A 72,089-nucleotide genomic window follows, 5' to 3' on the forward strand; every position below is an offset into this window, starting at 1 on the left:
TTGCTGCGGAGACTAGGACGCGGCGAGAATTCCACTGGCGGGTAATTCAAATGTGGCCAGCCGGTGGAATTGAGTTTGAAACCCCTGATAAAGATGAAAACGAAAATACTCTGGGTGCGCACCCTAATGAAAATACTCTGGGTGCGCACCCTAATGAAATGTGCTGCGCCACGCCTATGATTGAGATCAACTTGCAGCTTTACTTCTGTGTATCTTTTTAAAATATACAAAACAAACCCATCATGGAGCTTTTTGTTTGCTTTACTTTAGAGCAAAATAAGATGGTGGAGCCAGCACAGCAATATCTCATTTCTCTCTGCCCTTCCCCAGACACATAAGTATGGGGATATATATGCAGAGAGGCTGCACGTAAACGCAGACAGTCTTGCTGTGCTACTCTTTTGAAATGACTGTTTGGATTTCAGAGATCCTCGTGTATTGAAAGATATTTGTTCAACCACTTTATTTTGTTTCTTTCCTGACTAAAGTGCTGGTAATCTGATGAAAGGCACGATGCACCTATTTGAATTTGCTCAAGGCTGCTATCTCAAGGCTGAAAGGTCCTGGCAGAGAAAATAATCTTTTATGGTCTGACGTATGCATTAAGGGGTGTTTTGCCAGATTAACCGCATCGCCAAGGTCATGTCAGTGACCCTTTCATTTTGCATGTCTTTCAGTGTCCAGAAGGGAATTAATTACAGACTTGGTCAGATGCTGTTGAGGAGATTGTAAATGTTCAGGGTTGTTTTTCATTAAACAAAAGATTTTCCTTTAACCTCATAAGGAAACAAAATCTTTCTTGACAACTGGCATGCTCTGGATTAGCAGTTTTGTTTTATCACACACAGCTTCTTCAATTCTATTTCCAAATATTTATTGCTAATTTAGAAGCCTGTTGAGATTACAATCTTTTTCCAAGGCCGACCAGCCAAAGTGGAAGCTTTATAAGCTCCTCAAAACCATGATGTCTGGGTTTACATAGCTTTAAGTGTATGCAAGAAACAGAAAAGCCCATAAGAAAATCATAAAACCTAAAACTCCAAACTTTAGTTTTTAGTAAATGGTTACAGCAAAGAGGCCATTGATTAAACAGGCACGGAGAACAGACTTCCCTCACACCACCAGAACTGCATCTGCGGGAACAGCGTTGAAATACATTGCTGAGTTATGTCATGTAGCTTGAACCGTCACTGCAGCAGCAGCGCTGTCACTCCAATGCTTTTCAAGAATCCTAAGAGTTTACGCCAACCTTTTCTAGCTATGACTGGAAGCATCTGAGGGCAGTTCTGGGGGCACCAACAGTGTCTTTTTACCCTAGCTGAAGACTGCACACCACACCAAGAACTTACCAGATTGGTTCCTTGTGCAAGTAACACTTTTCACCTCAATCCTAGAGTGATCAGAGTCAGACCGTCAGTAAGTGTGACTCAGCATGGCTTCACTGAGGTCAATGGAGTTGTCCTTACTCACACCGGCTGAGGGTCTATCGCTTCCTGGTGTATTTACTACAGTTTTTTTTCTCAGCTGCTGCCATCTTTCCCTCTACTTAAGGCATAACTGCAGTATTTTTATTTTATTTTAAGTAATAAACTGTAAATGGTACTACTTTCATATTCCAAGTTTGGTCTGGAGGTATATGTTGATGTTTTAAAGCTGTTTCAATTCCCAGAACCCACTGTTAAGCCACCATAATATCTACAAAAGGAGCAACAAGGGTACCACAAGACGCCAGAGTCTGAGAGCCACTCTTACAATTGACACTAGCTGTAACTGATCTAATCAACACCCCAGATATACCCATTGGGCAGCTATTTTTGGTGTGTCCCAGCCCCTATCCTGTGCTTGTTTTTTGCCCACTTAGATGGTAAATTCATGGGGTAGGGCCTTGTGTCATGTCTTCCAGATTTCAGAATGCCATGATAAAATGGCAACATCGTGGCAAAATTTGTTATGTCTTTGCTGCATCTGATATCAAACAGAAAACGTTCCTTGAGATTAAATAGCAGCATAACACCACTCTCCCAGCACTGCTACTTCATAATGGGACTCCTGGTCCCACTCAGTGACTGTAAGAATTAATTCACATATGCGGCCAGTTCAGGTTATTTCTAGTAAGTGCATTATTAATACAGTAATAGGAAGGAATTAACTAGACTTTTTGTTCTTAAGGTATCAGCTTTACCAAAGTATGGCAACAGTAGATATGTGCAACAGGGACCTGAGTTATTTTCATATCTAGTGCCAGGTGATATATATGTGTGTGAGATATCTCCTTGCTGGGATGCATTAAACAGGAGTGTTAACTAGTGTCAACCGATGATAATGCTTAGTGCTTTCTCTTGGGAAAATACTGAAAAGAAGTGGGTCAACACAGTCTAGATTCCAAACAAACTTGCTTGTTTGCTGAGAGGCCTTTAACTGGTGCTGCGCAAACAGTCTAGATAACTTGGCCTCTAGTGAAATAACAATCCCTTCCCCGCTATTTGACTTGAATGTGAAATTGGCTCCTTATAGATGACTTAAAAGCACTGGCAGAAAAGATTGCATGATTAGGTGAATCTTTGGGAAAGTTTGCAAATGCAGTGGAATTCCAGCTGACTGCAGTTATATCCGGGAGGCTATAAAACATTAGGCAAATGGTACAAATGGTTAGTTGATTTTGGGAAGTGTTTTCCAGATGAATTTAAAGAGGGATCAGAAAGGCAGTTTTTCCAAATAATCTTTTCTTTGACAAGCTTTTTTGTCTATATGTATTTTTTTCATTTGTTCTTTCTTTTCAAAAGCACATAATTCACCAGCATCCTCACTATAAATTCCTGCCAGTTTGGCTTTGAATAAACTCATGTCCAGGATACAGAGAGAGGTTAACACTTTATTACCAGAACAGCACGGGAACTACTCATGGGTGTTCTTTGTGTGCAGGGCGTGTGTGTTTGCAGGCATATATTTTCCAAGTGATATTTTTGTTTGTTTTATTATTACTGTTATTTGTTTGTATTACAATAGCATCTAGAGGCCCCAAACAAGATCACAGCCTCTCTGTGCCCTGTACCTACACATAGTAAGAGACCACATCTGCCCTGGAATACAAAGGGTGGGGCCATGATTGAAGGTCAGGGCAGGGGAAGGAGACAGATTGGATGAAGGTCCAGAAGGGGGAACCTGGGACTTGCAGGGCAAGCAGACTGGGACTGGCTGGTAAGGGGACTGGTAACTGGGAAGGAGCCAGGGATGGGTAAGAGACAGGACAGGGCGTAAAGCTGCCAATTTTGGTTGGATGTATTTCTGGAGGTTTCATCACGACAATCCTGGAAGGCTGGCAACCCCACAGATAGGTAGAAGGGGATGGGGCAGAAGGGGTCACGCTTGGGAAGAAAAGGCAAAAGAGTCAATGCTTATTGACTGGAGCCTGGACTGGAATCTTAATTCTGGCACTTCCAAACTTTTGAGGGTTTGATTTTGCAATCTTAATAATGTCCTTTGTGTGTGCAATATTAATATAGAATGTTACATGTATCTGAATTACTGCAAGAGTCAAGGCCAGGTCACTGATAACTCTAATACTAGTCTCTGGGTAAGGGTTGGCCAGAATCCTATGCACTTTAGTGAAGGGGAATCTTACCTTGGCTAATGGTGGTGCTGGATCTCTTAGTTGCTTACTTCTCCATTGAACTCTCTTTATGGCAGGATAGAACGAACTGAACTGTTTGCTGCGAGTTTCGACAAGCTGAAGACAATGACAGTTGTAACCAGCTGTAGCACATGGGCTGACACAGCGTAAACAGCAGTGGACTGGCAAATGGTGCCTTACACTGGTACATACCCCTGGTTCTAACACAGCCTACGTTCATTGACTTTAACAGCATGCATGAAGCCTTAGATAAGCCTCCTAGACTTTTCCAACAGGATTCGGCTTGGGGATGATGATCTTACCCAGTGTGTTGAGTAGGTCTTTTATTGAGTTTGAGTGGGGAGGATCTTATTTCTGTTAGATGGGGAAGTTTCAGAGGATACAAGTCGGGGTAAGGAAGTTGAATTTCTTTAGGGTGGCTACAGCTTCCAGATAGATTTTGAACCAATGGAAATATTTCTATAAGCTTATAAATCTCAAGCATCATAACTGAAGAAATTGCTACTGGAAAATAGAATGTAAGAAAATAACAATCCCTTTTTGTCTCCTCTTGGTAAAGTTTGTTACAGTGGAGTGATACATTGCCCCTTTGATTTTGAACTATGGCAACAATTTTTCAGAATACTTTTATTTGGTTTATAATTCACTAATTTGCACACACTGGGGAACACACTCCCCCATCTCCCCCAGTAGAGCTTTCTTTTTCCTCCATGACATTCAAACCATTTTTAAACAAACCTTTCTCCCATCCATAATACTATTTAAAAATAAATAAATAAATAAACCAGCAGCCCTGAAAATCCCACATTAGCCTGAAAATTTTGCATTTGTGTGATGGTTTGGGCTACCCAAACTCCTGGCACCTAAGAGTTAATGACTGAATGGTAGTTAAATAGTTACCTTTGTCTAGTCTATCTATAGTCCCTGGGTCATTTAATAAACATCTTTTTGCAAATGTACTTTACTTTGAACATCTGGAATATGGCTTGATTCTGTTCTGAGACAAAGATATCCTTTTAGACTGTTTGGAAAGGATGAAGACTTGTAATAATTCCCTTCTTATGGAAAGATACACATAACTACATTCTTGATTCCACCCCCCACCATTCAATTTAAATTGTCCATTTTTTTCCTAACGAGTTTGCTTATCAATCCAGGCTCAATCCTACAAGGTACTGAGCACCCAGGCTCACCTCAGAAAAGCCCTCAAGCATGTGCCTGATTTTCAGCATGTGAGTAGTCCCACTGATGTCTGAATCACTGAGGCCTGGTCTACACTAGAGGGTTTTGTCAACAAAAGTCAGCTTTTGTCGACAAAACAGTGCTGGTGTACACACTACAGTCACCTCCCTGTTGTTTCGACAAAATAAAACCACCACTGCGAGAGGTGTAGGGCTTTTATCTGCAGCGCTAGGGTGATGCAGTGTCAGTGTAGACACTGCACCCCCATAGAGCGATGGAGGGGACAAGTAAGTGCAGCCAGCTAGTTTGCAAGCCGGGACTGGGCAAGCCATGGGCTGTTATAAGCCCGTGTCCAGCTATGAGTTGGGACCTGGCAAGCCAGGTCAGCTGCCACCCGGCTCCCAGCTGCAAGCTGGGGTGTGGGAGGCTGCCGTCTGGCTCTGAGCCAGGGTCCAGGAGGCTGCCCCCGGCTTCCAGCTACGTGCCCGGGTGCAGGAGGCTGTATCTCTGCTGTGAGCCCAGGACACGAGCAAGCCGTGGGTGGCTGCCGCCCAGCTGCGAGCCTGGGATGCGAGCAAGCCATGGGCAGCTGGTGCCCAGCTGCAAGCCTGGGATGCGGGTGGCTGCCACCCGGCTGCAAGCCCGGAAGCGGGCTGCTGCAGCCCACTCCCGGCTCAGATCCAGGACCAGGCAGGATTCAGGGGCCTGCAGTCAGCTCCCGGCTGTGACCCGGGAGTGGAGGAGCAGGAGTGGCGGTGGGGGACAGCCCACAAGGAGCCCGGGAGCCTTTAGACTCCTGGCAGGGAGCTGTGAGATGGGTCTCTCAGCTTCCCCCACACTGCCCCTTAGGTCGATGGAAGTGCTCCTGGTAAGCACCCATCCCACTCACCCAAGGAGACCAGTGTGGCCAACAGCCAGCACTATATCGATGGCCGAAAGTTGACATAAATATATCAACTTATTCTTCTAGTGTAGATGAGGCCTAAATATCCCTGCCACATTCACTGCAAAATGTTTAACACATGCCCTTAAGCAGGCAGGGTCCTTTGGAAAAAAGGGGAGGACCAGATCTTGTAATAAAAGACTCAACGGTAAAAGATAAATACAAGGGCAGCCTTAACTTTGGCAATTGGTGACTTTCAGTCTCTCTTTGCAATCCTAATACTTGTTAAAAATAGAGGATTTTAAAATTAAATTTCCTAGGTTTTTTTTTTTTTTAATGAAAAATGATAGAGCTGAGACAGACTGAAATCAGGAACTATTTGGTAGGAAGCACTGGAATGCTGTCTTAGGCAAGATGTACATTAAGGACTAGTTCTAGCTGGGCATTGAGGTCATTGAAAAGACTCCCACAGACTTCAGCAGGAGGCAAACCGAGCCCTGAGTGTGCACTTTGTACATTGAATAAGGCCAGATTACATGGAATGAGGTCGGGCTTGTCCTGATGGCATCTCTGAGTGCTTGATACCATCAACCACTGATGACCTGATATGGCAAGGTTCCGAACTAACTCAGCTCCCATGATCTGATGGGATGCTAGGAGATATTCAGCACTCTGCCAGATGAGGACCCAAATATCTTTGTCCTCACTCCAAGAGGCTGCAAGGGTGAACATAATTCCTTGAAATAGCTCAGGTCCTTCCTTTCAGGGGAAACCCAGAGCATTCTCCACCTCCCTTGCTTTACTGCTTCTTGATCAAGGAGCTGATCCAGCCCCCACTGAACTCCATTAACTCAGAGGGCATTGGATCAGTTCCCTACATAATTCAACTGAAAACCCAATTTTTCATCTAAAAAGGTTTCAGTGGAAACACTTTGACCAGACCTAGTTATAAGCAGTCTAGGGACCTGTTGGACACTAACAATCTCTAACAATTGTTTTAATATCTAGTTAATCATCTTGATCATGTATCAGCCCTACAGAGAATACTTTTAAATGGAACTTTAACATAAAGTGTGACCCAATACATTTGTCTGCCATGCTATCACTGGGCAAATGTCCTGCAGACTGTTCACAACTTTTGGGGACTCCATCTCCTACTACTCTGTACAAAGAGAAGGGAAGAACAGCTCTCCTTGTAAAATATCTCCTATTCAGTCCACTCCACCCCTAAACACACACACAGACCTGAGGTTTTATGAAAAGAATTGCATTTTACAAACCTAGACGATTCCTTTTCATCACTTTTCTTTGATAATCCCCCTTCCACTAAAGTAACAGAAAAAACTGCCCAGAGCTGAAGCTGGGGGCATGGGTCAACAGCTCGCTTCTTCTGCTCTCAGTGAATCAGCGCCAAAGAATGTGCAATATGATTCCTTTTCTTGTTGTGGGCAAATTCCTTTTACACAGTCTGCTAATTTGCTAAGATCTCACTTCTAGCAGGGCTTCCTTCTGTGACCTTTACTAATTGGAACAACCCAGACAGCACACTTGGACTGATACTGGCATTATAAATTTTGCAATATATTATTTCATGATACATATCAAAAAAGAAGTATGCACAGGGTCTCTATAAGCACAGCACATCAGTCTTCACTACAGCTGGAAGCGTGCTAGCAACATTAGTTTGCCAAACCAGCTGTCGAGCATAGATATGCCTCATCTGTGCTCAACAACTGGTTTGCCTGTTGCAATCGCAGTTCTACCACGGTTTCTCTGGCCTGTGTGGAGTATTTGTTTTTGTTTTAATGGGAGTCTTGCTAGCTCAAACCATGTGGTTGCCAACCACTTAGTACCTCCCAACAGCAAATTACAAGTGAGCCAGACTGTTTGGAAATGGTTATAAGCTCTAGGGAGTAACCATGTACTCCTTAAACAGGAAAAATTCCTGTGGACTACAGCGTGAATTTTGGCTGTGTAAGTAGTATCTTGTTGCTGACAGGGCCTACTATACATCTTCGATGCAGCATTGTCCAGTTCCCGGCAAACGCTAATGTTAGCTTTTGGTAAGTGTCCTATGAAGTAAGAGTGATCCTGGGGAGAGTTATTGTTTGCTTTTCAACTACAGATGATTCTGTGTATAAACAGGTGTGGCCTAGGATGTAGAGATAGCCTAGGACAAACAACCATCTATGTTACAAATGGCACTACGTAAAGAGACCTTGCTACAAAATAGTTATCTCCTAATCTGGGACAATTTGGTTCCAGTTTATAATATAGATGGAATCTCATGTGTGTCCCTCCACCAGACTAAAAATTCCACATGCATTACACACTGGGATGGGGGATGGAGACCAACCAGTTCCGCTGTCACAGTTGTATTTCTAGTGTAAATGGACCTTAAGCCACCTACTGCACTGCACACGAAGGCACGCAAACCCATGGTCTGGGCGTCCCTAAACCTCCAGCTGCCAGAAGATGGGGTTGGACGATAGGGTACGGATCACTTTAAATTGTTCTGGCCTATTCATTCCCTCTGAAGCACTTGGCACTGGTCACAGTCAGACATAAGATACTGGGCTAGATGGATCATTGATCTGACCCCGTATGGCCATTGTTACGTTCTGAGAGTCAACATAGCATTCAGCATGATCATTTTCCAATGTGCCAGTCTGAACTTTTCTTTCGAACTTTCCACCCCAAGCCTCATGGGAACCTATTTCTAGTCTGTCATATGCACTGGCTGCCTTTGGATCTCCAATGCACCCCAAAATATTCTGTCTTCCACAGTGCCTCTTTTGAAGTAGCACTGCAATGCAGTGTAAGGATTTCTAGGGCCCATTTGAAAACTAGAGGCAGGAACTGCAGAATCTGAGCAGAAACACCTACCTTTTCACAGAAAGAAATAACAGATTCTGCTGAATTGGTGGTAGGAAATGAGCACGGAGTGTGATTTGGTAGCATTGGGGATGTGTCAAGTCACACCAGTGGACCCATGGCCAGAAGTATGAACATGAAAAAATATACACAGATTACTGAAACTCCGTTAACTGAAAGGTGGCCACATCCCTCCAAGTTGTAGGAATTGGCTTCAGTCCCAAAATGTTTCTAAGCTTGGTAGGACTGTAGCTAAGCTCATCCTGGGTCAGGCAATGTACATACTAACACCAAGAGTTTCACACACTGAATATGCCCCATCTGTTGCTGCAGCCCCAGAAAAACTATAAAACATGGGAAGATTTAATTGGGGTGGTTCTGCTTTGAGCAGGGGATTGGCCTAGATGACCTCCTGAGGTCCCTTCCAACCCCAATTTTCTATGATTCTATGTTTCTGTGACAAAACAACCTCTCTCATGATTCTGTTTCTTGCCAGCACTTTTCACACTTATGAATACGTAAAAGAGGCAGCCTCAGCCTGGCCCCAGATGTGTGCTGCCAGATTTACCTAGCAATAGAAAAGGGATTAACAGAACACATTTTTTTTTCTGTATGTGCTAGCACAAAGGGGTATATAACATGTACTGTATGTTTCCATACATATTTGCTCTACTGCCTCCACATAACTAGAAAACTTTCTGTTGTTTTTATTAATTTCATCTTGGGTGAGCTTGGCTTGATCAGGATTTATCTCAACCCCTCCTGTGTTTAGAGTGAGATAAATCATTGGTACACTATTTTTCAATTACCTCTACAGGGTCTATCATTCTAGAGATGGCAAGTGAAATATAGTAGCAAAAAAAGAGTATACATTTCCATGGCATTCATATATCAAAAGCCATTTGGCAGAAGGAAAGACATAATACATTTATTGTTTGTTGTTTAGCAGTTCCTAACTATTTTAATCCTCAGGTGTCAAAGTTTACTGAGGAAATGACATTTTCTGACTTCTGAACTCTGGTCAAGTCAGACCAGTTTGCATTAGCTTGCCAGCAAATAAGCTTTCTTCAGTAATATATCATTGAGGCACAACAATTTAAAGTCTATCAGCAGTTATTTTCTGCAGAGGCTTTGAGCCTTAGGGAAAATGCACAGCTTCGGTATAACCTAATTCCCATGAGAAATCAATATCCTCGTCTTTCGGATCGGACATACAAATTGAGGTCCTGACCATTTGCTTTTATTAAAGATTGCAGGGCACTTTTCTCAAGAGGAGCACTCTTAATTTAAGTGTCTGAGCCAAATTCTGGTTCTAAATTCTCCCTGCAATTTCAATTGGCTATGGAATTCTTGTTCACTTCCTGCCGTAAACAGCTGTGTGGTGTTGTGCACAGCTAGACAGCTGCTGTATGTGCAGAATACTGCAAGTAGCTACATTTCACTTGTGAGTTAACTGGTTCCTTTATTGTAAATAGTTAATAAAGTTCTCTGGGATCCTCTGGGATTGGAAGGTCTCTCTGCAGTGAGATAGGTAGCCGTATACATTTAATATATTGAAATAGTGTCCCTAGATATCTGAGTTTAGTTCAGATCACAAGATCATGTTGCCAGGAAGCTTTTATGGGGTTTCCCCCCACTTTTTCTCTCATAACAGGAAATCTTTGCAGAAGTTATGTTGGATTGCACACACTTGTGGGAAGGGAAGGTTTTTAAGAGTTCATGTCTATAAAGTCGTGTATGTTACAAGAAAAAGAGCTGTGGCCTATTATTCTGGACAGGGAATAGCCTGAGCACTAACCCTTGCTCAGAGAATGATGCCTTGTGGGTGTCACTTAACTTCTCTGCCAAAGTTTCCCCACCTGTAAAATTACGGTAAAAATTACCCTCTGTAGCTCACAGGGGTGCTGTGAGGATGGAGTTAGCTAGCTCTGAGGCCTTTGATGATAATGTGGGGGAGTTAGCAGACCCAATTAAGTGTGGAAATGACAACTGCCCTCCCCCCCCCCATTATCATCAAAGACCTCAGAGCTAGCCAGTGTTCCCACCCTTAAAACGGGCAGCATCCCTCAGCAGGACGAAGAAACTGTATTGGCACTTCTCACCCCTCCCCCCCCCCGCCCCCTTTAAAAAGTGGTGAATGTTCCTAAAGCCTTGTCCTCCCCACATCCGCACACACACCGCCATAGGCAAAGCAGCATTGTATATTTTATCTCTAAAGCTCCATGGAAATGGTATGTAATTTTGGTTTGTTTTTTAAAAATTAGAGTTTGTGAGGCATGTACAAAATGAGAAATTAAGAACACCAGATTAAAAACAACATCCCTCTTGTCTGCTGCTGTTTGCAATTGATCAGAGACCTCAGATTAGAGCAGATTTGCTCTTCAAACTCTGAAGGTAAATATATTAAAAACTCTCAGCGCTGTGCTTCTTAAACTTCAGTCTTGACTACTCCAGTGCACTGAATTTGTTAAACCATGACAGAATTAATTGCATTAAAAGCCCAGGCTCCATGCTGTCTGACTACATTGTAATTGCTGTTTCATACTGCTGGCTAAGGCTGTTAATGGACTTTCTCTCCATAAATTGTTACTTCCATGCATAGCATACAAACAATCAGCACATTTTTTAGTGGAATGCATCAGGTAGCTATCAACAGACAGTAGGAGAAAGAACTAATTATCCTTCTTAGAACAGGGATTGCTAGTAATTTGAGCGATCGGGCCTCTTGGAATGTAGTCTGTGCAGTCAGATTTCCTATCGATTCTTAGGGACTTTGTTCTTGAGTTTGGGGCAAAAACAGAGGTTTTAGGGGGAAGAAAGTTCAATTTAAGCCACCTTTGCACTCCACACGCTTACTATTGCCAGCGCCAACCTTTCATAATCATTAGACTGGCCTCATTATCATGAGATTTTTAAAAGAATAATTATACTGGGTTCTTTTAATTAGTCTTCTGGGTTTGGAGTCTTTTAGGGTTCATGTTTTCAAGCTCTCTCTGCAACCACAACTCCAGAAACTTAAATTTTTGTAAATGAAAACTGAGTGTCTTACACAATCACATGACTCCAAGAGCTGAGGGTTTAAGAAAAAAACAAATGTCATGAGTCTTGCTATAAAATTGCAAGAATGCAAGTTAGGGCAGCCCTGGGGCTATTGTCCTTCAGAAAGCAGAGAATAGCCATAAAACAGTGTTCTCTCATCATGCCCTCTCCTACTTCTGGCATACCACCTCCCTCATACACACACCTCATGTTGGGGAAAGGGAGCAGGGCTATTGGAGTGCCTTTATGCTAGCTGGAGCCCAGGGGGGGCCTGTTTCTACTTCCTTTAAGACCATGCCCACCCTACAATAAAAATGTATTGTGTTAAAATCCGAAGGTAGACAAGATGATTGTAGTTTTAACACATGTTGGCTGATTCAGGTGAACTAGGGAGGAGCCTAGGATTTACCTCAAACCAGCTAATGTGTTTAAAAACTACAGCCGGCCTCGCCCATGCTAAGATTTCAACACAAATTACATCTGTTTTTCCTCGTGAAGACAAGGGCTAAGACTCCGCTATCATGTTACCAGAATGGACTAAAAGGGGCCTTTGTGACTCAGGGCCTATATTACTAAATGGATAACTCATACAAACAGGTGGATCCACTCAGAGAGGGTTGTGTCGAATACTTGCTAGTAATGTGCCTGATCCAACAACCTAAAAGACCTGCCTGGGACTGGCTCAGGTATTGCCTTCACTCAATACTGCTGCCCAATTGAAAAATAAAAGTGTAACTGGCAAATAAAAAGAAAATTGAAAAGGAGAGTAGATTGAAAATTTAGCAATGTGAAAAACCATATTTCCGTAAAAGTGGTGTTTGTGCGCTTTCTGGTCTGTAAGCACCTCCTATATAGTCATCTTCTTGTGCTTCAGATGACTCATATTTGTGTCTCTACCTGCCTGGCACGTAGGTGTGTAAGCCAGTGTTTGGCAGCTAGCTCAGAGCCAGAAGGGCCATGCTATTTTTGGCAGAATTTAGACAAGCGCAAGTTTTTTTCCATGATGTTGGATGCCTCCAGGCATAACACTTGTTGCAAATCTAATTTCTTCTTCAACAGATCTTTGTTATTTCTGCCTCAATTAAAATATTTAGATTTTGGGGCCCAAAAGTGATTCCTTTGATTCCAGTGGGAGTTGCACCTAATGGAAAAGTCCCATAGAACTTAATGGGAAGTTATGACATTTCTGTAGGTGTTTTTGGACTATCCTATAGAATTTAATTAATAGTAAAGTATATATCTGCTATAAAGTAGTTTAAAAAAAAACTATGGAAAGGATGTGAAACTCCATAGACTGCTATGGATTTTTAGAGAAATGTCTCTTAAATATCTATAGAACCCACAAATGTAATCCCTATTAAATTCTGCTGGACTTTGTCATATGGAGTGTTTTCTCACTGCCTCTGAAAATCAGTTCACCTATATAGGTGTCTACAAATGGCCTTAACCTCTATGTGCTGGAGTTCACTCATTTGTATGGTTGCTGTAATGCCAACATCATACGGGTGTTTGATGACTTTATATTTCTCAAATAGCTTTGAGGTTGTTGATGCTACATAAGTGCCAAGTATTAGCCATTGTTGATCGCAAGTTCTTGTAGGCTACTATTTCTACTCCTGCCAAAGCAAACAAGATCTCTGCTAGTCTGACTGCTTCCGCACTGCACATTCCTATGTGGCTTGGCCCCCCTATATGAAGTAGCAGATCTTGTTCATAAGTGGCAGGAAGTGCTCTATCTAAAGGTGACAATTATGTATAGTGGCTGGAGTGGCAATGCAGCCTGTAAGCAGAGATGTCATACTGACTTAGCTAGAGCAGAAACACTTTGTTCAGGGAATAGTGAGGAGTCAACGGTCACATACTGTAATACACATTGATTTCCAGATTGTATATGTGCAGATAGCTCATAAATTGAGGCAGTGTGGCCTTATGTTGTCTCTGCAGGGTAGAGACAATATTTCCTATATAGCTCTCTGTGAAATGGGGGTAACAAAACTTCCTCAGTCTGCTTTGTTGATTTAGTTTATAATTAGAGCTGAGCAAAATTTGGATTTTCCATCCTGTGGGTAATTCCGACATTCTACACTTTGTTTTTGTCCTGAAGGAGGATAAAAAAATTGAAATTTCACATTTTTCACAGAGCAGAAATTCTGAAAAATTTTAATTTGAAAGTGTCGAAGACACAAGTGGGGGGTGAGGTAATATCTTTGACTGGACCAACTTCTGCTGGTGAGAGAAACAAGCTCTTCAGCTACCGAGAGCTCTTCTTCAGGTCTTCTTCCTCAGGTCATGTTGGAAGTCTTGTGACTCTGGGTGTATTATGGGAGATGTAGTACAGCCAGGGAGCCTGGCCCACAGGGAGAATGAGAGCGTCAGCCTCTAGAACTACAACTCCCATGAGTCAATGTGCCACAATGGGAAAATGCATGGAAATAGTGAGTAAGCGCTCCAGGGATTAAGTCGTCATCAAAACTGCCCATTACCACATCACCCCCAAAATACAGGGACTCAGACTCCCCACCACCTCTTCTGCAGAGTTGAGCAGAAGCTGACATAAAGGGATTTCACTGTGTGTTTCCTTCTGACCTCCACCCCCAAGCCTGCTTTGGTTACTCCATTGCAACACCACAAGTTTTGTACTTCAGAAGTGGAGAGGGTCTGACTGGGACTGGGACTGCTCTGTGTGGCCTGCTACCCTAGAGACCCAATTCATAACTAGCAGTATCCATGTCAGAGATAATGGTGCTTCAACTCCCACTGTGCGCCGACACAGGTATAAAGGGTAAGGGGGCCGTAACACCCGTAGGCAGTAGAGAGGACTGTCTCCTCATGGAGATGTTGTGGGACCTGCATGACTTTACTTGGGCTCTTTAGGGCCTGGATCCCCCTGTAATAGTGGAGAGGGTGTCTTCAAGGGCTGAGCTTCTTAGACCAAGAGCCTGGGTGAGATGCTGTGAAACTCCTGCTATTATTATGCACAGCCAGGTGAAAACAAACACAGAATAAGGCAGAGTTCTTGCAAAAACCTAAAGCACTGAGGCCCAGATCCACAGAGGATTTTTGGTAACTAACCCCTTGCCTGTTCCAGAAGGTCTCAAATTTCTCCCTCAAGACCATGTGCAGAAACCATGGCAGAAACCATGACAGATTTTGCAGTTCTCTTTGAATTTTTTCCATCCCATTCAGCAAAGAAATGAATTAAAGGTTTAGCCTTTAATTAGGTTATCTGAGGCCTTGACTAAAGCCTATTGAAATTAATGAGTTTAGTCTGAGGAAGGACTGCAGAACTGAGCCCTTACTTTGCTAAACCCAAATGGGCTGGTTGAGCAATTTTTTGCTCTGCCTTTGATGTTGACATATGCCCTTTTCCATTCATAACATGGCTGTTTGACTGCAAGCAGTTCAAGAACTGCATTCTTTCATAACTCCTCAATCTGGCTGGAACATTAATTGTTAACATGATGGAATAATCTAATGCTTTCTCACCTAGATTTGCCCGGTGGAAATATGTGGCGTTACATTTATTTCCTGATAACTATTGCTTGTTCCTTTGTACGGTGCTTGGTCATTTTTAGATTAAAGTTCTGATCCATGCTTATATTAGTCCCTTTCCATCTCTTATATGCACTCCATCCTTGTGACCTGTAAGGCCAAATGATAACAATTACAAAATGCTATTGGTACAGAGTGGGTACATCTGTGATGGCCACTGAACCAACTGCAGACAGATTCTGATCAAATAGTGTATGTCAGATCTGAATCTGTCGCCTAGAAAAGTAATATGCTGAAGGATTTTATAAAGCTTCAGAACCTGATTCTTCTTTCTTGTACTGGCTTTATATCAGTGATTTCAATGGGGGTTCTCCTTAAAACAGTGAAAGTAACAGGAGAATCTGGTCCCAAAGATTTAGAGTGGGAGTAGATAAAGATAGATCTACTGTACAATTAAAGAATATATTTCCCAGTTCAACTACAACAAAGAAATAATGTTAATAAATGTGTATGTTTGAAGCAAAGGTGCAGAATTACTGAAGTCTTGCTTGTTTTTATTAACTGCATCTTGCTTTTAGGAATTGTGTTGATGTGACATTTATTTTTTATCTAAATCTGCTATGTTCCATTTAGAAGCATTTAATTTTCCATTAATCCATTTAATTTTCTATTAAAGAAGATTATTCTAGTTGTAGGTGGCTAGATTTTATTCCTGGAGCATAAAGCAGAATAATAAAAAAAAATATTGCCATGAAGAGGGCATGTGCATATCACTGAAAAGAAAAAGGGAGTTATTGGAAATTGCTCTCCAAATCAATTCTTAACAACAATTAGAGGTGCTATGAAAACTGATGGATCCCTAATAATTAAATCCTTCAGTGTCAGTAAGCAAATTAATGCCTATCTGAAATCAAGAGATTTGTAATGGGATTCAAGGCTGTTTATCTCTAGGTCATCCTCTCAGAGCTGATTCATCTAATAGCTGTTTGGAGGCCTGTGTGACATGAGTTTGTGGTATCCCACTACCGATCGCTAGGTGACTGCTGTACATCAAATAATCCATCCTCCCAGTTGGCAGTAATTGGAACTTTTGTTAGCAATGTCAACCACAGAGGCCAAAAATAAAATAGGGGTAGAGCATGAATTACCATCTTATCGGTATTATTATCTGAGCATCCAGAAATGTGCTAGGCACCTCCTAAACAAGCAAAGAAAAGTTCCTACTCCCAAAGTGCTGACAAGCAGGAATCGATATGAAACTACAAGTGAGGGACATATATATATGAGAGAGGGGAAGTGAAGGGTAGAGGAAGTTCAAGGGTGACTGTCATAAGATCAGTGATTACTTCATAAGACACATGTTCTCCTGGGTGATTCAGTTCCTTTTCTTTTTTGCTGGTTAGCTTCCACCTTTCCCCTCATCTGTCTACTCCCCACTTCATGCCTCCTAGTTGGTTTTACAGAACAAGTGAGTTCTGGGAAGGATTGGAATATGAGAGCGAGGAGGCTTGGCAAACAGACTTGAGCAGGGCACTCCGATCTCAGAACTTCTGAGGGAGAAAGACACTAAGGATTAGATCTGCAAAAGGATTTAGGCATTGCAATACCTGACTCCTAGGTGACCTGCGGCCCAGTGGAATTCACAGCCCTGAGTTAGGCACCCAGGCTCCCTATATGATGCCTGGGGAGAGTTACGCATCTACAAAAAGAATCCTCAGAAGCCAGCAAGCCCAGTGGGGAGCCACCTATTCTAGGCAGGAGTGCAATGCAGGGGAAAGGCTTAGAGCTTGGGTTCAGAATGATATTTAAGCGACTATCTTTGTTCAGGATTGTCAGCCATGAATCTTCTCCTGGCATTTAATGCCTAAACCAGGTCAGCCCTCTCATGAAAAATGAGACCCTGTTATAGCCAAGTAGCTTGGACACTCCGCTGGGATGTGGAAGACCCAGAGTCAAATCCAGGCTCTGCTACAAACATGCACACAAAATTCCCATCCTGCTTGCCCCTGGATGTCTTTTGTGCAAGACCCAACCCTGTAGAAATACTTTAAGAGTGACTCCCCAATAGGGACCCAGAGGTGAGAGGCAGGAGAATGCCTAATTTGAGAATTAACCCCACTGGGATTTAGGCATGAGCAGGGCCACTGAGCAGTTCATCAGCCATGGGGCAGCGTCACAACTTAGGTGACTTTGCCCTTGCCTGCTGGCAGAAATGTAGGTGCCTCGTTGACTTAAGGCACCTAGAAGGTTAGGCACTTACTGAGCAGTGGTTTTGAGGATGTCAGTGGCCTGTTAGTAAGATTTTTCAGGGTCAGATCCTTTTACAGTAAATGAGACAAGAGCAACAACCAGAACAAAACTGTTATATCAAGCCTGGTTTCCAAGGCCAACTCTATTTCAAGCACTGAACATGACTGAAGTCCCTCTTTGCAATCAGTATTGTTGGTGACATTTTTTTTTTTTTTTTGGTCTATATGAGAGACCTGAACAGCAGAGAGATATGTATCCATTAAACTTTCTCTCCAAAAAAATGGTGGAACTACAAATCTAAGGGCTTGATCCAAAGACCAATGACATCAATGGACTCTGGATCAGGTTTGGCAAATCAAAATCAACTTATTCCAAACCCACCAAAGTCACTTGATCACAATTAGGAGACAAACAGATTTCAAACTTTAGGCATTTTTGGTGCAGCTCTCTCTAAAATTAAATTGTTATAACTTTTTCAATTTGCAACAGTTATATTATTTTTAATTCACTGAACTCAAAAAATGTGGCTGAAGAGAATTCACCCAAATTCACAAAAAAGTTTCACTTCCAGCAGAATCTAAATATAGAATATTTCACCTGTAACACACAAAGAAATGGAAGAATTTAAATTACAATTCTGAAGTCACTGATACAGCAACCTGAAACTTTTGACTCAGTGATCTGCAAAATATAAGTGACAGAAAAAAGTTGGAAAGTTTTGATATCTCCAATGGCTAGTGATGGGACACTAGAAGGGAAGAACTCTGAGTGAGTTACTACAGATAATTCTTTCCCAGGAGTCTTGCTGAATGGTCTTGCCCACATGTTCGTGGTCTAACTGATTGCCATATTTGGGATCGAGAAAGAATTTCCCCCAGGTCAGATTGGCAGAGACCCTGGAGGGTTTTCACTTCCTCTGCAGCATGAAGCATGGGTCACTTGCAGGTTTAAATTAGTGTAAATGGTGGATTCTCTTTAACTTCGAGTCTTTAAATCATGATCTGAGGACTTCAGTTGCTCAGCCAGAGGATAGGGGTCTATTACAGGAGTGGGTGGGTGAGGTTCTGTGGCCTGCAAGGTTCGGTGCAGGAGGTCAGAGTAGATGAGCCTGATGGTCCCTTCTGACCTTAAAGTCTATGAATCTATGAGTTATCATCACTTATGCTATGTTAGTGTCTACGGGCCTGAACAGAGATCAGGGTTCCATTGTGCTTAGAACTGTACATTCACATTGTAAACTCTTCAGGGCAGGGACTATCTTTTACTAGGGGAGCTGGTCAGGAATTTTCCATCGGAATGATTTCTCAATTGAAAATGCTGTTTCTGTGGGAAAATTTTGATTTTGCATTAAATGTTTGATTTTCTCTTGGGAAAATCAAATATATTTCATTTCAGATCAGTTCAACCTGAATTAGAATATTTAGTTTTTTGAACTGACCCAGAGCATTTAGTTTCAAATCAGGTAAACAAAACAGGAAGCTTATTTTTTTTTATCAGTGCATTGCCTTATCGAAGTTATAATTTGGAGTTCCATTCTCGCCTATGGTCCAGCTCCCTGGAGGACTTCATTGCCCATAATGCAATGCAGCTTGTCTGCTGACCATGCTGCCTGGTGCATTGACATTTTGTTCTCCAAAGGATAACCAGAAATGCTGGAGCAGCCAAATCTCAACTGCCAATTGCTTTCTCCTGCTCTAGAGAAACACCAAGCAAAACAGCTGAGGAACAAATTGTTCAGGACATTTACAAGTAATGGAGCCAACAGAAGAGGATACTGACATACCCAGACTAATATTATAAAGTTAGTTCAGCAATGACACAACTACTGAAATCTCACATCTTTGTGCTATTTTTGGAACACAGTCCGCTTAATAGTTTCTCCTTTATTTGTTTATAAAAAGAGATGACTTGTAGTTCCACAGAAATGTATTCCAAGACATTGGAGAAGGCAATCATCTAATAGGCACATGTAGTACAGTAGAATGCAATTGTGTTATTTATATTTATATTACACAGAGTAATCAGATGAAATTGAGAAAAAGGAAAGTTTAGGAAAAATAACAGGAGGAAATTCGTGACCCTGGAATATTCTCTCAAGAAAAACGATGGAAGAAGAAACAAGAAATATATGAAGTCACTAGAAAATAGATTATAGGGAATGATCCTTCACTGATAGAGTAGATGATCTAATAGGTCTTTTCCATATCTAATGATTTTGTGGTTTACTCCTATGTTTTCAGTCCAGCTCCCACCTGGCAAGTGTCCAAACCATAAGAAACTCATTCTAATCATCATGCAGTGGGAGTCTCAGCAGAGCAGTCATAAACTGAATGGGCAGGGAGACTGAATTACACTCTCACTTCAGGAAATGACCCCACCAGGTCAGAGCTGAGGCACATTGGTAGGGCACTGTGGGTGAATATGCACCTGTGCTTGTTAGTTGTGGGTAAGCAGAGACAACCAACTGCAGTGCTGTCATCTGGCACCATTTACTAACATCAGCTTCACATGCACATAAAGTGACTTGTCCCAAGGTACACAGGAAGTCTGTGGTGGTGGACCAGGAATCAAAGCTAGCTCTCCTGATCCCAGTCTTGTGCCTTAACCACAAGATAATCCTTCCTTTCTAGTGAGTGTGTTACTACTTGTGTGAAGTTGGGGCATTCCAACTGAGATGAGTTTGCAGCCATATTGATCAGACACTCGATATATAGTAGCTGTTTTCTGGTCTAGCGTTCTGTTTGGTTTTAATGAGAATGATTTGTTTTCCAGAGAATTGTGACTTTGTCTGTGTTATTGTTTCATTTTATACAGTGACCCAGAGTCCTAGACCTAAATACTACGGAACACCCCAAGTAATTAGATCTAATACAAGATTACAGAGCGTGCAGGACTGCTTCCCATCACATAATGCAATTTAAATGTGTGTCTTAGGCCAGCATGTTCTATATATATGCATGCAGTAGATAATATGGGTGGAATTTTTCAAGAGTGCTCATTGTTGGTCTAATTCCACTCCTATTGATGTCATTAGGCATTTTACCATTGATTTCAATGGGAGGAAGAGTTAGACCAACAGAGTTTTTGAAAATCCCACCCTAAATGTATAAAATGACATGCAATTTAGCACCAAGGTCTGCTCTGTGTAAATCATGAACAACTCCACTGACATCAGCAAAGATACTCTGGGTTTCAACTGATATAACTGAGCATAGTTTGGTCCAATATTTTATCCTGTCCATATGCTGCTCACACACTTCAGTGCAAACAGTAAGTCATGCAGTGAGACTGGCTGAGATCTTTCCTGAATATTTAATACTAACATAGTTTGCAAATGGCAGTGGGTTTTCACTTACAGCTTCTTCCACACAAATAAATAATATTTAGTGGAAGTTCTTTTATGAGGGGAACAGGTGCTAAGATATTTATATAGATTGAAAATCCATGCTGTGCTGGAATTAATTGCTTTGACCATATGTTGCTCGTTGCTATTGTGAACAATAATGATAGTGGGTCTGATTCTCTTATTTACACCAGCCTTATACCAGCATAATTTCACTAATATGCTAGATCCTTGGTTGGGGTAGATTGCAGCTCTGTTAATTTCAGTTGAGCTATGCTGCCTTATATACCTGCTAAGTATCTTGTCCATTGATTTCCGTTGACTTATTTCTTATTTACATCAATGTAAGTGAGAGATTTGGGCTCTGTGCCAGCTGTATTGCACAACGTGTAAAGCCATATACTATCTGCGAATGTTCATTGCAGAGACTGCAGAAAGGGTTTGTTTATTCAAGAGTAGGTATTAGCTACTGGAACTGTGGGTGCTCAGACGCATCCTAAAGCAGATGGACTGTATTTTTGGATTCAGAAATGACATAAAGCTGTCTTTAGTAATGTTTTGCTCCCCGCTGGCACAAACAGCTATGAAATGTCTAGTTTTCTTTTTGAATGCAGGAAACCCCATCTCTAAAGATTACTCATACAGGATAACTGTTTAACCTTGTGTTTTGCAGTCCTTCCTTAAATTCCAGCTGGGGATTTTTAAATATCGCATGACCTCATGAGGTCTGTGTGCTGGGGAACCCCTTTTTTAACCAAAACATAAGCACTGCACAATGTATATATGTTTGTGGGGAGTGGTGTCAAACATTCTAAGCCTCTATTCTCCCCTTCCTTTGTCCCTGTGTTTATTGACGTCACGGTTATTTCCTTGCATGCCACAGATGTTTGGTATTGTCTGAGCGTAAGTGGGAAGTGGTTTTGGAAAAATAAGAGAAATATTCCATTTTCTCAGCAAATGAGGATGAAAGCCACCTCTATTTCCTCTTCAACATTTATTTTACTTAACGGCCCTTCCAGCCAGACGAATTAATAAAGGGTAGCCATCACAACTGAAGAGGAAAGTCTCTGTGCAAACCGTTCTGTGCTAGAGCTGGTGAGGAAGAAGATAGTCATGTTTCTATTGAACGGTTTTTGAGTTCAGAAACGTGTGAAGCTGCAGCTTGAAGTGAAGTGTCAGGGAAGTGATCGTGGGAATAGCCCCATGCAGTCTATGTGAGCTAGAGGAATAAGCCAAGAGTTAGAAATTAGAAATACCAGCAGTTGTTTCCCTCCTCTGCCGCTGGTGGCCTTTCGCACTTAGTGTTTTATTCCGTATTTTGCAAGTGTTATTTAGTTAGGACTCATACTGCTGTTCTGAGGCAGGCAAATCTCTTGAGCTCACTCAGCAGAGAGAAAATGAAGTCAATCCTTGCAAACTTGGGTGCCTGAAGCTGGGTGTTTCAAATCTATATTTAAGATCCTAAATAAGATGAACTGAAGGTGGGAGGAGAGAGGGGGGATTCTGGAGAGACCACCTGTGGCATGCAGGTAGCCATTCCTCACAAGGGAGACTCTAAAATTCAAAGCACTCTGTGGATAATTGTTTGCTTAGCATGTAAACTCTTTGGGAAAGGGTTGTCTTTTCATTCCATGTGTGTATTATACAATGGAGCTCTGCTGTCTGATTGGGGGCTGGTAGAGGCCTCTGTAATGCAAACCATCATTTTATTTTGTTAGATTCCCTGCAAGAGTGGGGCTATAACTCCTGTGCTTATGTAAACTAGTGGGCATGAGTAGGGCACCTCTATAGTCCTGCTGTACAGTTTATCTGTGGTATTCATGTAACCCTCGTCAGTGGGGTATCCAAGCACCCCACAATCTTTAATGCATTTAGCCTCACAACATAGGGCAGGGCTATTACCCCTGATTTATATGGGAGAATGAAGCGTAGAGAGACTGAGGGACTCACCTAAGGTTATACAGGAAGATGGTAGAGTAAGGATGTGTTGTCTGCATCCTAGGAGAATGTCTCAACCACTGGACCAGCCAGCCAGTCTACTAGCCCCACCTGCCCTGCACATGTGCATGCATGCACACGCGCACACAAAAATAAAAAAGAGTTTTCTCCTACAGAAATTTCTCAAAAGATTTGATAAAATAATATACAGATGAAAAACAATTCAGGGACAAAGGAGGAAAAAAAGCCTCGTTAGCAATTCCCTCACTCTTCTGTTGCCTCTGGAAATGTATTGTTTTTGCAAACAGACAAAAAAAAAAAAGGTTAAAAACAGTTAAGTTCTCCAAGCCCTTGGCAGTGATTGTGTAGGGGAAAGACCCAAAGACAAATATATCTGCAAGAAGTGGGCCATGTTCCAAACCAACAGATGGTCTGAAATGATAAATCCATAATGTTCTTTTTCAGGAGCTAATTGCAAACCACCAGCAATGAGCATTCTCACTGCTGGAGATTAGACGTACACCTAGGGAGCACAGTCTCCAGGAGGAGGAAGTACTAGATGGCTGCTGACCTCACAACTGGATAATCATCTCGCAGGGTGATTGTCTATAAACAGGTTGCTATCCTTCTGTTTACTTCAGCTATTTGGCCACATCTTCTACTGCTCATGTTTAGTTCTTTGCAGTCATTTCAGCCTCTCCCTTATTCCACATAGAGCCAGATTAGTCCCCTGTCTCTAGTTTTAGCAACTGAAGTATGACATTGTCTTATATCCACACTAGGTGGTTATTCAGCACCTCACTGGCTCCACGTTACTGTTCTCTACAAGGCAAGATCAAGTGACAGTCACGTCCAGTAGATGAGCAATGTGATTTCCTCTCACACTATTGTCAGCAGACAGTAACTATCCAGAACGACTATGGAATAAGAGAAGTGGTGGTAGTGCCCAGTACTTGAGTCAAGTACATGGCCACAGCACAGAGTACTTCCATAACATCAGAGAATTTTCTGCAGTTGGCTGGACTTTCTCTGCCCTGTGCTGATTTGTTGTTTGCTCCAACCTCGTCCCTCACCCTTCCTCACAGTCTCCTCCCATCTTCCTTTTTACCCTCTTCTTCTCTCCTGTCCTGTCCTGCTTGCCCCTTCCTTTTTCTTTCCATGTGCCGAATCCTCTCCTAGCTAAACCCCCCTCCGCCCTTTCCCCGCTCCCCCAAAATAAAAACAAAAAATATCATGGAACCAAAAGGCCACTTGCTGCCATCACATTGTTCACGTTGCTTCTGTGGTACTCCGCTTTCCACCACCCTGTGTCTGCCTTGTCTAATTAGATTGTAAGCTCTTCAGGGCAGGGACCACACTGTGCTACTCTGTGTTTGTACAGTGCCTAGCACAGTGAGGTCCTATTCTTGATTGGCCCTTAGGTGCTACTATAATAAACAAGACTAATAAGAATTAGAAAATACACTGTAGGGGAAAATGTGGTCAAAATGGCTGGAAGGGATCGCCTGGGTCACTGAGTCCAGTCTCCTGCAATCATAGGCACCATTGCCCTATAATCCTACTCATCAATTTATCAGGCCCAATCTAAACCACTTAGGTGGTTTGCCCCCAATAACCCTAGTGGAAGGCTGTACTAGAACCTCACTCCTCTGGTGATCAGAAGCTTCTAATTTCCCGTCTAAATTTATTCATGGCCAAATTTATTTATTTATTTATTTATTTTAGGGCCATTTGTTCTTGTGCCCTTCAGCTTTACTAGCTCTTCACACTCCCTGGCGTTTACCTCCTTTGGGTATTTGGAGAGAGCAATTGTATCCGCTCTCTGTTTACCCTCATATAGCATCTAGGATTTTAAAAAAGTAATTTTCAAACAAATTACTGAATATTGGTCAACAATAATTGTCTGTATTTATGGTGCAAATGCAGATCATGTTGCCAATCTCATGGGAGAATCCTGTAATGGCTGGCTCATGACAACTCATAACTCACCAGTGTCAGATAGGCTTTTACTTGCCAACAATGCACCCTTTCTCTCGTGCCCAGCTCAGACCAAACAAGGTTCTGGCATCCATCTGCTTTAAATGTGTTTCATGGCTTCTCCCAGACTTCATATGAAACTACTCTAATTTAAATGTCGGGACCAAGGATCCTTTGGGGTCTAGGACCTTGTATTTACACTTGTTGGTGAAGCATCATGCACAATTCTAGTAGTGCTGTGTTACTTGTACAGCTGGTTGACAGTGTTTTTTCTGGGGAAAAAATGCTAATTTGTCAAAATCGAAACATTCTTGGGGAAACTTACCAGTTTCAAAGCATTTGGATAGCATTCAAATGTTCTGTTTGACCTGGGAATGGAATATTTTACTTTATTAAAAAAATTATTTAGAATTTAATTTTATCTTAATATAAAAAAATGTTAAAGTCAAAATTAAAACAAAACATTTCAATTGACCTGATATAAAGTTTTCTTGGGAAAAAATGTAGGACAGTCTGTTTTCTTTCCAAACTGGGAACAAAAGCAAATGTCAAAAGCACAGAATTTCCTGGAAAATGACAATTCCAGTTCCTCCACAGCTCTGGTTAATCATTAAGTCTGTGTTTGGTAATTTGGGACCTTTACCAGGTAGCCCATAGTAAGAGGTTTAGAATCAGGAGGGCCCTGTGTCTCAGAGGCACAATTTTTCAGAGACTTTCAGATTGCACTGGAAAAGGGCGGGAGGTGTGCCACTCCATAATGCTCTCCCCACCCATATTGCCTGCCAGTTCCACTAGCCACCCCATAGGGGACTGGAGTCATGGCTCTGTCCATTCTTTGCCCCTTTCTACCCATTCAGTTGCTCCCAGGGGAAGCACGTATATTCTCCAACCACCAAACCTGCAATTTTGGCAGGCCTTTGGGGGTGGGGATGGTGCCTCTGCTTTAGCTTTCTTAGCCAGTTTCCACCAAAAGATGCAGCATGAACATTGTCCACTGAGCACTGGGCTGGCTGTATGCTCCCAACCCTTCTGTTGGCAGGGAGTGTGCAAACAACATTGTGTTCCTAGAGCTGAATTCTGGCAGGCTCCGTCTCTGTCTAGCTCAGCTCAGACTTACAGCCATCAACATCACATAATACGTCAGCATGATGGAGCATGACGCAAATGAAGTGTGATCCCTCGGGCCAAAAAGAAAAAGATGATGTGTTGTTCACCGCAAAAGATAAAAACCGAAGGTGCAAGTACAAAAGCGTAGTTGCTAAGTGTGCATGGGGCCGTTTACATACTCAGTGTCGGTTATGGGTACCCGAACTAATCCTGCACCTGGTCAAATCAATGACACTGCTTCACAGTTCCAACATCAAGGCTATTATATTACTGCTGTTTGCGCACTCTCAGGGCGCTTCGCACTGTACAGAATAGAGGGGACGTCATTGCTTTAGAGGAATGTAAACCAGTTTTGTACATCCATGCAAAGATCGTAAGATCTATCTGCATATGTCATCTAGGAAAAGTGATAACGAACTGCAGCCTTGTATACACAATTACAATGTGGTAACTGAACAAGAGGAAGTTCCAGGAGCAGAGTATCCACATGGTCATCACGTTTTGGTAGTATCAAGAGCACTTTGTCTACATGTGCTACCCCAGCAGATGTGGCAGGGCCTGTGAATTGTTATATCTACCCTACCATGTCCTCCACAGATGCCCAAAGCAGATGCAGGGGAATGTGTTGAATTTTGAAACAGGAAAAAAAATGTTGATAAAATTTTGTGAACCATTTACCCCTTTTTTGGCCATCTATACAGCTGGTTGAAATTTCTAAATTTTGTATTAAAAAAAAAAAAAAAAAAAAAAAAAAATTAGGAAAAAAATGTGAAATTCCTCTCCGCTTTTCAGCCCCTCCAACTACCCCAACAACTCCCCTGTGGATAGTGTTTATTTCACCTCTTCTCAGTTTTTGGTTGTTCCAGTGGAGGCTTTCAAGGCATTTAATCCTGCACAAGGCGCTGCAGATGCACTGGGAGGGGCAGGGTCCTGTTACACCACAACACTCCAAGGTCAGACACCCAGACAGAGTCTCCAGCTTCCCCTTGAGCAGCAGCTGGTTAGCTTCTGGCCTGGGAGAGCTGGATGTCATTAGGATGAGTACCAGCATCTTTGAGAAGATGCATTTCAGTAGTTCCAGTCATTTATTCAGTCATTTTATAAATTGTGTTATCTTTGTCTTAGCTTGGTTTTGATGCGGAAGTATCACTTCTTGGGCAGGATGTGGGAACTGCTCGAACCCCACAGGCTACATAAGTGGATTTAATTGCTGTTAACCAGAGAGCAGCAGGGGAGTAGGTTTTCCTTAGTGGTTTTGTAGTGATGGTACTGAAATAGGACTTTGGTTATCTGAGTTCAACAGCCCATTCTACCACAAGCTTCCTGAATAATCTCAGCTAAATCACTTAATTTGGCTACGTTTGAGTTCCCCATTTGCCAAATGGGTACAATACTATTTCCTTTCTCCCTGGCTTTGCCTGTCTTGTCTATTTACATCGTAAACTCTTCAAGACAGGGTCTGTTTTATTGTGTGTGTTTGTACAGGGCCTAGCACAATGAGACCTTGATCTCAGCTGGGGCGTCTAGGTGCTACTGTAATCTAAATAATCACTCATTATCATTGTGTGGTGAAGACACCATGCTGAGACGCAGGAAATCTGGGTTCAACTAATCAATTTTCAGAGCAGGAGGAGAACAGTTACCCAAATTGCATAACTATGGCCACCTTTGTACATGCTTAGTGGTATTAATGCTTCTCGTTTGCTCCTGTCCAGTCAATTTCAGCTCCACTATTTCTTTTCCTTCTTTATTACAGAAGCACAGGTTGGGATAAGTGAAAACTCTAGAGCCAGCTCTTCAGCTGGTATAAATTGGCTCCATTGACTTCTATAGGACTATGCTGATTTACACCAGGTGAGGATCCGGCCCCCACTGTCAATCATTCATCCTGGACCAAGAATGACAACAACAGGCTTCAGTGTGGCAAAAAGCAAACATTGATCTGTTTGCTCAGGAGTCCAGCTTACTCCATGTCCATAGCTAAATGTTCCACGATAGCAAATATAGACAAGGTTGATTCTCCCCTTTCCTCCCCCCACAAGACAGAACAAAAATCAGTTTTATACTTAATAAAAACTCACTAAGGAGGCACCAAAGCTGAGGGAAATGGAAGCATCAGGGAGTGTTACAGCCACTTTTTTTGAGTAGTTTGGTGGAAAAGGAGATCAGAGAGCAGTTTAAAGCAGGAAGCATAGCTTACAAGGACCAGCACTGAGATGGTGCCAGATATATTTTTTAACTGGGAGGAAATGCGCTCATCGAAAATTTCAATCTTCCATGTTCTGTGGGGGGAGTGTTTAAATAAAAACACCTAGCTCTTTTTATCAGTAGATGTCAAAGGAGGTGAGTATCATTATCCCCATTTTAAAGAGGGGGAAACTGAGGCACAGACAAGGTGAAGTGATTTACCCAAGGTCACCCAGTAGGCCAGTGGCAAAGCTAGAAATAGAATGTGATTGTCCTGAGTCCCAGTCCCATGATCTATTAGCTAGTCCACGCTAACGAACAGCATGCAGCTCAGAGCTGATGCACATCCCTGTTCCATTCTTCAGCATTTGGCACTTGTGCTGCCTGTGAATGATCAGTGTTCTGTTATTTATAATATCCCCAAAATGTCCTCGGTGCTTTACAGACAGAAATAAAGACAGAGACAGGTTCACCCCGTGTTGTGGTCCCTCAGCATGGCTCTGCCAGTGTAAAGCAGCCTTAAACCAGCTGAATCTCCACAAGTGAAGATGCCCTCAGTGTGCAGGAGTCCCCAGCTGGTGCAGAACCCATTTAGTCTGTTCCTATTCCACCCCGGAGCCCTGGTAGAGGGGATGGAGGGGTTGACAGGGAGAGGCTGGACAGTAATAGCATCACTACTGAAATGCAGCCACTTTTAGAATTGAAAGCAGCAGCCTGACCAAGCATCGTCACACAGACTGCACAAGGGGCATGAAAGGGAAGAGGTTGGCCAAGGATTCCAGCACCAAATCCCCTCCTAACACAAAGTTCCATGGAATCTTTTGCGTCTGCACAGAGCAATTTCAATTCAATGAGCATGTATTGGCCCGGCAAGCTCTAGGGGTGTTGCCGAAATATAAACAAGAGCCTTATTGGTCGGGTATTTGCCCAAGATAAGTAAGATCTGCCCACAGTAGAGCTACATGTTGTTTGGGGGGTTTGAGCCCCTCTGTCCATTTGCCATTGCTGTCCCTTCCCGATCCAAAAGCAGGTGCCTCCATAGGATGATGGCATCTCTGTCTCCTTTCTCCCAGTGTTAGGCACAGCTTTTCCTCCTTCCTTCCTGAGGAGAAAGCTTTTAGGATTCCCAACTGCTTAAGGAAATCTCTTTCAGTCTAGACACTTGTCTAGAAAATCTCTGTCTCACTCACTCCCTTCTTGTACTGGCAGCACAGTTGCCCTGAGCAGGCAGTGCATTTTGCCCTTCACCAGGGAGTCATCCACACACACCATTGTACGGGGCCGAGTTAGTTCACCAGACCAGGGTGAAAGGCTGAATCAGACTTTTAACTTTGCAATTCCAGGAGTATGTGTAGTTCAAACCTATTTCTGAAACCCCTTTGCAATTGTCTCTAGCTCTTGCTGGTGTGTAGCAGCTGGCTATTGTACACATGCCACTCCTACAAGAAAAGCTGTTCAGAGTTTGTGGGATTTCTCTGATTGTAATTGAGCACTGCTGAAGCCTGAATAAAATCCACAAGCTTGGCTCAGCTGAGGTGGGGAGGCAAATGCAACTCGGAGCCACCTTTGTGACTCTGCTCCCAAGACGAGGACTGGTCACGGGCTAAACTGGCTCCTGGTCCAATTAAGGACATATCTACATTCTTAGACCTACCTGAATTAGCTTTGATCTAGCTAGCTTGAATAACGAGAGCAGTGAAGCCAGGGCAGCAAGGTGTAGCTGTGCAAATACATACCAAGGGTACCAAGTAGAACATTATAAGCCCATGATGCTGCAGTTTCATTGCTATTGTTATTTGAGCTGGTGCAAGGATTCATAGACTCCAAGGCCAGAAGGGACCATTGTGATTATCTAGTCTGACCCCTGCATAACACAGGCCATAGAACTTCCCTGCATTAATTCCTGTTTGGGTTTGTTTTTTTTTTAAACCAAAAAACAACCAAAACAAAAACCCCAACTCCAATCTTAAATAAAAAATTGCTAGTGATAGAGAATTCATCACAACCCTTGGTAAATTGTTCCAATAGTTAACTGCTCTCACTGGTAAAAATGTATGCTTTACTTCCAGTCTGAATTTCTCTCGCTTCAACTTCCAGTTTCAATTGGATCATGCTATACTTTTATCTGCTAGACTGAAGAGCCCATTATCAAATATTTTATTCCCCATGCAGGCACTTAAAGACTAATCAGGTTGGCCCTGAACATTCTCTTTAAGATAAATAGACTCAAGGAACTGACTCTGTCATTAAAGGCATGTTTTCTAATCCCCGAATCATTCTCATGACTCTTCTCTGAACCCTCTCCCATTTATCAACATCCTTCTTGAATTGTGGACCCCAGAACAGGACACTGCATTCCAATAATGATTGCACCCATGCCAAATAGAGAGGTAAAATAACCTCGCTCGTCTTACTCGAGATTGCCCTGTCTATGCATCCAAGAATCACATTTGCTGTTGTGGCCACAGCATTGCAGTGGGAACTTATATTCAGCCGATTATTTACCATGGCCCCAAAATCTTTTTCAGAGTCATGGGCTTCCCAGGATAGAATCTCCCATCATGAAAGTAGGGCCTACATTCTTTGTTCCTAGATGTACACATTTACATTTAGCCACATTAAAGCACATTGTTTACTTGCACCCAGTGTACCAAGCGATCGAGATTGCTCTCCATCAGTGAATGATTTTCCTCATTATTACCTCCGTCTTTGGACTGTCTGCAAACGTGATCAGTTATCATTTTATGTTCTGTTCCAGATCACTGATAAAAGTGTTAAATAGCGTAGGGCCAAGAATCAGTCCCTGCAGGACCCCATGAAAAACATTCAGTGATGATTCCTGCTTACTATCACATTTTGAGACCTATTAGTTAACCAGTTTTCAATCCATGTAATGTGTGCCGTGCTAATTTTATATCATTCTAGTTTTTTTAATCAAAATGTTGTGGGGTACCCAGTCAAATGCCTTACAAAATTCTAAGTATATTATGTCAACACTATTACCTTTATCAAACTTGTAATCTTATCAAAAAGAGAAAGTTAGTTTGACAGGATCTATTTTCCAAAACCCCCTCGATTGGCATTATTTCACCCTCCTTTAATCAAGTCCCATATTAGCCACTCCCCTTATGTTGCCTAAGATCACTGTCGGACTGACAGGCCTATTGTTAGCGGGGTCATCCTGTCTACCTTTTTGAAATGTTGGCACCACCTTATTTTTCTTCGCCTTCGAACGCCCCAGCATTCTCAGACTTTTGAAAATCAACATTAACAGTCCAGTGAGTGCCTCAACCAGGTCTCTTAAAATGGCTGGATACAAGTTATCTGGACCTGCTGATTTAAAACATTCAACTTTAGTAGCTGTTTAACATCCTCCTGAGTTACTATTGGTATGGGAAGCGTCATCATTGTAATACGATAAAACATCATCATCATCTCTTCCAAGCACAGAACACATGCTGTAGTCACTCCTTTGACTGCAGTGTAGACATACCCTCTAACACACCCATTGGCCCATCCAGCAGACCCATTACAGGGGAGTTGGTAGCATATTGACAGCTGTGCTAGCTGCGCTGCACCAGAGGGAATTAGTCTGCACTGAGGATCTAGCCCTTTATTTTTAAAGCAATGGGAAGTAGTAACATCACCTTTGACATGAATGTTGGTTAACCATCTACCCCTATCAACTTTGTGACCCCCCTCCCTCTGGTCACCTCGCCATTCCTGCTTGTCCTAGAGAAAGCATACAGAGTAGTGATCTTCAAGGGCCTGACTTGCCTTTTCCAGGTGAGGCTGCCCTTTTAAGATTAGAAGTTTTATAGGATGTATGTGCTGCTTTTTAAATGTACAGAGATCCTACTTAGATAGAAAGATGAATGGAAATTCACCATAAAAAAAAAAAAAAAAGAAGAAAAAAAACAGTTATTGCCTCATTATTTCCTTGTGTTCCCTCATCCATCTGTATCCAACTGTTGTCTCTTGTGTAAGGGCTCATCTGCCTAGGGATATGCAAGAAAGTTAATCCAAATTAACTAAAGGTGTACATTTAAAGTGGATTATTTAAACTGCACTAAATTCCTGTGTGCACACTCTTATTCAGAATTAGAGTGGCCATAATTTGGTTTAGTTTACTTTGAATTAAGGCTATTCCAATTCTGAATAAGAGCATCCACACAGGTGTTTATTGAGGTTTAACTAATCTACTTTAAAAGTTAATTCAAGTTAACTTTTCTGAGCATCCCTTGTAGACAAGCCATCTACATAGACTAAGATCTTTGAATCTGGGACAATCATTGTGTCCTATGTTTGTACAGCACCTAGCACAGTGGGGACTTCGTCCATGATTTATGCTCCTATGTGCTATCACAATACAAATAACACCATTATTTCCTCCCATTTGTCCCATTCTGTCAGTATAGAGCAGGACAGTTACATTAGGAGTAGACTGAAAGAATTGTTTCTTTCACCATTACATACAGAAGTGATTCTAGTCTAGCTCATAGTGCACTAATTTCTCCCCCTCCCCAGGGCAGGCCACATATTTTACAAGATCACATTAAAAATGTTAACAGAGGGAACATGCACTGGACAGTTATTTTCACTACCTAGAAACAATTCATAAGCTTGCAATAACTTATCTCGGAGTAAAGCTCTGTGTAACAACAATACCTAGAAAAACTGACTGTACTTGGAGGCTAATGCAGTCTCTCTTCCATCAGAAGCAATTTTTTTTTTCTAACCCTTTTCTGGATTAATTTTGTCTTGAATAAACAGCAACATCTGAAATTTGGCAGAACACGCCAGAAAGAGAATAATATGTCTAAGGCAGCTTTACTGAAAAGAACCACCCCATTTATTACTCAAAACAAACTTCACAATTATTCAATGTCACATGAAATAAAAAATATCAAATCCACCAGGTGTCCTGTGTGTCCTTGCCAGCTACAGTGTGTGGCATTAACGAGCCCTCTGGTTATCGTCATTCTTCTTCATAATTATGTGGATTACGCTGTACCCCATAAAGGATGTTGCAAATATTAACCTTTCAGCACTAAAGGGAAGGCCCAAGGGAATTATGCCTCTCCAAGACAGGGTACCTTCCAGTTCGATGGTATAGTGTCCCTGTGGGCTGTGCCTAAATGGCACAAATTTATTCCTCAATGGTTGCTTGCATGAGCAAAGTATGCCTGACTTTAAGACCCAGAATGAATCCATTTGTTTTGGTTTTCAGTTGCTGTTTTCTGGTCCAGTTATATCCTCTTGTATGCATGGGTGGGGATCATTAAGTCACAGCTCCCACTGAAGTCAGTGGAAGACACACATCAATCCACCAGCAAAATGTGGCCTTTGGCACATTTTGTTATTTCTTGTCTTTGAAGGTTACTCCTTAGGAGTAAAATATTGTCAGACAGAGCAAGTGTCACTTTGTGCCAAATAAAAATCCATAGCATGTCACTCCCCAAAGAAGCCATTTGGGAAATGAGCACAAAAATAGAATTAGTGATCAAGAGAGGAAGATGGACTTGTGCTTACAGAGCTGGAGTGGGACTCAAGATCCAGGTTCAATTGCTGGGTCTGCCATACAAGTGTTCATGTGTGACCTGGGGCAAGTCTGATTTCTAAAGATATTTAGGTACCTCTGTAGGCACTTAAATATCTTTAAAATACCTACCGTAGAATGGGGGGAAATGACACTTGGTTTGTCTACTTAGACTGTTCATGCACCAGAGCCGGGAACTGTCTCTCACTATGTCTACGAACAGTGTCTCACATCATGGGGCTGTGATCTCAGGCACTACTATAACAATAAAAATAAGAAAGCAGAAAATTTAAGTTGTGAGGGTATTTTTAAGCTCACCAACCAGTTCAAAGCAGATTTAGCACCATGAAAGAACACTGAGTGGAAACCCTTGGAACATATGTCAGGCCAGAGTTAAATTTCCTTTGATGAAATGTAAACTCTTGCACTAAGGTATAATGCATTAACTGGATCTATGCCAGTTTTTGGTGTCATACATAAAATGGCATAAGAACAAAGTGCATACATTTGTACGTGTGTGTGTGTGTGTGTGTTTATATACACTATATATAGGGATGCAGGTTTGTCACAGTGGCAAAAAGTCATGGATACCATTATTTTTCTGTTTGTCCATAACTTTGCTTTGTGTCCATAGCCCAGCTCAGGGCAGGGGATCTGGCGAAGCCAGGGGCAGGAGGGGATGGGGGGGGGGGGGGGAGGGAGAGAACATTGCAGGGGAGAGGACCCTGCTTACACTCTGTGGTGAGAGCTAATGGGCCAGAGCAAGGCACTGGGCCAGCCCAGCAGGACAGGAGCCACCACTGTGGGGTGAATGTGGGTGGGCTGTCTCCATAACCGGCCACCAGGGCCTCCCACCCCATGGGGTCAGGACCTGACTACTCCCCACATGTTCTCCCTCCCCACTCCTGCACACACTTTAAATGGCACTCCAGTGACTTTACACCTAAACCTGTAACTTTTACTAAGTTTACCATGACTGCCCCTAACTATATATATATATATATATATATATCTCTCGACACTGTGACCTGTCCGTGCCTAGGGTAGCCACCTGAAAATGCCAAGGTCAGGGCAGGCTGTAAAAGGAGAGCAGATTCTCCCAGCACTGGTAGGTGACACTGAAGTCAGACTTCCCAACAGCCACAAACAGTGCTTCTCATTCCCCACACCGGTTATCAAGAAGTCAAAATAAAAATATACACAGCCCTCTTTACTGCATTTCAGTCTCCGGCTCCCAGTCAGCCACTAGGTCCAGTAAAGAGATCAGTTATTTAAAACTCTAAGCTCTTTACCAAAAAAGGTTTCTCCTGACCCCAAAAGGTCAGCCACAGTACCAGATCACTAAGTTTAGATCTTACCTAAAATACCACACTGCCAGACAATCCTTTACTAACTAAAACTAAAGGTTTATTATAAAAAGAAAGAAACAAACTATAAGAGAAATGTTAAAGGATTAAAGCAATCAGATACATACACTTGATTTGAAAGTCCATATATATCAGGTTTCTAGTAGAATTATGGTGTTTGCAGGCTTGTATAATCCCTCTGGTGTCCATCCAGTACTGGGATGGGTCTCAGTCCTTTGTTTCACAGCTTCAGTTCAGTTGTAGATGAGTTGATGAAGAGGTAGGTGAAGACTGAAGACAAAGACAGACTAAAGACAAAATAGATCTTGGGCAGCTGCGTTTTATGTCCTTTGGTCTTTGCCATGCTTCTTGTGGAATTTTACAGTAACAAGATGGAGTCCAGAGTCACATGAGTAAGTCCTGGTGACTCATCAGGTATATCCCTGGCTTCTCACCCTGGGCCATTGTACCTGTGAGTTTCCTTCATGGGCCATTAAGCAGGCTAGTGCTGCAGCCATCCTGTCTGGGGTGTCGCCCAGACATAGCACAATTTGAAATACAGATGTATCAAACATATCCATAACTTCTATTACACATATAACATATGAACATAATCATCATCTTACTTAGCACATTATAGCCTAACAGTATCTGACACAGCATCTCATACGAATTATGATTTTGACCTATTGATGTTAAATATTATAAATGCCCCTCCAATTCAGCCAGCATGACACCCCCAAGGCGAGGTTGGTGTAGAAGGGAGTAATCAGAGCTCCTGAATATACCTCAAGGGCCCCCTAATCCAGCCAGCGTCACAGCCACTATGCACATACATACAAAGAGATTTGCACATCTGTGCGGGCAGCCCAGTGGGCCTCGTCTCTTTCTACCTGCCTATCTAGGTAGGTACTTACACTGCCCTCATTCCCATAGTATCTGTGCACCCCTTACTTTTGATTTATGCTGGTAAAAGTAACTATTGAAGTCAATGGAGTTACCTCGGCGTATAACTAGACAGGAAAACAAGAGCCTTTATATTGCCCAGACACTACAAATATGTGATGGACCATCAGTGAAGTATAGTAAAACGAAACTAGAGTCATGAATTCTGTATGGCTATATACCCCATTCACAGTTAAGGCTGCATCTATCTGCTTAAGGGTAATGGGGAAATAGACTTTAGGACTAGCATCCTGGGTCCCATGGGAAAGTTTCCCTGATACCAGTGGCAGCTACTGCAGAATGTCCTGAATGTCACACTTCTCCATTACCTCCTTTCTCTGCATAGGGGCGATAGAAGTAGGTTTCTCCCTCCTCCTCTGACTCTAAAGATATGGGGCTCTAATCCTTCTGCCATGTGCCAACAACAGCAGCAGCAAAGGTCAGGTTCAGCCCGTCTAGGGTCCTTTTTGAAAATAAATATAACTATGTCTGAAGCCCCCACCCCCTCCGTCCAGTGCCAGACTCCTACTTCTGGCTGCAGGAAATTAAAATAAAGCCTCCACTGTCATTTTTTCAATTGGCCATTCCTCTCACAAGCCCTCAGGAACATGGAACATAAGGATCATTTTACTTGGGGAAGGGGGGAAAACCATGAAAAGAAACACAAAAAACCCTCTACATATTTACATCTAAGAAAAACAAACATAACTCAGTGCAGTTAGTGAACCCCATGGCTCCATATAATAATTGTCCAGCTTACTGAGGCCCAGAACTAAGTACCACCACAAACCCCACCACCTCTATCTCCATTCACAGGTCTAGTTAGTCTCAGCGGTAGTCCCAGGGCATCTCTCCTCCACAACTCTGCCACTTCCTGTACTGAGGTGTTTAATGAGCATAGCTAAAATTTTCAAAAGCACTGAAGTGATTTCAGAGCCTGAGTCCCCCTGACTTCCAGGCATTTTTAAAATGTTACCCCACATGCTGAACTCATGCCACCAGTCCCATCCATTCTTAATCACTTAACAGCTCATTCATCACAGGATAAGGAGTAAGAGACAGTCTGTCCTTGATGAGTTTCATTACTTTTTTCATGCAGTTCTTGGTGTTGGATTATGGGTTTTCTTGGACAGTTCTCCAGTGACAACAAGTGAACACAATGTAATGAACACTGATACCTCCAAGACTGCTACTCTTGTAATGTGATTCTGTGCTGAGGGCAGGGGGGGGGCTGAAAACCAGGCATCTCACTTGTCACTTATTCCACACAGCAGGCCTCCATGAAATGGAGGTATCAGAAACATTATACCTCTTAAAATGAACTCTACTGTATGAATACTATTATTAAGTATTTCAGCAGAGCTCAGGATTGGAGTGCCATGCTCAAAAGATGGGGACCCCAATAGTAATGGCTGTGCCTATTCACTCTCTGTTCTTACCTCATTTTCATTATGTTTAAATCTCAGCTGGGCTCTGTTTCAGAGCAGTATCCTGGGTAGAGATATGAAGCTATACCCAGAGATGGGACAATGGACCCTACATCAACTCCATTGCAGCTTCCAAAGCTCTCCCAGAAGAGCTATTCAAGGTGTTGAATCACTGTGACACCCTATCTGAGAACACCCCCTCAGAAACTCCATATTCACCAATGCCATGTAATTAGGGTATGTTCTGTACAAGGTAGGCCTTGCATGGTATTTTAAAAGTCATGACTTGTTGACCATTAATATCTTGTCCGACTGTATGTGCTACCATTGTATGTGAAGTTGTGAAACGTTGTTAAACATGCTGGTAGACCATGTTGCAAGGTGGGAAACACCCACAAACAGCCTTTCAGGCACACCAATGGAATGGCCAGATTCATAGATTCAACCATGAGCATGTGCATGGAGAGCCATTTCCAAAAATGAATCCCACCAAAGGACAGAGTCCCAACACAACACACCCCTTTGAGAGAACAAACACTGTTTAAACTTTACAGCATTTTAACTTTCTGTCTTCCACAAGGAGTCAACCTATGCACTATGAGGATGGGCAGCCCCCTTTAAAATCCAAACATCATTTATACTAAATGACAGTCCCTATTTTCTGATGCAGTATTACCAATGCAGGTAACACTAACGAACAGAGTTGACCCTATACTGTAGCAGTGCAATGGGGCACTTACCGCTCAAGCATCTCCAAGCAGCTGGGTGTGATATCACAGTCCTTTTCTAACTCCTGGTGCCACTTGCAGGCTGCTTGTATAGTATAGTAACCATATACAGCTCAATTACAGTTCATTGCTGCTTCTTCCCCGGGCCTCTCCCTCACTGGCCCCTTTAGCTTCACGCTTATCATAGAAACTCTGCAAACTCAGCTATGTAACCTGCAATCAGAAAACAAACTCTGACTATCCCACAAGCTCCTTTGGTCAGAGAGGAGCACCCTGCCTTGTGCTTTGATCCCAGCCAGAAACTAACTTACTGAACTCTGGCAGCTCCTTTTATCTGGGCCAGCAAGAGCCCTGATTGGCTGTTGCTAGCCCTTGGAGTACCAGGTCTATATAGTTCCCAAAATGGCTGCTTCAGAGAATGTCCTCTCTAGGCAAGCTTGGAGGACCCACCTTTGTTGTTTTTCCCCCCCTCTGAGCTCACTGCTTCTTAGGACCATAGGGCCCCCAGCAGGAAGCTGCAAAAGCTGAATACACCTTGTTACAAGCAGACATCCAAAACCTTCATAAAATAGGTTTCTTTGCAAGTGCCAAATGCAGTTGGATTTAAGCACCTGCTTAACATTAAACTCATGCTTATGTGCTTTGTTGAATAGGGTTGGGATTATTTCCATAGTTGAAAAGTGTGCTGAGTGGGGAAGGGCTTTAGCAGATGTTGAGGAGGTCCGTTCATGGTAATGTTTTCATTGTGTTCATTCTAGATTATTGATGTATTGAGGGTGATCTTTACATCTTTCTTCATGTACCTAGACAGGTGTTGGTAGGTGCAATATATACATTGTGTATATTTCTTATACACACACACACATAAACAAATGTGCTCTATGGAGCTCAGTTAAAGCCTCTGGGGATATAACTCAGCTTCATTTAGCTGTGAACTTCTGTGAACGGGTGTTCAATAACATGGAGTTGTGTTATACGTCAAGAGACCTATACAAGTGCATTCACTTCAGTGAAGTTGTGCCTGAAAATGGTGCCCTGAACTCCTTAAAGATAGGCCGACCATACGTCCTGTTTTGGCCAGAAGAGTCTATTTTTTAAACCTTGTCCCAGGGCTTTTTTGGCAAAAGTGGGCATTTGTCCTGTTTGCTCTTGCCACTTTTTAAAAAAAAAGTGGGGTGCAGAGGAACGGGGGGGGTGGGGGGGGGGGGGTGGGGGTGGCGAGCAGTGATGCCAGCCCCTTGCAGGGGGGAATGCAGGGCCCAGGTGTGCAAGGGGGGTGGGGGAGGGCTCAGGCAAGCAGCTCAGGCCAGCCCCTCACGGCGAGCCCCAGATGGTGTCCTTTGGAAAATATGGTCACCCTATTTAAAGAACACTTTACTTTTAAAAACTCCCAATCTTCTGATTTTCTTTTGACTTTGTTTATTTCTATTTGACCCACTGCCAAGCATGTGATGTCACCCAATCAGACATGTCTGCACAAAAATGTTGCCAATGCATTTTAGGAAATGTTTTCTCCCAGGTAGGTAAATAGATGTCACAGCAAAGGTCTCAATCTGGCAAGCAAAGTTCTGCATTAGCAGAGCCAGACTGTCAGCCAGATGTTCTGTGCAAGGTGACTCTTCCTTTGATAAAGATTTCTCTTCATTGGTGGTAGTTGGGCTTATTTGCTGTGGTGCCTTACCAGTGTGATTTCAAAAATAGACAGGCTGGCACTTAAAAATAGAATTTGATAAGGGCCTGCATTTTGAAAAGGATTTGGGTGCCTCAATTTTTAGATTGCTAATCTGAGACACTTTAAAGGACCCTGATTCTTAGTAAGCGCTGAGCAACTGTACACCCAAAATAAAACCCCTCTAAAAGGAGTCTCAAGTCCCAAAAATGGAAGCACCCAGGATCACTAGTTATTTTTTAAAATTTAGGCCAATATATCAACTAATCTGGGGATGGAGAACTGAAGTTAGTTCCATCCAGCAGTCCTCAAGAAGTCCTCTCAAATGATGCAGGACTAGAAATAAAACATTTTCATTGCAAAATTGAAATTTTTAAGTTTCAGAGAAAAGAACAGAACAATGTTTTTAAAACACCAGTTTTATGTCTCCCCATCTTTCTTCTCCCCTTTTCTTGTTTCCCATTTTGCCACTGGAATAGTGATGCACTTTTGATTTATGGTTTCAGCTTTTCATTGAAAAAAGCCCCCAAAAAATTCATGGAAAATGGGGAAGAGATTTCTGAGGGCAGAGGGCTCTTTATTTTAGCAGGAAAAAGGCATAACGAAATCTAATGGTGGGAAGATGAAGTTAGACCAATTCAGCCGAGAAATAAAGTGCAAATTACAGTAAGGATAATTATCTACTGGCACAATTTACTTAGAAATATGGTACATTCTCCATCACTTGAAGTCTTTAAATTAGGACTGGATATATTTCTAAAAGATATGTTATAGCTCAAGTAGAAGTCATGTCTTGATGCAGAAATTAGTGGGTTAAGTTCTTTGGCCAGTGAAATGCAGGAGATCAGACTAGATGGTCTTAATGGTCCCTTCTGGCCTGAAAATCCATGAATATATGAAATCAACACAAATTTTCCAGGAAAAAAATGACCATTTTTGAACAGTCTTACAATGAATTTATTTTCACTAGAAAATCTTAGAACAAAGCCCTGAAGAGTCAGGGTAACTAACATGATGTTAAATACAATTTAGCAGTGTAGGCTAGGACTCATTTTTCTTGTTTTCCATTTTGCCACCGCCCATAATTATGTCAGTTACCATGATTGCTCAGGGGTGTTTCCTGGTGTGGACAAGCCCAACCTCTCAGTGCAGAGCGAAATGAGAAACTCCCTTTCCCCAGGGAATAAGCAGGCTGCCTTGAATATACTTCCATCTTCTGCTGGGCCAGACAGCCAAAAATTATGGTATGGAAAAATGATTAGCTCAGTTGTTCATTCCCCCTTGATAACTGAGTGACCATCATATGCATCCACCAGTGCTTAAATGACCAGGCCACCAAAATCTGTAAAATTTTTACTCACTGTAAAATGACACTTTTGTACCCTCCCTCTTCTCCTCTTAACATGGTTTTCCTGAAGTTACAAAGTGTTAGGAACATTGAAACCCAGCTTCTAGTTTAACATACACAGGTCAAGCAGCTTATTGTTACGGTTCTGGCCAGCCCCCACTGGTTCCCAAGTATTAGCCAGAGTTCTGTGCAAGATTTAACTTTTTGTTTTTAAGGCCTTGTCTACATTACAGAGATAAGTCGACCTATGTTAGGACGACTTACAGCCACCCCATTAATTACAGTGGTGGCTGATGTCCACACTACCCTCCTTTTATCAGGAGTGCTTCCACCAACCGAAGACGGACAGTGTGGGGAGCTGAGAGCTGGCAGCTCCCTGCTGGGAGCCCGGCAGCCCCACAGGCTCTCAGCTCCTGGCGGGCTGCCCCCCCCCCCCACTCCCTGTTCCCCCCCTGGGAGCAGGGGAAGCTGTCTGGGGCTTCTTGCCCCTGGGAAGCAGGGTCCAGCTGCCCCGGGTTCTCATTCCCCAACCCCGCCCACTCCCCACAGCTGCCCCGGCTCCTGGTGGGGAGTGGGCGGAGAAGCTGCCCAGGCTTCTCCCTTCCCTGTTCCCTGCCAGGAGCTGGGGGAAGCTGCCCGGGGCTTTCTCCCCTACCCTTTACCTTCTGGGAGCCGGGGGAAGCCGTGAAATTGACAAGAATGACAGCCAACAGGCGACGTAAGGAACGCAGCATCACATGATTCTGCGTCGCCCTAACTACACCGACATAAGCCCTACACCTCTCGTTGAGGTGGTTTTATTAAGTTGGCATAGCTGGGGAGTTATATCAGTGGGAGAAGCATTTCAGTGTGAACACCTCCACTGTTTTGTTGACAAAGCTGACTTTTCCAATGTACATTACTTTGCATTTATCAACATTGAATTTCACTTTCCATTTTTGTTGCCAAGTCACCCAGTTTTGTAAGATCCCTTTGTAACTCTTCACTACTTTGGACTTAACTATTTTCAGTAGTTTTGTATCATCTGCAAATTTTGCCACCTCACTATTTGCCCCTTTTTCCAGATCATTTATGAATATGTTGATCAGTACTGGTCCCAGTCCAGACCTCTGGGGGCACCATTATTTACTGTTCTCCATTCTGAAAATTGACCATTTATTCCTACCTTTTGTTTCCTATCTTTTAACAGTTACTGATCCAAGAGAGGACGCTTATTTCCTCTTATCTATCCATTATAACATCTTACTTTGCTTAAGAGGTTTTGATGAGGGACCTTGTCAAAGGCTTTCTGATAATCTAAGTACAGTATATCCACTGGCTCACCCTTGTCCACATGCTTGTTGACCCCCTCAAAGAATTCTAGTAGATTGGTGAGGCATGATTTCCCTTTACAAAAAGCATGTTTACTCTTCCCCAACAAATCATGTTCATCTATGTATCTGATAACTCTGTTCTTTATTATAGTTTCAACCAATTTGCCTGGTACTGAAGTTAGGCGTGTAATTGCTGGGATCACCACTGGAGCTATTTTTAAAAATTGCCTCCAGTCATCTGGCACAGAAGCTGATTTCAATGATAGGTTACATACCAGTTACTAGTTCTGCAATTACACATTTGAGTTCCTTCAGAACTCTTGGGTGAATACCATCTGGTCCTGGTGATTTATTACTGTTTAATTTATCAATTTTTTCCAAAACATCCTCTAATGACCAATCAATCTGGGACAGTTCCCCAAATTTTTCACCTAAAAAGAATGGCTCCCATTTGGGAATGTCCCTCACATCCTCATTTGTGATGCAAATAATTCATTTTGTTTTTCTGTAATGTCCTTATCTTCCTTGACTGCCCCTTTAGCTTCTTGATTGTCCAGTGGGTTCATTGGTTGTTTAGCAGGCTTCCTGCTTCTGATGTACTTTAAAAAATTGCTGTTACTTTTTGAGTGTTTAGCTAGCTGTTCTTCAAATTCTTTTTTGGCTTTCCTAATTATAGTTTTACACTTCACTTGCCAGAGTTTATGCTCCTTTCTATTTTTCTCAGTAGGAAAGAATACATATTTTAGATTTTATACTAGGTCAAAATAAATCCAAGCTATAAAGAGGAACTTTGGGTCCCAGTCCCTTTAATGAAAAAAATGTATTAGATTACAGTAAATAATGATGAAGCAGACAAACTTCCAAGAGTATGTTTAAAGGCTATTTAAAGATACATTGCTTTCAGGACAGAGATTTCTGAAGAAGTAAATCTTTGAGAGATTAGTTGACATGTTATACAGTTTGTGCTTCTCATCTACCAACACATCCGCCCAATGGGCTACCATACATTTTATGAGTTTAACATTCTCCCTTGATGCTTTGTCTTACAAGTACCCAGAGGAATGTAACCTTTAGCCAAATGTATTCAGCTTTGCTATTTATAACTTAGAAGCCATTAGCATGAATTTTTGAAAGGTTCTAAAATCTTGGTATCTTTCAACCAAATGAAAGCAAATCACCTTTCATTTCTTTTATTTAATACCTTCAACTACTGTGGGTCAAGAGCCGAAAGATATTTATAATAACGTTATCTTGGGCAGTACAACTTATCTTATTCAATCAATCAGAAAGAAAGTGAGGTGGTCTCCTCTCTGTAACTCATAAGGAGCTGTGGAAAGAGCTGATTTGCAAGAATTGAGGCACTGATTGGTCATTTTAATTAGGCTCCAGGTCTCAGATTCAACCATCACCCTGAACATTGCAAGAGGTCACAACCAAATATTGTGGACTGGGCCCATCTCTGATTATGGTAGCTACACTGTGTACATAGCTGGTCTGTGCAAAAGCATGCCTGAATTATTATCTCATCCTTCTACACTCCCATGTATTTGTTTTTCATTCGCCTGTTTCATATGTCATTAAACACTAAGCAATTTAGTGTAAGCTCTACCTCTTTACTATCTGTGTGTACGATGCTGGGCGTAATGGAAATTTGATCTGAGACGGGGGACTCTGGAGCTATTATAGTATAAATAATTAATAATAAACTTTATTTTTAATTCATTTTCTCTGGCACACATCCACATTTCTAATGCACCCGCTACTGTAGTATCTAAAGGGTTGATTCTGACCTCACTGATGCCAGTTTTACAATGATGTGTGACTCCATTTACTGCAACAGAATTGCTACTGATTGACATTGATGCAAGTGGGACCAGAACTGCATGTTGAATGGAAGTTCCTTGGGGGGAGGCGAGGGGAGAGTTCTGCATGCCTCATTCTCCTCCACTTGGGATTTAAATACAATGAACTATCTGGGTCCATCAGTCATGGAAAGGATCTAGCTTTGGCTCAGTTAAGGGCCTTGTCTTTGGCTCTGGATGATCCTGTGCTGCCTAGCTCATTCTCCCCTTCGGTACTGGAGGATTTTAAGGTGTACCAAGACCTTTTGTAGCATGTAAGTGCTTTCTTCAGTGTCCAAACAGTTCTTGCAATAGAACACCCACAAATTGGCGGACATTCTACAGCCATCTGCCCCTGGGACGTAGCCATCCCTATCAATGATGCACGCCTTGAACTTCTTAAGGCCCTTTGGAGCACACTGGCTTTGGTAATGCCTGTGGCTAAGCACATGGAAAAGTGCTAGTTTGTTCCCATGCAAGGATTTGAGGGATTTTACTTCCATCCGGTCCCAAATTCCTTAGTTGTAACTGTGGTGAATGACAGGACATGGCAGGGCAGGTTAAAGTGCCCCTCCCCCCCCCCCCCACACACAAGGATAGGCACTCTAAATGACTGGACCTCATGGGCAGGAAGATTTACAGCTCCTCTTCCTCACAGATGTGAATTACTAACCAGCAAGCCTTGCTGTCCACATATGATTCTGTTAACTGGAAAGCTACGTCAAAGTTCACAGACAAGCTGCACGAGGTCTCACGAGAGGAATTTTGGGTGTTTGTCACTGACGGCTGCTTGGTGGCTTAGACGTGCTTGCAGTCTGCACTAGATGTCGCGGACACCTCGGCCAGGGTGATTTTCTCTACCATCACCATAAGGAGGGCTTCCTGGCTGCAGAATTCAGGTATTGCCCTCATGTCCAGCAAGCTATTGAGGATTTGCCCTTCAACAGCCAAACGCTGTTCTCTGACAAAACTGACGAGTTGCTGCATTCCTTCAAGGAGTCCAGGGCTACCCTGCAGTCCTCGGGGATATACATACTGGCAGTGCAGAGGCACCACTGGGCATCCAGTAGCAGCAGCACACGTTTGGCTAGGCTTTCCCTTCTCTGAGGCACTGGGACTACCCTAGAAAGAAGGATAGATCCCACAGGAGAAAGCAGTCAAGTATGGGGTTCAGCTAGTCCACACACCCTCCCATGGGCCTTCCAAGTGCCTATTTTGACTCCTTGGTCCACAGCAGTGTTCCAGTCATTGCTCCTCCCTCCTCATCGCTCCTTTTTCGGGACAAGCTAGCCTGCTTTCACAATGTTTGGGGCTTGATCACCACTTACGTGGAATACACGGCTGCATCTATTTGAAGAAGAAAAGACTGTGTGACTTTGTGATGTGATGTATTCCAAGGCCCACCCTCCATCCTCTCTGCATTGGAGTCTCATTTCCAGGTATTTGGAACTGAGGGAGGGTCAGGGCAGCGCTACCTCATGTGGCTAGGAGAGGGGCTACGGCGACGAGGCATGAGCATTGCCCCTCTATAGGTACTTCTAGGCAAATGTCTCCAGCTCCATTGTACTGGGCACGCACGCATCTAAGTGGAACATATGTCTGCATCCCCTCTCGAAGAACCACAGTTAAAGTAAATACATCTCTGCACTAGTGATGGGAATAAAAACACAGAAATGAAAGACTGGAAGACTCAGTTTTCAGAATGAAAGATTCTGGATATATTTCTCCTTTTGACAAACTGACCTAATATCTCTTGTCTCTCCGAAACATGTTTGCATATATACATAAAGCAACAGACATTTAGGGCACTGTAGATGACCCTGGAACGGGTGTGCCAGGGGAATGGGGAGAGTGCAAAGAGACATCCTCCATCCACAATCCCTTTTATTTTTTCCATAAGAGGGTTTATTTTTAACCACAATGAAGCTTGGGGTGTTCTAGGACCCAGAGTGGTGTAAAGGATAATACCCTCAGACAAGCATTTCATGGGCCTGCTGCTGCTGAATCAGAGGTGGGTAGGTGGGTGGGAAGGCAGCATCTTCTCATGAACACCCTTCCTGTGGGTTGGGTGAGCAGCAGTCATCCCTGAGGATCCTAGGGGACAGAGGAGCAGACCAGCTTGACATCTCCATGGACACTGAAGAATGAAGAAGTAAAGGCCATTTGAGCTTTCCTCCAGGAGACTACAACAGGGAGGGTTAAATGAACCTGAATGTCATACTATAACTGGAATTCCTGGACCCAGGTAGAACACCCAGCTGCTTCCATTAGCCGTGAGATGTGCAGTCCCAAACCAGTGAGTTCCCAGACCCTTATTCACTTTAGGTCTTTTCCCACAAAGGAACTCAGACGCTCTCCTGTCGCAAGGCAGACCGAGTGGATTCCAGGTATTATGTAGAGTAGGTATCAAGCTACAATCTGTTCTTTGTATCAGGTTGCAGTTGGCACTCTATGAATGTGCAAGGAGCAAAATAGGGTGCAAGGAGACTTTCTCCCCCCTCCAGCCTGCCCAACCTACACAGGGGCCAGACACCAACCTCAGTCCCTCTGGACCTGTAGCAAGGGAGCCCCAGCACTGCTGATGGTACTAGAGTCTCCAGGTCCTGCACCAGCAGATGGGTCAGAGAAGGGATGGGAAGCGGCCAACTGAATGCACAGAGAGCATGCAACAATGGCAAGTCTGGCATGGACTCTACTAGTTCTCCCAGAAATATCTTTCCATACTAGATCCTGCCACCTTGGCAGAACCCTCAAGACCCACCTTACCCTGGTTGTAGCACACAAAGCCACCACAGAAGCTTTTGCCAGTGCCAACGAAATAGTAGGTCACCTGGTTTACTCATACCCGGGAGATCCCTGAGGTAACATTACTAATGCTACAAGTATAATTCAGCTAGCTAGAGAAATGTGAAATCCTGACTGAGCAGGACAAAAACTGATTAATTAACTTACTGCTGTGTTATAACCTAAGCTAGTTTTTTGCATGTAAATGGTTTTAGATGGTACATTTATTCACAAGAGAAATAAAATTCTGCTTCAGCCCCTTTCACCTGCCATGGATTCTAGTATATAGAGGGAGAATTAATTTTGAAAAGACCAATAAAAACCTAGTTTATTGGTCAAAAAACTCCTTATGTTTTGAGATAATTATTTATTCTGACAGGACTAGAGCTTCCCCACTGTGACTCCCAAGATTGCAAGACTCTTGGATTCAATTGTGAATTGTGAAAATGATTCTATTAATTTTAATTAATGAAAGATTTGCATTTTAATTAATGTGAGGATGGAGCCTGCAAGCTACAGAAACAACTGAAAATGGATTTGATGAAACAGCACTGGGATCCTGGGCATTAACATGTTTGGCTTTGATTGTAGTTGACTGATAAATGTTATTTTCAGGAGGCTAAGCTGTGGCTTTTCAGGCCCTCCACATGGCTAAGGGGTAAATCAGCCCATGGTGCCAATGCCAGAGGCATTGTTCTGCTTTAGGGTCAATGCCCAAGGAAAGTATAGCTCAGGAATTTCCCTACTCCCCTCCCGCCCGGTACGTTCCCTCCAAATTTCAGTGTTGCCAGTTTAGTTGTTGGTTGGAAATCTGAATTGAAACGGAAACATTAATACACACTTTAAAAGCATATACAGGATATGAGAAAATACTTGTACCTGAAAGAGCATAATGCATTTGGAAAGTACGAACAAAGACTAGCTTCCTCGCACTGCTGCAGTTTTTTTATCACAATGTCGGCGCATTTGTTTCAGCAACATTGGCCAACCTAATAATTTCAATTTAGGATTTGTAAGCAAGGTCTGAATGAGCTCTCCCTTGACAGCTAGTGATGACCCGGGAGTGGGGGAGAGGGGGAAGGCTTCAGGACCAGATTGTATTGACATGAACACACCTATTTTGCCTAGGTATCCTGCAGACAGAGCTGTGTTACCCAAGTGATCAGTTTTGGCTGGTGTTGGGTTACAATCACTTTACTATTGAATGTGGGGTAATGAAATGTTGTTATTGTATGAATAAAAGGGCCGCAGAACTGTGCTTAGCCAGTCTTCACTGAGGGCTTAATTCATGCCAGGGATTGTCAGGGCTGAGCCCTGACCCCTCTAGGCTTGGCAGTTCATAGCCCTGGGACCTCTGGGCTTGCTATATCAATTAGGAAAGTAATAAATTTGCTTGAGCCCCAGCACTAATTGCTCGAGCCCCTGCACTTCTGTCATTACAAATTAAGCACTGGTCTCCCTGAACTGCACTCACTAAGCAGGGGATTTGGATGTGCCAGATCCCAGTGGAGAGCGAGAGAGAGAAAGAGAGGGAGTGGGGACAGGTGTTTTGCTGGGTAGTGTGGGCTCTTCCTGAGTCACGGGCACTATTTGACCTGCCCCGCTCTCCTGTTTAAAGATAGAGCTGATTAGGCTCCATAGTCTTTTATTTTTTTAAGTGACCACTAGAGCTGAAATCACTGATAGTCAGATCTAAGAGCTTAGACCTGCTGTGGGGACATGTTTCTGTGGAAGAAACTGCCCAGCCTGCATTAGCAGAGATGTTCCCCGACTGAGGGTTGAAATCACTGGAAGCTGGGTGGAACCTCAAGAGACTGACTTGCAGAGGTCCCAGTGAAAGCAGAACGTGACGGTGCAGGGCCATCAGTGATGGAATGGTGAAGTGAACGGTGGCATGACGAACAACAGTGACCAGAGTGAGTGGCCTGCAGAGCAGCAAGTGGCTGGAGGAACGAGTAAGGTGCCTTCTCCACCCCATCGAGAGGTTATTATTTTGACAAGTTTTTGTATTAAACATTGTTATTATTATATTATAATTATTTTTTATGTAAAACATAAGAATGGCCATACTGGGTCAGACCAATGGTCCATCTAACCCAGTAGCCTGTCTTCAGACAGTGGCCAACGCCAGGTGCTTCAAAGGGAATGAAAAGAACAGGCAATCATCGAGTGATCTCTCTCTTGTTGTACACTCCTAGCTTCTGGCAAACAGAGACTAGGGACACTCAGAGAATGCTGTTGCATCCCTGCCCATCCTGGTTAATAGCCATTGAGGGGCCTATCCTCCATGAACTTATCTAGTTCTTTTTTGAATCCTGTTATAGTTTTGGCCTTCACAACATCCCTGGGCAAAAGTTCCACAGGTTGACTGTGTGTTGTATGAAGAAGTACTTCCTTTTGTTTGTTTTAAACTTGCTGCCCATTATTTTCGTTGTGTGATCCCTAGTTCTTGTGTTACGTGAAGGGGTAAATAGCATTTCCTTCTTCACTTTCTCCACACCAGTCAAGATTTTAAAGACCTCTATCAGATTGCCTCTTAGTCATCTCTTTTCCACGCTGAAAAGTCCAGTCTTTTTAATCTCTCCTCATATGGAATCTGTTCCATACCTCTAATCATGTTAGTTGTCCTCCTTTGTATCTTTTCCAATTCCAATATATCTTTTTGAGATGGGGTGACCAGAGCTGCACGCAGTATTCAAGATGTGGGTATAACATGGATTCATACAGTAAAAGTGGAAGAGCTTGGTTTGCCAGACCAATCAGCAAAGCCAATACTGACAACTTACATGAAAAGGCTGCAAAACACCACATCTCTGGACTGTACTGGTATGCAGAAAGCCTTATAGGCCAGTCACTGTCAAAGCCAATTGTAGAAGTATTTAATGAGGCTGTTAAGAATGCTAGAGACACAACAGTTTATGCAAACAAACATTGCTGTCACATCATACTTTCTTTTTAAGCAAGATATACCACACAATACAAACTGAAGGCCAATGTGAAGTGCATTGTCACTCGTTAATCCTGAAGCTGAATACTGGTTCTGAACAGGACTGGCAAATATCTTTCTGCAAGAAATTCAACTTACTGATTAGAAGCATAGGTGCAAGAGTGAAAGACACAGCGGTTGGAAAAGTGAAGAACTCTCTCCTCACTTTCAGAAAATGTGTCTATATGGCTGATGAATGCACCAATGCAAATAAGCATCAAGTATTAAGTCACTGAGTACATTATCTTGAGGTCAGTGGTAGACCAATAGATGCATTCCTAGATGGTCAGGTTATAGAAGACACTTCAGCTGCATCTGTGACAACCCACATCTTAAAAATGTTAAATGCTTGTAAACAGAACCCCAGATGGCTGCTTGTGCATTTGATGGAGCTGCAAACTTCTGTGGAAGACATAATGGAGTAGAAGCTTTTCTCAAAGAAAAGTGTAATCCTAACCTTTCCTATATACACTGCAGAGGCCATCTACTCCAACTAGCACTTGTTCGAGCCTCAGAATCTTCCAGGGACATTTAAAAAGCCACATATTTAATGTCTTTGTTATGCTCTTTTTTTCAGCAAGAGTCCAAAAGGCCTGAATGTCTTGAAAAAAATAGATGATACACTGGGACTGAAGTTCAAATTAGTCCAACCTGGGAACACCCACTGGCTTTGTCATGAGTGATCCTTGGGTGTTGTCTTTAAATTACTGCAACTGTTATTACTGGCTTTGGGAAGTATCTACTGAGATGGGACGGATTTAAGTAGTGAGGCTAGTGGACTACATTTGCTACTAAGTTCAGAGAAGACTATTGTCATTCTGTCTCTTGCAAGTCTACTGTTGAAACCACTTGGGTCATTAAACAATGCCATCCAGGCATCTGCTACAACAGTAGTAGGTCTTTGTCCTGCAATAGAAGCTACACTTGAATCAATCAACCAATCAGAGACATATCCATTGAAAACGAACTGGAAGGAGCAAAGACTTTAGTCCAGAAGTTGACTAACGACAGAACTTATATTGAATCCTTAAGTGAAGAGGACAAGAAGTGTTTGTTAAGCCAGCTGAAAAAGTACACAGACGTGATTCTTACAAATCTACTACAGCGACTTCTGGATTCTACTCAATCTCTACATAGCTTTTACAGATGCCTGTCTTATAAAACACCGACAGTTGAGTGGACCGAGGCACTACCAGCAATGGGGCTGCTATGTGATCAGAACAAAATAGAGAATTTGAACACAGAGTGGAATATCATATGATGAACAAATGAATATTTGACTTCAACTTCTTCATCACTAGTGATTCGACCAATCTTTGTGCTACGTTTCCTGGGATGAAAGAAGTAGGAATTTATCTCTTGCTACTGCCAGTCACAACAGCTGCAGATGAGCATTCTTATTCCTTATTGAATAGAATTTTGTGTTCTGAAAAAAGTTGCCTTCTGCCTGATCATGAGCGTATCATGAAGGACTGGAAGTACTGAACACATGAGAAGCCACCAAAGATGAACACACTGCATTCGAGAAGTTCATTAACAGAGTTGTGCAAAATTACAAGAAGAAATCAAGAAAGATGTAGCTATAACAGGGAGTAGCCAACTTTAATTTCTGTGATGATTTTAAAATGTGAGTTAAATCTAATAAAATGGTAATGAAATATTTTTCAGTTTTTACTATGGTGCCATACAGCCCACTTCGCCCTCACAGTCTCACCCTGCATCGGCCCACACCCCCCTTTGACAAGAGCTAAACATCATCCTGATTGAGACGTGTAATGCTCTGCGATAAAAGAAGTTTGCAGGAAAACATGAGACACTATAACAATAGGAACAATCAATACCATTATTTATGTTTCAGCAGTGCCTAGAGGCCCTAGGCACCTGGCTCCATTTCACTAGGCACTGAATGAGAGAGTCCTTTTCCCCTCAGAACTTCCATCTAAATAGACAAGACAGACAAAGGATGGGAGAAAGGATGTAGTATTATTATTAAGGATAAGGTTTGGTCACGGAGGTCACGGATTCCGTGACTTTACCAGATGTTCACGACTTCTTCAGCTTCAGCCCCTTGGTGATGGAGTTCAGGCTTTGGTTACAGCCCTTCTATGACCAGACCCTGATTTTGTATATTTTTACCAAGACTGTTCCATCAATTTTGCCTAATTTTACCATGACAAAATCGTAGCCATAATTATCCCCATTTTACACATTGGGAACTGAGGCACAGAGAGATTAAATAGCTTGCCAAAGGTCACACAAGAAATCAGCAGCAGAGCTAGGAATTGAATTCAAATCACCTGAGTCCTACTCCAGTGTCTTAACCATAAGACCAGCCTTCCTCGCTAAACAGCTACACTAATTGTATTTATATATTTTGCCCTCTGCCCCTGTCCAGGCACTTAAGGTTCTAGGCAAGTTAAAAATAATTGAACAGCTCCTCAGCTGGTATAAATTGCAATCGCGCCACCAAAGTCAATGGAGCTCTGCCCCCATATAAAACACAGTAAAAATGTTAGAAAGATCTCCCTCTTAAAACTCAATCAAGACCAAATCAAGAGGGTCAATATACACGGATAAAGGGGAATAGAATTGTAGATCACAGTGGCAAACAATACATGCTATCTAGTCTTGTGGAATATCTGGAAAGTACCAAATAAAAGGATCTTGAGGGAGTATCGGACATCGACAAAAGCAATGATATTTGTATTGTAACATCTGGAAGAGAATGACTCACACAGATTCAGCCAGCCACAATAATGAGGTTTATTTTATTACAGTCTTTGGAAAGACTTTTGAACTCTAACCACACAGCAGCAGCCAAAGCCTAAGCTTCTCTAGGTCTAAAGAGCTGATCCCCATCCCACTCTCACCCCCCTTTTCCCATCCCCATTTCCATTCTCCCTCCCCCTCCCCCCGAGCAGTTTGTCTGGTCACATGTGTTCTCTGACCTACTTTTCAGCACTTTCTTCCCAATCATATCAATCTATGTAAATTACTTCTCATACACATTAAACCAATCAAATGCCATCTTAAGATCGCCTGCTATTTTACAAAGAATAATTCAGCAGACTTTGCACATCCTCATCCCAGAGTTTTAATCGTATCATAGCAGCAACATCTAGCTAATGTTAGAATCGGCATGACTCTAACATTAGATAATGAGAATCATAAGAATCGGCATATCTGATCTGGCTATTAGTCAATGATGTCTGGTATTCTTCTAACAGCACTGACCAAGACTTCTGAAAAAGGCAGATCCCTTAGCCCCATAACCTATCTGATAAGTGTCATGTATATTGTGGGAGAGGGGAAAAACTTGCCTGACCCCTATGAGAATCAGCTGATGCTCCGAAGCATGATATTCGATTACCCCTATTGCTTTAGTATGCAGAACTATACGCATTACTGGTCAGAACATTACCCTGCTTCAGTATTTGACTCTGTTACTCTCCTTCAGCTCTGAATTTGTCATCCATACATCTGAAAATGCCATACAAAATGTGAACAAGGCTTATTTTCATTTTTAAAAGAGGGAAACTGAGGTGCCGATGGACTTTCCCCAAGTCACTCTGGAAATCAGAAGTCGAGAATTCTCTTGACTCCCAATCTGGTATTCAGTTCACTAGACTACTTCACTTGGGCTGTGCTCGAAATAGCACTGATCTGGCAACAGCAAAGCAATTTTGCAAGATTGTTTAAAAAATGTTTTCCCATTTGAAATTTCAAAATTAAAACATTTCAACCAGCTCTAAACCTGGATTTAAGGGAAATTTTTGTGAGAGTTTTGTCAAGGTTTTTTTTTTTTTTAATTCCAGGCATAGTTTTTGCAATCTTTCCCCATATAGATGTTTCACTATATACCTCGTCTATATCTTTTAATTTTTTTGCATAGGCAGCATTGACAACTCTCCTGATTTTATTGTGAGCCTTGTGATATTTGGTATTTTTTTTAAAACCCTAGCTCTTGGAAGAAAATGATTATGTGAGAATCTCAGCTTTCATTTAAAAAAGTAAGTTCCTAGCCTCCATGCTTGTGCAGAAAAGCCTGAAAACATGAACCCAGTGCACACAAAAGACTCAGAAACCTGAAGGTACATAAAAAGAAACTCATATTTATTTATTTTTAAAAATCTCATGGTTGTTAAACCAACCCTGTGATATTTTGGGCCTCAATTCATGTGACAATCCTGCCTACTGAGTAGAACTGGTTGAAGTTTTTCATTTGAAAAGTTTTTCTGATGAAAAATGGCTTTTTAATAGAGATTAAAAAATGTCCATTCTCCTTTAAAATGAAAACTGTTCAGAGAAAAACAATTTTCAGCCAAACGATTTGCAGATTTCAGTTGTTTTTTCAATGAAAACCTGAAAAAAAAATAAGGAAAATATTTTAAGGAAAAGTTTTGGGTTTTTTTCCAATTTTCTCAAAAATTTTCATGAAAAAAACCTTTTCTCAACAAGCATTAACACAGGATGTGATCACATTCATCAAGCACAATGTAACTGAACACTAACGTACTTGTGCCAGACGTCTGACTAGGCTGTTACTTTAAATATGTAATAATTTAGAACTCTGTCTCCTCTTCAAGGCTCCTCACGTTTCTGCCCCAGCTATTCCTAAACTCTCATTTCTGCCCATTCCTTACATACAGGCACATGCTTCACACTCTATGCTTTGCCTAATATTCTCTCTCAATCCTGGCTTTGCAACTTCTTCCAGAACAACCCTCCAACCAGAAACAGCTTCCACGCACCAAATGACCTCCATTTCCTCCTTCAAATCCATCCTTAAAATCTTTATATCGTACATAACTTTCCAAAGGTGCAACCCTGTCTGCTCTCATTTTGGAGTCTGACCATCTACATGAGATAGTGATAGAGAGGGAACCAGATTAGACAGAGCCATCCAACAATGGTACCATAATTACTGCATGTGTCCAAGCTGGTTTGGAAACTCCTCAGGGCAAAGTCAAATTTCATTCATGTCCTCTTCCAGTCTTTATATATGATAGATTATAAGCATGAAACACATAAGATTCTTTAAAGCTTCATATTTTCACTCAGTCCACCTGTGGCTCTTGCTGTGAAAACAAAGGGCCAGACCCTCATTCTTGTTTGAGTTGCCTTTGCATCATGCCAGCAGCACAAGAGGGACTTAAAGATGCCTCAAAGAGGTAGCAGAAGATTTCTACAGTGCAGGGAAATCCTAGGGTGGATAGCCAGTTTTATTCCTCTCACTTCAATCATATGAGTGTGTCAGGTCAGGAAGAGCACTTCCTGGGGGAAGAAGTGAGGTCAGAGCACATAATGCTCTGGCCAAGTCTTGGTTGGTAAAGCCAACTCTGTGAGATGTGTTCAGCATACATAATTTAGAGGAGCCCCAATGCTGCTCTAAATTATGGCCAAGGTTATATCAGCACCTTGTGGCCCTAGGATCAGAGGTATCAGGAAGATAGCTCACAGCCATCTTCCCCACCTTCTGCATTACAATATTTTTAATTTCATATTTAAAACCATCCAGTGCAGCCAGTTGGGGCACATACTGGTTCCTACAGGGTGCTGAGTGCCTGTTGGGGGTGCTCGGAAGCTCAATACATTTGATATCTTGAAAACACTCATGTAGATGGCTTTTATACATTGCCTGTAATTTCTTTAATTGTTCCCCCCAAAAAATGTTTCTCATATTTCTTGCCCTCCAAATGTTCATTTAAACAGACAGCTACAGCTGGGGAGTGTGTGTGTGTGTGTTACACTCAATCTCTGGGAAGAACAATTGCAGGATGTCAGGAAGTAAGTAACGACTGTCAACTGATTGTCATCACACAGAAATGTAGGCACAAGGAGTGCTATGGGAGATTGAAGGGATAAGTTAAGAGCTGTGCAATGAATTATGCATGTCTAGAGCAGAACCTATAGAAACTCATCAGTGAACAATATGCTCCTTTTCTATCATAAATGATAGCTTAAAATGTTTAATAAATATGACATGGGGTATATTTTCACATGCAGACAATATCTCCACAAGGCATATATTCTGTAGCCTCCTCCCGGCACCCTGGTATTCTAGTGGAAGTTACACAAGTGCACTGAGGAAAAACTATAGCATTAGGGATCATATTTTACAGTTATTATACTCAAGGGACCTCACAGTACTTTGCAAACACAACTGGAGTCAGTCCAATATTTTGCAAAAGCTGGAGGAACCCAGAGCAGAGGAGGTTGCAATAACTGACACCTACCCATTCACAGGAAAGGACGGAGCTGGATAGGACAGTATACTTCACCTCTCTCTGATCCTCTAGGCCTTTAAACTGTGCTCGTCACTGATATATCTGACCTCCTACTCCTGATACACTTCCCAAAACTATGCTTGAGTGCATTTTTAAAAACCCAGGTATAGGTAGATATACGGAACTTCTCCAAATTTGGGAGAATCCTTGGATTGTTTGTTGGTTTGGTCTCCTCTTTACTTCTAACACAATTTTGCTTAATTCACACTGGCCAGCATCAAATCTGATCAAACCATAACTAGTATGTGCTACACTAAAAGACAATAGTTGCATCTGTGGAAATGTGGCAATGAGTGGATAAAATCTACTAGGTCATCTAGTCCATCTTCTGCTGCAGTAGCATTTTGCCCTGCAATTCTTGTTTATATACTTTGTTTAACATATTAATGTTGTTTCTGAAGAAGAGGCTCATGGTGATACAGGAGGGAAATTTTCTGGCACGGTTTAATCTCCTCTGTACATTTTAATTCACATTTTATATCCATCTCGTCAGGGAAACCTGAAGTCTCACTTTATCCCAGTGGGAGGAGAAACTAGTCTCTATTTCTTGTATATACAATTTTCCCCCACCCAGTATCAAAATTAAGATGAAAACTGAGGTTGGTTTGAACCAAAATTCTGGATCTAAGCATACCTTGAATGAAGTAGTATTCAGAATCCATATTTATAATGGACCAACCCACCCTGATCCAAACACATCAGAACAACTATGTAGAGGAGAGATAATCTATTTTGCGCAGGATTTTGAGATTCTGAGATTTGTTTTCCTTTTGACAAAATTTAAATGTTTCATACAGATTTTCACTTTTTTATTTTATATTGTAATATATAATATAATACAAAATAAAACAATTGAAATCAAAAGTCACTTAAAAACTAAACAAAAAGCAGTATCTTTCATTCTGAAAATGTTGCAATGGGATGTTTTGTCTTTTTGTCCTCAACCCACCCTCTTTTTTTTTTTCTCTGAAACAAAATTTCTTCAATATTGACTTGGTTTCACGAAGAATTTTGATTTCCATGAACCTGCATTTTCCAATGAAAAATAGTTCAATCACAGCTTTCTGACTAGGTCTACCCCTGAGCTTTGGGACTGTTTGAAATCGAGATCTGGCTCTAGCTCTGAAATCTTCTGCTCTGTCCCTTCTCTAGTTGGAAATAGTGAAGAAATGAAATGGCTGAAGTCTGAAGATTTATTGAAGGTGAGGCAGAGAGGTGCTGTCTCCAGTGAGATTAGAGAGTCTCTTTCTTCCTTTTCCTTCCTGATATTACCGAAAACAATATAAAAGTGCACTATGAGTTTGTAAAAGCCTTTAATCTTACCTGAAGTTTTTAGTTATCAGGTTTTCACTTGTTTACCTTGGAGCCTGGCTTCAAGGAATATGATAGGAGAGCTAATTGGAGCAGGCTGGCTGCTACTGATTGAAAAAATGTTTCAATAAAAAGGATTTGATTTTGGTACGGATACTGATGTGAACAAATGGACTCTAGGGAACAAAACAGAAATAATTCTAAGTATCTTTCTCTCTCCCTCTACCTGCATCCTCCTGCCCCAAGAACAGACTTGTTGCCAGATTTGCCCATCACCTTGGGGTATGCTCATTTATTAGGGTTGCTTTCCTTGCGGGGGAGGTTGTAATTCTATTAATGTACTGCTTGTGTTACTTGGGTTTGTATATGGAGCTTTACTTCTCCCTTCTGCAAGTCCCCTCCCAGTGGAGCTACGCCGCACTATCCAAGTTTCCCAGGGCTAGGTTCCTCCAGCCCCAGACTCAAATAAACACCCACATATACACACACACACATTCACCGATTAACAGAGCGCGTCTGAACAAATCAAGTTTATCAGCACTCTCAGCTGACCCCTTATATGTCCCTGAACTCAGCAGACTGGGTTGAACAGCACTTTCCAGCTGCCACTCTTATATGCCCCTGGCACCGCACCGGAATAGAATAAGTCTTGAACAGGCTGGGTCAAAACAGCACTGTCCAGCTGCCACCCTTATATGCCCCCACACTCCACAGGCGGGGCAGAGCAGCAATGCCAAGCTGCCCCCTTATATGCCACAGGTTTAGTACGTCGCTGTTCCCACTCTCACTGCACAATTGTTCTAGTAGTAACCCCCTTGATGAGCAAACCACACAGGATTTTTGGGCGCTACAGGGATCTTTAGCTTAGGTAAGAGGAGCATTGCTGCAGAGCAAAATAGGGAAGCCAAGAACATGCAAGAGTAAATGAAGTTTGGAGAGTCTGGCAACCAGCTTGATTATAAAAGTTATTTTATTTCCAGGTATATACAATTTATGGTACTCATAGTAGTAGCCATACAAGGAGAGAAAAACAACCAAACAATTACAATATTACACGATTTTAATTGGGGGCATTGGGGAAATTTAGCCCAAGTTTGATTACAAAGTCAGGTTTAGAAAGTTCTACCTGGACTAAGAGAGAGAAAGATCAAATTAGGTCTGAGGGGAAAAGGTGGGCTTAACCAGAGAAGAGAGAGAAAGTTGGGGTCTCACCACTCAGCGCAGCTTGAACCGGTCAAAGGTTCCCAGGAGACAGGCTGTTCAGCTTAGGATCTGGGGTGCTTGAGACAGGCAGAGACCCCAACACGATCAGTCAGGAAAAGGTGAAATCCCAGTGGAATTGATGCAGCTTTTGGATCCAGGCATCGAACAGAGGTTTTAACTTGGGTAGGGTTTTTGTAGGGAAGAAACAATGGTTCAAGGGAGAACACTAGCTTTGTTTATGGGTAAATGATGACTCACGAGAGTACACCAGAATTGTTTTGTTTATGCTGGACAATAGGAAGTGATCGTTCCTGGCTATGGGCAATGTTCCTTCGAGGGAGCTCAATGCAATCAGGCAGATTCAGTGTTTTGGATATCAGTAAAGGATCTATGACTAGAATTGGTCTGATCACTGCTGAGCTGCGTGTGTGCAGGCGTGGGTTCATTAACATCTGGAGCAGAGATCTCCCATCATGCCGTGCTTCCCTGATCCCAGAATTCAGTGCTGTCCCTGCCTTGGAGCTTGGTTCTCCATTCGGTATGCTAATAGAGATGTTTCCTTGTTCCATCTTCGATGTAGATAAGGCTTTCTGTTTTCCATTTGGTGTGCTAATCGAGATGCCTCCTTCTTACGTCTTCGATGTAGATGAGGCTAGGAGAGTTGCCTAATTCCTGTTACCCTTGTTCAGAGGGGTTTAGGTGCATCCCCCACTGCCTTTTCATTGCTTTTCGTACATCCGTCTCTGATCAGTTCTGGTTCAAGCAGAGGTTGGGGAATGAGGGGTTTCAGGTGAGTCAGACAGTAGGAGTTTTGCACCCTGGCTCCCCAAGAACACAGAGCTGACAGGTTACAGACTTCATATCACACCACAGCAGTGTTGCAATAATAGATTTCTGCCAATGTCTCCGTGCCCCCACTAAAGATTTTTCAGTATCTGGGCTAAATAGGCACTGTGTATCAGATGGGAGCAATAGACAGAGGACAGAGGCCCAGGCTGTGAAACTGAGGTCCAGATGTCAACATCTTTTCCCCTCCCCCACAATACTCTCAAACTTCTCCGGTGTTTGTATTCAGGGTGTGTTTATTACAGAGGTAAGGGTAAACTCTGGGACTTGGATACAGATTCAGATTTTGAAAAGGAAAAATAAAAACCCATCTCCCCTTCAAAAGGACAGGAGTCCTCAGAGTCAGGATTTTTTTGGTAGACCTATCTCACAGCAACCACAAAAACAGTATTTGGGGCTCTGAGTCACAACCTCGTTATTACATTATTATTAGTAAGTGCCTGAACAAAACATACTCAAAGAACTGTCTGTTCACATGCTGAATTTACTATGTGCTGTCTGGATCAGTGAAGTGAAGTCCAACTGTCACGAGCAGCTTGTTAAAGAAAAGAACAGATAACCAGTCAATGGTCTAAACTGTTGCCACTAACCACTGCCCTCTATTAGAGCTAGCCTCACAGTGGGGATGAGAAACTACACTGGTTGGCACATTCAAACTTCCCAACTGGCCACTAGTAAATAACTCAAGTAATGTATGTCACAGCTCAGGCAACTTCACCTGTATTCTCCTTCTATGGTCCAGCAAGGACACCCACTTGAGGGCTGACTCTCTTGGGTGGAGACAAACATCTCTCTCTCTTCTGACTGGGTTGTTTCAGGCTGCACAATCTCCTGACCATACTGTGAAATCCCCAACAAAAGAGCCAGGCTGCCTATGCAGGCTGCTTTTGCCTTCTCTTCACAGATGGTTCATAGTGTAGTCAACACCGGTACACTTTATCACACAACTCTTTCGAAGCAAGCATATTTATTCTGAAGTATTTCAGAGAAAACATTAAAAACCACAAAGGAACCTACACACATGCTAATAAGCGTACCAGACATCACCACAACTGCAACATGGGCTCTAGCAGGAGCATTCCTTTAACCCCCACCCAGGGGGTTTCCTGTGTTTTCAAGTTCATCACACCCTTGGCTTTGAGCAAGAAGTAAAAGAGTCACTCATTTATCCAGTTTGGCTCTTGGAAGAGACCACAGATAGGTAATCAAATCAGCCAGACACTGGATCTCTGCTCAAAACACAGCTTCAAAAGGATGGATTGACGGAGGGGCATTTGTGGTGCCCTCACCTCCAAGTATTTCCTAGGAAATCCACTTCACTTTATTGTCCCAAAAAATCCTTTGAAGAAGTCACATAAACAAGACATAAAGAATTGCAATTTTAATACAATGGACACCAAAAGCATTAAACTTAATTCCATGCGGGTTTAACTTCATTCAATGCAGTTTAATTTAATTCCATAAGGTTTGTCCAGGATATTGCAGGAAATAGTTGTATCTGTCACAATATTTCCCACAAAAGTCTAACTGTACATGAACAAATCCCGGGTACTGAATATATTGGTTATTGAGTCTGTCAACTGGTGGCCAAACACTATAGAAGACATAACCAATTAACAGAGTTCTATCATCCAGTGGTGGAAATTGCTTGTGTGCATTTCTCAAGCAACAGCTCTGACTCCAGCTGGGATTCTCAGATCAATAGCTCTAGAGACTGAGCCAACAGGGAGCCTGCTCTTGCCAGCAGAATCTGTGCTGTGTTTGTCTCAGGAAGGGACTTCTGTTTGCATGGCTCTTGTAATACTTATAATATAAACTCATAAGCAATACTGGGCCATGCACCATGGGAAGAAGGATGATTCTGTGGTTAAGACAAAGTGCAAGGGGTATTAATCCTATTCCTGGGATTGTCACTGACTTGCCATGAGTGACCGTGGATGACCCTCTCTGCCTCAGTTTCTTCATCAGTAAAGCTGAGGGAATACTCTCCTCTCAGGCTTCATTCATTACTATTTGTTAAGTGCTTGAGCTCCTCAGATGGAAGGTGCTCTAGAAATGAAAAACATCTCCTCATTCTATACCCAGAAATCCCTTTGACATGCACAAATATCGAGGGAAGAATGGTCCCAGTGTTTTCACCTGCATATTACAAAGTGTTACAAAACCTCCACATGTCCATTTTCTCACTGGACAGCAAAAAATGAGGGATACTCTATAAAAGTATTTGATTAGATTTTCATTTCCCAGCACTTGTGCTGGGTAAAAGCAAAAATCGTAACCAAGGTGACAACACAGGGTGTAATCTTGAATTTGTTGTTGGTTCATGTTACTGTTATTTTCCAATCTTTTTTTTTTAATTGCCGAACATTTCCTGTACAGGATCTCTATGGGATTGATGATGTTTACTTACCATGAAAAGAGATATTTCCATGCTATACTCAGTGCAGATTCTAACACATATCTAATCTGATTTATTTTTAAATGCATACAGTTCTGCAACTAAAACACATCTGAATAATCCTGAAGCAAAAATTAGGTATCCAATATTTTTTAATTTTCACAACAGAAAGCATCTTTTTCTTTTTTTCAAATGCAACAGGCCAAATCCTGATCTCAGTTACATGTGTGTAAACCCGGAATCAATCCAAGTGGCCTGAATCTTTTCTCGTGCTGGTGTCATTCCATTGATTCAATTGAGTTATTGTTCATTTACACTGGTGAGGGAGGAAAATCAGGCCCCTTGAGTTTATGGTTGATGGTACCATTGTTACATATGTTTTGTACCACTGGTTTAATGAAGAACAAAGTACAGCCCATCACACATTGGTTAATCTGAGCTGCTGATCTCTCTTGACTTCAGTGGGAGATGAAGGCGCTCTGCACCTCACAGGAGGCTCTCAGCACCTTGCTGAGGTTGGGACCTCAGAACATCTGTACTTTTAAGCTTATAAATGAAAAATATCCACAAATCTGTCATATTTAGTCATCCAATCATCCTTTCAGATGGAGACTTCAGAACATTATCTTAGCTAAAGGAACTTCTTCCCAGTTTGCTAAAGCCTGTTTTAAACACAGCTCATTTTTTGCACCAAATCTCATTCTTTGCACTGAAAGTAGGGGCAGAAGGACTGAATCCTACTAACTGACGATTTTAGCCTCTGAGAAACCACGAGAAGTTACCATAGAAAGTTACACTTCTGATAGAGAGAATGTTATACAAATCACTGCCTTTAATTAGAAATCAGTTTCAGTAGCTCCTGTTTTGCATGACTTCCTCAATATTAATAACTCAGCACAAAAGAACCCCAATAAACATACAGTAGAATTGCCAGACCAGACTACACTTAACATGTTAGTTGTGCTGCTGGAAGGTACTTAGACATCACAATGATGAAAGTGATATAAGAAACTTAATTGAATAGACTAAACCAGACCAGTGATAATCTAGTCCAGTGTCTTGTCTCTGATCACGGCCAGTACATTGGAATAGCTTTAAAGAGGAAGGGAGTAGGGACACAAAAGAGAGGCATCTTAGAATTCCATGATACATAACCTAAGGTGTTTTTCCTCCTAGAATTAACACATTAAGGAGCAGATGTTTAATTGGTGTAAACTGGCATATCTCTTTTGACTTCAGTAGAACTATGACAATTTGAACCAGCAGAGAACCTACCTCTAAATTTCAGGAAGAGTATGGGGAAAACAGAACATTTCAGTCAAGGCCTCACCTCTGATTGCACATACAAATACTTTTCAATACATTTTTGTGGTGGGAGGGGAGATTGATAAGTATGGGCAGATCTTCTGCATTCCTACCATGGCCCTAAGGAATAACACATTTTTTTCTCTGTCCTCTGCTGCCTTTAATTAAGCTCTGACCATGCTTGAGAGCTTGTCACGCAGGTCATTCAGCATTGGTATAGGTGCAACAATACTATCAAAAATAAGTTCATTTTCTTCAGATCAAAAGCTTCCTTAAGGTCAAGCCCAGTTTGTGAGCTACAGACATTTGTGAACAACAGACAGTATTTCCTGTGAACAAGATGTAAAATGTAACTAATAGGTCAGTGGTGATCAAAAGTTATTAGTGTTTAATGGCTGCTCAGGTCGGTTGTGTCCATCAGGTTTCACATCATTAAAACATCACCACAACTGGCAGTAATTGGTATCTTCATTGGCAGTCTTGGCCTGGAAGCCAAAAATGCAGTCAGATGTAGGGACTGAACTTTCACCTTAAAGGTATTCTCTTGCAGTCGGGATTGAGGCACGCTGGTGAAAAGTATGAAGAGATTTGTATTGCTGCTGCCCATGTTGAACTGGTTTCTTAGATGAAATGAGGACTGTCAATCCAGCAGTATTCATGAGCACTAAACTTACAGTGAACTCTCATCCTCAAAAAAACCCAAACATTAAACAACAAAGCATCAAGAAAGAATCTTAATTCTTACATTATCCAAACAGAGCCAATTATTGGTTGACCCCGAAAGTAGGGTACAAAAGCCCCTGAGGTTTAGATCTGCACTTGTCAGTCAGATTATCAATGTATAAATCCCACTAAGTGCAAGGAATTCCTGCAAAGTATCAGTGAGTTTGCTTTGCTTACTTAGCCATCAAAATGCCTGCCATAGTTTATAAATGCACTTTGCTCTCTTCACATGACTTTGCAGATAGTGCAGATCAGCCCTGAGCCTGCTACACCTTGTCAGGCATTGTGTCCTCAGTCTGGGACAGGGCGGGAAATAAATCTGCTCTAGGGAAGGAAGAAATGTAAACCTGTTGAAAATCCTGTGTCAGAAAAATGTATGGGCTTGACCAGGCAATCCTAACTCAGGTGAGTAAGGACTGCAGGATCATGTCTCTGATGAGGAAGGATTGATGTTAACAAAAGATCAGATCTTGTTCATTTTAAAGTCAATGGAAACATGCCCATTAGCTTTTTTCACGGCCACATCACATGGTGGCTCATAGTCATCCAGTGATCAACCAATACACCCAGGTCCTTCTCCTCCTCGGTCACTTCCAACTGATGCGTCCCCAGCTTATAGTAGAAATCCTTATTATTAGTCCCTAAATGCAGGACCTTGCACTTTCCACTATTAAATTTCATCCTATTTATATTACTTCAGTTTACAAGCTCATCCAGATCTTCCTGTATGATATCCCAGTCCTTCTCTGTATTGGCAATACCTCCCAACTTTGTGTCATCCACAAACTTTATTAGCACATTCCCACTTTTTGTGCCAAAGTCAGTAATAAAAAGGTTAAATAAGATTGGTCCCAAGACTGATCCCTTAGGAACTCCACTAGTAACCTCTCTCCAGCCTGACAGTTCACCTTTCAGTATGACCCATTGTAGTCTCTCCTTTAAGCAGTTCTTTATCCACCTTTCAATTTTCATATTAATCCCCATCTTTTCCAATTTAACTAATAATTCCCCATATGGAACCATATCAAATGTCTTACCAAAATCTAGGTAATTTAGATCCACTGCATTCCCTTTGTCTAAAAAATCTGTTATCTTCTCAGAAAAGGAGATCAGGTTGGTCTGGCACGATCTACCTTTTGTATTTTATCCCAATTACCATTAACCTCGATGTCCTTAACTACTTTCTCTTTCAAAATTTTTTTCAAGACCTTGCATACTACTGAGGACAAACTAACAGGTCTGTAGTTACCCAGATAACATTTTTTCCCTTTCTTAAAAATAAGAACTATGTTAGCAATTCTCCAGTCATACGGTACAGCCCCTGAGTTTACAGATTCATTAAAAATCCTTGCTAATGGGCTTGCAATTTCATGTGCTAGTTCCTTTAATATTCTTGGATGAAGGTTATCTGGTCTCCCCGATTTAATCCCATTAAGCTGTTCAAGTTTGGCTTCTACATCGGAGGTAGTAATTTCTACCTCCATATCCTCATTCCTATTAGCCATCCTACCACTATCCCCAAGAACATCATTAGCCTCATTAAAAATGGAGGCAAAGTATTTGTTTAGATATTCGGCCATGCCTAGATTATCCTTAACCTCCACCCCATCCTCAGTGCTTAGCGGTCCCTTAGCAGGCTGACCTTTGGCATTTGCAGGGCCTCTGCCTCCAGGGATTCCTCTGAAAAATCAAGATTTTGTAGCTGGTGTTTGGGTCCCTGTTTCTAGGTCTACTGGAGGCTCAGTATTACTTGTAGTCAGACATGATAGACATGACAGAAATGAAGATGCTATAAATGCTTACAACAGGATAGACAGACCAACTGATTTCTGGCCAACCCAGATTGCTATTTATGATCTAAAGGAGAATACAGTTATAGCAATGATCAAGAGAGTGCACAGACAGGGGCACCATCCCCCCAATAATCAGTGGGGGCACAGAATTCCTCTGGCCCTGGGGCCATGGTGGGGTGAGCTGCCTGTTCCTCTGGCCCTGAGGTTCCCACACCTGCGGCAGGGACACAGAACATGTCCCTCCAAAAGCCATCAAATTTTTATTCCTGTGCATGCCTCTGGCAATGATAACGATTTATAATTTGATTGTATGATATAGAAACATTGTTCTTCCAAACATTTCCCAACCATCTCTAAGGAAACTGAAAGAACTCTCAACTACAGAAGGGAAGCAGCAATTTTCTTCAAAATTATTGCAGTATTATTGCAGTAAATGCAGTATTATTACTGCATTTTGGCACTTGCAGCTATAATTAGCTAAGTGGTTGAGTCACAGAACCAGAAGAAGTACAAAACATGTGGAGTGGTGTTACGTAACATAGTTGAGAGTTTGGACATGTTTATGGATCTACTCAACTATTTCAGAACAAAATTGGCTGGTGATTCACAAACTTCTGTTTTCTCTCTATGGTTTGAAAATGAGCATGGCTTGAATTTTTCCCTGGGATTGTCTGATGGCTGCACGCAGCATGATTTGTCAAGATCATTAGATCTTAGCTGGATGACCCTCCAATTTCTTTCTATGAATAGCCATTGTTATCTGATATCAACAACAGAGCAAGATGTAGCACATTCCCCTCCATGCTTTAAAGAGCGATTTTTAAAAAGTAAATAAAAAGAATAAAAAAAGAACATTTGTATAAAATGGAATTGACTTTGCAAGTGGGACGGTCTGTTCTCTTTAGCACTGTTACTGATACTAGAGTTTGAGAAAGTGATTTCTCCTCCTGCTTTTTCTACTTAATCCTGTAGTGTAATGATAACTTTACCTGTACAACGTCATGATCTGCTGCCATGGTTTTTAATTATATGCAGAAAAAAATAGAAGATGGAAATGTAGAGAGGCTGAAAGGAACAGATACAACTGTCAGAGAATGGGGAATGTCACAAAAGAACCAAAAAAGAGAGCAAATCAACATAATGCCCCCCAGAGGCCTATCTCCGGGTTGCTGGAACAATTTGTATAATGGGGTGCTGAGAGCCATTGAACCAAACTGTAAACCCTGTATATAAAGAAAACCACTTCAAGCCAGGGGGATGCCACAGCACCCCCCGCACCCTTAGTTCTAGCACCTATACCTATCTCTGCAATGCTTGCCTCTGAACGTGATGCTTATTACCACTAGTAGTCTGCTTGATTTAAATAGAGTCATAATCAGATCATCTAGGACCACCAGATGGTCAAAAATGAACTACTTAGACTAGTAAGCATTGCACATTGTAGTAAGTGTTTGCAGGAGCAGGCCCTAAGAGAAAGAAAGGAACAAAGATCAGGTTCTATAAGTACCTTCAGAGAGAGAAAGGATTTGATTCAGCACCCAATGAACTGCGTGGCAAAAGCCCGAGGCCAAGATTTGCAAAAATGACTAATGATTTGGAGTAACTGAGCTTTTGTGTGCCCTCAGCTGGGGGCATCTAAAGGGACCTAATTCTCCAAACATGCTGAGCAGCCGCCCTCTGGAAATTAGAACTAATTAAGGTGTCCCAAGTTGGGCACCCAAAAACTGAGAGACTCAAAATCACTACTCACTTATGAAAACTCTTAGCCCTATTGTCTTTGAAGTACCAGACAAGGCAGGGGGAAATTAGACTGTTATAAAACAAGGAAAATGAACAGGAAAGTGAGGATTTGAGAGTGGCACAAAGTGAACGTGGTGGACCAGATACCCACTCCTCTATAGATCTGTATTTTTTATTTCTGCTACCAATAATGGCATTGTTTGTACTAGTGTAGGCTGCCCTTTATTTAAAACTAGTGATAAAAGCAAGTGAAAAAGTAAAAAGAACACTTAAGCATACAAAAGCATGGTGTAGGATAAGTGAGTATACAGAGTACAAGAGTACAGAGCTGCATCTCACTGATAGATTGTAAGGCCAAAACACACGACCATGATAATTTAGTCTGACCGCCTGCTTAACACTGGCCATAGAATGTCATCCAGTGATTCTTGAAGTGAAAGGAATTATTCTTCTCTACCATGTAAGCAAACACTATAAAGCTCAATAACCTGTGGTGGATCTAGAGTTATCTTTTAGAAAACCATCCACTTTCAATTTAAAGGCTCCAATAGATGGAGAATTAACTAATTCCCTTTTAATCTGTTCCAATGGCTAACTTTTCTCACTCTTTCAAAGTTGTATCTGGCTTCCAATTTGAATTTTTCTAACTTCAGCTTTCAGTCACTGGAGTTTGTTATATCTTTATCTGCTGGCTTATAGAGACTTCTAAAAATATCAGATATTTTCTCCCTGAGTACACTCTTATAAGCCATGAGCAAGTTGCTTTCCATTGGTAAAGAGATATAGCTTTTAAAATATTGGAATGAAGGAAAAGTGAAGGAAAACAAAGAGCTTTGTGCAAGAATCAGCTAGAAATCAGCTAGCAAGACAAGGTGGGTGAAGTAATATCTTCTATTGGACCAACTTCTGTTGATGAAAGAGACATGCTTTTGAGCTACACAGAGCTCTTCTTCAGATCTGGAAAAAGTATTGAGAACATCACAGCTAAATACAAGATAGAACAGATCATTTAGAACAAGTAGTTAGCATATATTATAAAGGACCGTGACGGGATGGCAGGTCCCCGCCCAGTGTGGGGTAAGTACATCCCATCCTCTGAGCTGTCCTCTACCTTGAGGCCATGAGACGCCAGGATCCAGGAATTAGAATCCATTAAGGTGCCCATGAGACCTCAGGCCCACATTTTTGCAAGACTTTTGAAAAATCTTAGCCCTATTGCCTCTGGTGGCAGCAGAATCAATACCAGACACAGTGGGGGGAAATTAGACTGCTATAAACAAGGAAAATGAACAGGAATGTGAGGACTTGTGAGTGGCACAAAGTGAACTTGGTGGACCAGATACCCAACCCTCCGTAGATCTTTCAGGATGGGATCCACATCAAGTACGGTTTGTATTGATATCCCATATGGTGTCCAGTGTAGGCTTGTAGGTGACAACTAGAGGGGGTGCAGCCTGAGCGGGTTTTATTTCTGTACTGAAACAGGTTCTCTCTGGGTACTTGGGTGGCCTGTTCCATGATGTGATCTATTTCTCTAGTGGCATCCTTGTTTGATAAAAGACTGTTTTGAGTGTGTTAAGGTGTATATCCCAGACTTTCTCCTTGGAGCACATTCTGTAATTTCTGAGTGCCTGGCTGTAGACAACAGATTTCTTGGTATGTTTGGGGTGGTTACTGGATCTTTGAAGGTAGGTGTAGTGATCCGGGGGTTTCTTGTATATAGTTGTCTGTAGGGTTCCATTGCTGAAGCTGATCATGGTGTCCAGGAAGCTGATGCATATTTGGGAGTGTTCTACAGAAAGTTTAATGGATGGGTAGTGGTTGTTGAAGTTGTGGTGGAAATCTATGAGGGAGTTTAAGTCATCTTTTCCAGAGGATGAAAATATCATCAACATATTTCAGATATATCATTGGATTCGTGGTGCATTTTGTTAACAGGCAACTTCACCTTGAATGGTTCCTTAGAATATGTGCTAACTAATTTTGCTACACTATCTGTTCGGCCTTGTATTTAGCTGTGACACTATGAGAAACTTTCCCAGGCCTGAACAACAGCTCGGTGTAGCTTGATAGTTTGTCTCTAACCCACAGAAGTTGGTCCAATAAAAGATATTACCTCACCCATCTTGTCTCTCTAATATCCTGGGATCAAGATAGTTACAGCAACATAGAATACTAGAAATCCTTGTCATGTAGGCATATCCTGATACATAAAAAAATAGGAGCTGCCATACTGGGTCAGAACATGGTTCAGCTTACGCAATATCTTATCTCCAACAGTGGTGGGTAAGAGAGTTGCAGGGGGAGCATGCAGAACAGAGCAATTGTGGAGTGATTCACCCCGTCTTCCACTCCTGGTTTCTGGTAGTCAGAGGTTTAGGGTTTCCCGAGCATGGGTTGTGTCTCTGTCATCTTGGCTAATAGCCATTTATGGACCTGTCCTCCATGAACTTATCCAGTTCTTTTTTGAACCCAGTTATACTTTTGGCCACCACAACATCCCATGGCTATGAGTTCCACAGGTTAATTGTGTATTGTGTGAAAAAGTACTTCCTCTTGTGTGTGTTAAACCGCTTATTAATTTCAACAGGACGGTTTTTGTATTGTGAGAAATACAGGGTAAACAACACTTCCCTATTCACACCATTCATGATTATACAGACTTCATACTCCCCCGTAATGGTCTCTTTTCTAAACTGAACAGTCCCAGTCTTTTTAATCTCTCCTCATATGGAAGTTGTTTCATACTCCTCATTATTTTTGTTGCCCTTCGCTGTACTTTTTCCAATTCTAATATATCTTTTTTGAGATGGGGCGACCAGAACTGGACACAAGATTCAAGATGTGGGTATACCATGGTATTATGATATTTTATGTCTTATTGTCTGTTCCTTTCCTAATAGTTCCTAACATATCATTAGCCTTTTTACCACTGCTGTGCACTGAGCAGAAATTTTCATAGAACCATCCCCAATGTCTCCAAGATCTCTTTCCTGTATGGTAATAGCTAATTTAGAACCCCTCATTGTAGATGTGTAGTTGGGGTTATTTTTTCCAATGTGCATTACTTTGCACTTATCAGTGCTGAAGTTCATCTGCTATTTTGTTGCCCAGTCATCCAGTTTTGTGAGATCCCTCTGTAACTCCTTGCAATCTTCATTGGGCTTAACTATCTTGAATAATTTTGTATTATCTGCAAACTTTGCCACATCAACATATTCATTAATGATATGGAAAAGGGTGTGAACAGTGAATAGCCCTAGTCCCATTATAGATCTTTGGGGAACCACAGCTGTTCACCTCTTTCCATTGTAAGAAATGGCCATTTATTCCTATCCATTGTTCCCTATTTTTCAAACAGTTACTGATCCATGAGTGGCCCTTCCCTCTTACCCCATGGCTACTTAGCTTCCTTAAGAATTGTTGGTGGGGACTCTCTCAAAGGCTTTCTGAAAGTCTAAGAACACCATATGGATGGGATCACTCTTATCCATAGGCTTGTTGACTCCCTTAAAGAACTCAAATAGATTTGTGAGGCATGACTTTACAAAAGTTGTGTTGACTCTTCATCAACAGACTATGTTTATTTATGTGTCTGATAGTTTTGTTCTTTACTATAGTTTCAATCAATTTGCAGCAGCCTGTTACTGCGAGGATCTCCTCAGGAGTCCTTTTAAAAAATTACATCACATTAGCCACCTTCCAGGCACCCGGTACAGAGGCTAATTTAAGTGATAGGGTACATATCATAGTTAGCAGTTCTGCAATTTCATATTTAAGACCTTTCAGAACTCTTGTGTGAATACTATCTGGTCTTGGTGACTTATTACTATTTAGTTCAGCAGTTAATTCTAAAACCTCTTCTATTGACACATTTAATTTGGGACAGTACTTCAGCTTCTTCACCCAAAAAGAATAGTTCTAATGGAATAGTATCTCCTCCACATCCTCTGCAGTGAAGACCAATGCAAAGAATTCATTTGGCTTCCCTGCAATGGCCTTGTATTCCCCAAGTTCTCCTTTAACACATTTAATGGCCCCACTGCCTGTTTGACCAGCTTCCTGTTTCTGATGTATTTTAGAAACATTTACTGGTAATTTTTGCTTCTTTAGCAAGTTGCATCTCAGTTTCTTTCTTGGCCTTCCTATGTTCCTTATTTGGATTCAACTTCCAAATTTAAAAGGATGCCTTTTGCTTCTAACATTCTCCATTACTCGACTTTCTAGCCATGGTGGCATTCTTTTTGTCCTCCTACTGCCTTTTATGATTTGGTATATCCATTAGTCTGAGCATCTATTATGGTGTTTTAAATAGTTTCTATGCTGCCTACAGACATTTTACCCTTATGACTGCTCTTTAATTTTTGTCTAACGAGCATCCTTATTTTTGTGTACTTCTTTTTGACGTTAAATGTTATGGGGGTTGCATTTTTTGGTATTTTCCCCCTTTCAAGGATGCTAAATGTAATTACATTATGGGTGCAATTACTAAGCTCTGTAGCTATAGTTAACTCTTGAACCAGAGCCTGTGCTCCACTTAGGAGTAAATCAAGAATTGCCTTTCCCCTTGTGGGTTCCAGAACTAGCTGCTCCAAGAAGCAGTCATTAATGTTGTCTAGAAATCTTATCTCTGCATCCTGTCCTGAGGTGATAT

At 42.0% G+C, this 72,089-nt stretch overlaps 1 long non-coding RNA gene across 1 annotated transcript; it reads right to left on the reverse strand.

Moving 5' to 3' along the window:
• Positions 1–21,716: 21,716 nt before the first annotated feature.
• Positions 21,717–38,165, reverse strand: LOC137150808 (uncharacterized). The gene is made up of 3 exons (XR_010919066.1): positions 37,901–38,165; positions 24,935–24,977; positions 21,717–21,913 (listed from the first exon to the last, which is right to left on the reverse strand). It is a non-coding gene; the product is annotated as an uncharacterized lncRNA (long non-coding RNA).
• Between the last annotated feature and the right edge of the window lie 33,924 nt (positions 38,166–72,089).

The sequence above is a fragment of the Emydura macquarii genome, unplaced genomic scaffold (genome assembly GCF_026122565.2).
Source record: "Emydura macquarii macquarii isolate MOO-44397 ecotype Brisbane River unplaced genomic scaffold, CSIRO-AGI_Emac_v2 contig_1027, whole genome shotgun sequence".
Lineage (NCBI taxonomy): Eukaryota > Metazoa > Chordata > Testudines > Chelidae > Emydura > Emydura macquarii.